Here is a 72,089-nt window from a genome sequence, read left to right on the forward strand (position 1 = left end):
TATAGTTTGCCCTTCAAAGGATTCCATGTTCTCACCTGGACCCTGGCCTTATTTATCTCCCCCAGGGAAAGCAAAATAAATGAATATATAATTCCTAGGACAGAATTAAGTTAATCAGCAGATTTAGTTCAATCTGAGGAGTCAGTGACAACAGGGGAGAGAAAGAGAAAGAGATTTGATAACAGGTAGCTCTTTCTACGCAGGTGGCGCTGTGGGTTAAAGCCTCAGCGCCTAGGACTTGCCGATCGAAAGGTCGGCGGTTCGAATCCCTGCGGCGGGGTGCGCTCCCGCTGCTCGGTCCCAGCGCCTGCCAACCTAGCAGTTCGAAAGCACCTCCGGGTGCAAGCAGATAAATAGGGACCGCTTACCAGCGGGAAGGTAAACGGCGTTTCCGTGTGCGGCTCTGGCTCGCCAGATGCAGCGATGTCACGCTGGCCACGTGACCCGGAAGTGTCTCCGGACAGCGCTGGCCCTTGGCCTCTTAAGTGAGATGGGCGCACAACCCCAGAGTCTGTCAAGACTGGCCCGTACGGGCAGGGGTACCTTTACCTTTTAGCTCTTTCTATAAAAATAAATCAATTTGGTTATGAGTGAAGTTGCTTTTCCTTTTTCTGATATTCAGGCTGTGAGTGCCATTGCTTATGCTGCCAAAACAGTACCACCCACACACTATCAGGAAATACCAGCTTCTGAAGGCTTCTTAAAGTACAAAAAAAGAAAAAAGAAATATGTTGGGGTGAGGGGAATGACCTACAACAACCTTTCTTTGTTCTCTAAATATTATGCAGAAATGAGAGCATCACAGGTCTCTGAAGCTAAACTAAACTTCTGTTTTTATGTGGCCTCTAATGACAGATCAATAAGTCTGTGGTATTTAGAAGCTAGGGACGCGGGTGGCACTGTGGGTTAAACCACAGAGCCTAGGACTTGCCGATCAGAAGATCGGCGGTTCGAATCCCCACGACGGGGTGAGCTCCCATTGCTCCGTCCCTGCTCCTTCCAACCTAGCAGTTCAAAAGCACATCAAAGTGCAAGTAGATAAATAGGTACCACTCTGGCAGGAAGGTAAACGGTGTTTCCGTGCGCTGCGCTGGTTCGCCAGAAGCGGCTTAGTCCTGCTGGCCACATGACCCGGAAGCTGTACACCGGCTCCCTCAGCCAATAAAGCGAGATGAGCACTGCAACCCCAGAGTTGTCTGCGACTCAACCTAATGGTCAGGGGTCCCTTTACCTATTTGGAAGCTACTATGTTCTCTGAAACACAGGGTATTTACAACTAATAATATTATGATGACGATTAATTTATTGTTATTGTTTTGTTGCTGTTATTCTATGTCTATATGTAGCTTAATGCCAGAATAGACTTCTAAGTACACGAAAAAACCGCTATATGAAGAGCCTCACGGAACGGATTAATTTCGTCTTGCGAGGCACCACTGTAGATTCAATTATTTGGATCCTCCAAAGAAATAAAACAACATGAAAACAATTTAATATAACTAACCGAACACATGGTTGCTTTCTTACAAAGTATATAAGTATGGCAAGAGGGTAGTCTCTCCAATTAATCTGAAATTAGGAGGGAAAACAAAGTTTATACTTGGGGTCAAACTACACAGTAGGTTAAGCATGCCTTTATTTTGAATCAGAAACTATTCCTGTGTAACTTGAATTGACATGTGATTACTGTATTATTTCATGGAGGCCACACAGGTATGTAAGCTGGAAAGAATGGTGAGTGATGCCCAGCAAAGATACACAGGACAATGGAGTAAGGCAGAGAGTATTGGAGAGAAACTTGTATCACCACTAAAGTGGATATTTTTAACCATGGATGTTGAAATATAAGTGAAGGATCTGCAACTGGTGAAAGACAAAGAGGGAGTTTGCATTAGTCTGGATGAGAAAGAAAGCTACGCCTGAGCTCAGTTAGGCCACAGGAACAGGGGGAGGGGGAGGAAATGATGGATATTTTGCAGTGTTTTGGAGGGAGATGTTTATCCCATTAGTTGAGAGCAAGAGGAGGGCAAGTGATGAGAGATCCAAAAACGAGGCAATGTAGTTGAGATGGCTGGAAAGAATGGTGCTGAGCAAGCAAGCAAGGTTTAGGGGTGGATTATGATGAATGGGGCTGAGGTGGGAGTGCTGGTGAGTCATGCAGAGAAAAATGTGGTGGTCATGGGAGTTGTAGCGCTTGATAAGTTTTCCCAGAGCAAGTGTGGAGGAAGAAAGAGAGAGAGAGAGAGCAGGAAAGGGCCTACTCTGCTAGAGCCTTGCCTTGTGGAGTTTGAAGGAAGAAAGAGCTGCCACCCACAGAGGCCTTAAAAGAATCCTCTGACAAGGAAGAGAAGAAACTCCAGAGAAAATTGAGGGGATTCCAAAGAGGAGAAGGGGACCAAGGAGGGGACGGTGTCAGATGGGCAATTTGGGACACCATTTGTGGATTTAGTGAAGAGGGTGTTTGTGCTATAGGAGGACCAAAACCTAAATTTTAAGCAGAGTAGCCTTCTGAAAACGATGATCCTAAAATAATCATGCCCATTGATTTCAGTGGGTCTACCCTAAATATGGCTAACACTAGATAATAACCCTATTATGACTAGTACTGGATAGAGCCCTTGTGCATATTGGGGGCAGGGAATTTAGTAGGAACTCTTCAAAACACAGTGTGTGGCTCTCTCAAGTCAAAACTTCCTTGTGTACTTCATTTACAGCCACATTCTTGACATCATTCTTCCAAATGCAAAATATTGCCTTGGCTCAGGACAAAGGATCGTTTGAGCACAGCTGTTATCCAGTCGGTTTTGGCTCCTTTCTTGTACATTCCAGTTGCATGGCTCAGGCGGTTCTTTCGAAGCATCATGTTTCATCTCTTTTTCCTCACCAGAGATGATTTTGAACTGGGTTACTGGAGAACTGACTCACACAAGTAGACAGACCCTTTTGTTTCAGCAGATCCCATCTCTACAGATGCAGTGCAGACAAATCCGTGATTCGCAAGCCCATTTAAGCAGGAGTGAATGTGGAGATTAGTGCAGGAAGAAGGGGGGTGAGTGCTTAGCCTCACAGGTTAGGAACCTGAGGCCTGGGGGCTAAATGTGGCCATCCAGGACTCGCCCTCGGGACTCTCCTCAAGCAAACACTCCCTTCCCCAGGCCACATTCCTCATTGGCTCAGCTTCTCACCCTTGAATGATTTTGCTTGGCTTGAACCCTCATAGTGCCTCTTGCTTACCTGTATGGATATGAGAGAGAGAGAGAGAGAGAGAGAGAGAGAGAGAGAGAGAGAGAGAGAAACCAAGCTAGTGTACAAAGCTAACATTTATATTCATTGCCTCACCCACTTTTGCTTCTGGCCCCGCCCAGCACTGGCATGTGGCCCCCAACATGTTGTCCAAAAGGGAATGTGGCCCTCAGTCTAATAAAGCCTCTCTATTCCTGCTTAACTATTTCCTGTCCCTCCATTTTCCTCTCCAACCCTTTCCCCTCAAGTTGCTTTTTCCTATTTAACTGGCAGCTGCATCTTCAAGCCTCAGCTTCAAGCAGTGTGGAAGGGAAGAGCCCATGGCAGTAAGTAGCTGTCAGTAATTTAGTACTTCCAAGTAGTCCTGTTTTTAAATAGCCAACTCAGAGGGAAAACAGAACACAGCAAGGAGGTATTGGACAAGGTTTCCTTATCTCAACAGGAAATGTGATTACCTCAGTGCTGCAACCGCATAGGATCATAGGAAGTTGCCTTCTGCCAATTCACACCATTGCTTCATCTGGTCTACTGCACTGTCTGGCAGCTTTCAGAAAGACATATTTCCTAGACATGCCAGGGATTGAACTTGTAACCCTCCTGTATGCTAAATTCGGACATGTCTCTCATACGAGAGCAAACGAAATCTATGGTTTCCCAACATTCATTTTGACTGGTTCTGCTTACCCTGAAGCACACACGACTTTAAGTCGGAAGGCCGATGCCTCTTTCTGTTTATGCAGCCACTTTTTGCCAGGCTGTGCAAAGAGATCTTTCATTTCAAGTTTCCTTATCGTGCTCGCAGATCAGAGCTCTCCCCAGCCTTTTTCACCCCCCAGACCTCTCACTCTGCTGACTGCTCCTTTCCTGTTTACCCGACATGCTGTCTTGTTACCCAGTGGGATGTTTTCCCTTTGCAGCTCACTGAGGCGCCCAGCTTGTTTTCCTTCTCAAACTCTACTAGGATCTGCTAGTGTCTTTTGAGGCAGACCATCCTGTTTTCAGACAAAGTCTTCTTGAGAACAATCGTTTCTACGTGTTTTCCCAACAGCATCTGCAGTTGACCTTTTGAAAACCGCATGACATCCCATCCCTCTTTCCCCTCCACTCACACTTTGCATGTTCTGAAACAGTCTGCTTTCAAAAGGTATGATGGACCATCATAAGCTATGTGGGTATGATCTCACAGAAGACAATTTCAGGGCATGATATTGTACTGCTGCTGTATGAACATGCTGGGCAAATTCCTGGTAGGGCTGCCTTTAAAAACAAAACGATGATGATGATGATGATAATAATAATATAATAATATAATAATATATAATAATAATATAATAATGGTTTGATGCATATGGACATTTTGCTCCTTCTCTATTCTTGACTGTGTTGTTTCAGGCTACCCTGCACAGCCCAGAATCTGGCCTGTTGTGATGTGTGAACCATGAGCAGTAAACCAGTAACATTTGTTTCCCTGTTTAGTTTATTACCTTTATTTAATAACAATAACTAATTGCTTTAAATCAGGCATAGGAGAACTCTGGCCCTCCAGATGTTTTGGAACTACAATTCCCATCATCCCTAGCTAACAGGACCAGTGGTCAGGGATTATGGGAATTGTAGTCTCAAAGCAGCTGGAGGGCCAGAGTTTGCCTATGCCTGCTTTAAATTATTTACAGGATAGTTCCAACATAGGTACCATATCAGCAAAACAAAAACAAAAAGTCACTCATCTTCTTTGAAGAGGATTTTGTTTTAATGGCTTTTCTTTCTACCTTAGTGAAAAGCAACAAACGTGCTCTGGTTTTCTGAGGTAATTTGTTTTAAAATCCCCACTACCTGCCTAGGTTAATTAAGTGTTTCAGTTTCTTTGTTTTGAGGAAAACTTATCAGAACTTCTGAGTGCTACCTGGAAACTTTGGGTTGTTATCCAACATTATATTCAGAGAAGACACAGTGAAATTAATGGACTTGGCAAACTGAGCTCCATTCCTTTGAATGACTGTACTCTGAGTAAAACTTCCTTGGCTACAACCCATAATGGCAAAGGCCACTGTATCAGAATGGACTCCGTGAGCTACCTTTGCCTGTCAAACAGTTCCAGAAACAAGCCTGTCAACAATGTGGTTTAGTGTAATGTTATTGGGGAGGTCACAATGTCAATTTCTCTAACAATTTCTCTAGGATCTTTTGCAGGTCCTGATGCCTTTATTTCCATTGAAAGCAAAAGGCATTCAGATTCATGTCTCTGAACCATTCATGGGCATAAGCTCATAAATCAAGGTTTTTGAAGCTCTGGTAATTAACAGGCTGAAGTTACACAACCCCCAACCTTCCACTTAGATCTTCTTAGACAAAGTCAATACATCCAGCTGAATAAATAACATCAGGCCAGGGATCCCTTCCTCTGTTAAGTGATAAAAAGCTGATAATGTCTCCATCCTCCCAAAGCACAGGTGCTGCAGATCAGAGGAGCCAGTAATACCAACTGAGTCCCCCTTGCAAAGGAAAAGGCATGGATTGCTTCATATTGACTTACTGTTTAAATGAGATCAGTGTGAGTTTTTATTCTTTTTCTTTTAGGGCGAAGGATGCAAGCCTAATCACTCAAATGGTGTGAACTGGCAGGCTTCCATTCAGCCTCACCGCTTTACACCAGCTATGGCTGAGTGACTTCGATTGTACCTTCCGCTTTCCTGAAACCTAATGGACTTCTGGCATTCACAGATGCACTTTCCTCTCTTCCCCAGCCTCCTCTCACAGGCTAGCTTCCTGCTTCTGATTTCCTCCTTGCCTTTCTCTTCCACCTTTGAAAGAGTGAGATAAATATCCTCATACAATGCAGAGGATGAAGCTCAATATTACTTTCATGAGCATGACTTGTGGAGAGGGCAAAACAACCTTAATGGCCAACTCTGTATAGCTGGGCCATGTTGCTGTAAGAACCCCCCCCCCTTCTCCCATATATAAAAATGAACGTCAGAGGCCCTGCTGTTTTTAATATTTGCTGTTTTATTCTGTTTTTAATCTGTTGGGAGCCGCCCAGAGTGGCTGTGGGGAAACCCAGCCGGATGTGCGGAGTACAAAGAACAAATTATTATTGTTGTTGTTGTCATCGTCATCAACACATTAGATAGACTCGGGCCTTTTTCCTGTGTGTCGCCGAAGGAGACCTGCTAGTTTCCATCTTTCTTCCATCAGAGGTTTAAACCTGGGCAGCAGATTAGGCAGCCACACAGGTCTCCCTCGCTGCGATGAGATGTATTGTGTTTCTAGTTAAACTATAGTATTTCTAGATTTGCATGTGCAAATGTTATGCTAACCAGTGTCCTCTCCTATCCTCTATTTTAGAGATGCATTTTCTCTCTTTCAGCAAAGCGTAAGTGGACACCTTTGCCTTGTACCATTTCACCAGGAATAAGGGAACTATAAACCAGGGGTGCAGGAAAAGGAAAAGACCTGCATTCCAGGACACCCACAATTCCTGAAGGATGCTGCACACATCCTCTGGCAGCCCTGCCATCTTGAGTTGGCCTTGTGCAGCGATAAAAGGCAATGTAAGCCACCCTACCTCAGTTGTCGCAACCAAGTCATTTAGGATGTTATGCAGAACCCTACAAGATCCTAGGAAACACTGACTTTCCCCCCAAACTGTATTGTTTCTCTTGATTTCCCCCCCCCCCCATCACAACATACAGAGAGCTGGATAGTCTGACGGGTCGCATAAGTTGGGTTTAATGAGCAGTACTGAAAACCATGTTATGTTATGTAAACCACCCTTAAAACATGATTAACATATGGTATACAAACACACTGGCATGAACAAATGATTTAGGCTGCAATCCTAACTATGTTTACGCAGAAGTAAGTTTCAGTGAATCAAATGAGCTTACTCCCAGGTAAGTGAAGATTTAAATTGAGCTACTACTTCTTATATATAGCATGGTCCCTATCCCCCTTGATTATAAGTCAACTATTTTGATAGAACTGCCTTTCTAATGCTTCCAGATATCTACTTGCTCTTCTTTCCTACCGTGCCGGTCCTATTAAGTGCTGTCTATTGATGGAAAGAACTGTGTGTGAGTTTTTTGCTTTTGCTTTTAAAGGGATGGTGACACAGCTGAAAAAAGAATTAATCTAATGTGCAAAAAAATATTAGAGGGCAGCTATATCCAGTGTAGATTCATTGCAATTAAGTGAGATGCCTAGCTTAGCTTCACTGGCTCTAGAAGGTCTACACTCTGAGTAGCACCAGCATTTGATACAACCCAGATTTTTTAATGAGAGAGAAAGGTTAAATCTTAGTTTACTAGCACCGGAAAGGAAAGGATTTATTATGCTGGCATAAAAACTGACTTCAGAAGGACTTGCCTGCTCTTGCATAGCCTGGCATTCATGTCCTCGACCTTTCAGCGATGCCCAGCACTGAAACACAGGCAAGCCCAAGGAGCCAAGTAGTTTATTTTGTCATCTGTTCACATCTGGTAACTAAGGTTTTGGAGCTTTTGGTACAGGCAACCCTGTTGGGAGATGACATTCTCCTTCAGGAATTCATCATGCTAGAACACATTTCCAAATGGCAAAGCCATTTTTTAAAAGCTGCCCACTTTAACTTTTTCACAAATTTAAAAGGCATAGCTACAACTCTAATGCCTTTTAGGCACACGTATATCAAAGAGATGGGATGCGGGTGGCGCTGTGGGTTAAACCACAGAGCCTAGGACTTGCCGATCAGAAGGTCGGCGGTTCGAATCCCCGCGACAGGGTGAGCTCCCGTTGCTCGTCCCTGCTCCTGTCAACTTAGCAGTTCAAAAGCACATCACAGTGCAAGTAGATAAATAGGTACTGCTCCAGCAGGAAGGTAAACGGCATTTCCGTGCGCTGCTCTGGTTCACCTGAAGCGGCTTAGTCATGCTGACCACATGACCCGGAAGCTGTACGCCGGCTCCCTCGGCCAATAAAGCGAGATGAGCGCCGCAACCCCAGAGTCGGCCATGACTGGACCTAATGCTCAGGGGTCCCTTTACCTTTACCTTTATATCAAATAGAAATCCCCATTTCCCTCTTCCTTCTACTTCAGGGATGGGGAACCTGTGACCCCCCAAATGGTGTTGGACTACAATTCCCATCATCTTTGACTCTTGGCTACACTGGCTGGGGCTGATAGGAGTTGAACAACATCTGGAGGTTTGCAGGTTCCCTATCCCTGCTTTATTTGGCTATTGCGTATCCTGCAAGAGAAGCTTCCTTTGTTCGCCACCTGTCAGTTTAGTGCAAATAGCAATTCCCAAAGAAAGAACAATACCATGCAGGCTTGTGCATGTCATAACACAGAACTTCCCCGAGTGAATTGCACTTAGTGAGCAATACCCAGAACTCACCAATCCTGGGACATGGACAGACAGGTTATTTATGTATTTTATTTATTTTTTAAAAAATGAATGCACCACTTGATTGCTAAAAACAAACAAACCTCAAAACAGTTTACAAAATATAAAACCACAGAATCAAGAAAAACCCTCAGCCCTACTTTAAAACATACTAAAGTTAAAATACTAAAACGGATTAACATTACCTCAACTTGTCTTGCCGAATGCAAGGTGGTTCTTTTAAAAATGAGATTCAGAAGTAATACAAAACACAAGTGAGTGAGAAGATTAAAGGTTTTGTTCTAAACAGCAAGCAATATACCGTATACTATAAATAATAATAATAATAATAATAATAATAATAATACTAATAAATTATTTGTACCCCGCCCATCTGGCTGGGTTTCCCCAGCCACTCTGGGCAGCTTCCATAGAAACCAAAAATACACTAAAATATCACAGATTAAAAACTTCCCTGAACAGGGCTGCCTTAAGATGTCTTCTGAATGTCAGGTAGTTATTTATCGCTTTGACATCTGATGGGAGGGCGTTCCACAGGGCAGGCGCCACTACCGAGAAGGCCCTCTGCCTGGTTCCCTGTAGCTTTGCTTCTCGCAATGAGGGAACCGCCAGAAGGCCCTCGGCGCTGGACCCCAGTGTCCGGGCAGAACAATGGGGGTGGAGATGCTCCTTCAGGTATACTGGACCGAGGCCGTTTAGGGCTTTAAAGGTCAACACCAGCACTTTGAATTGTGCTCGGAAACGTACTGGGAGCCAATGTAGGTCTTTCAAGACCGGTGTTATGTGGTCTCGGCGGCCGCCCCCAGTCACCAGTCTAGCTGCTGCATTCTGGATTAGTTGTCGTTTCCGAATCACCTTCAAAGGTAGCCCCACGTAGAGCGCATTGCAGTAGTCCAAGCGGGAGATAACTAGAGAATGCACCAGTCTGGCGAGACAGTCCGCGGGCAGGTAGGGTCTCAGCCTGCGTACCAGGTGGAGTTGGTAGACAGCTGCCCTGAATACAGAATTGACCTGCGCCTCCATGGACAGCTGTGAGTCCAAAATGACTCCCAGGCTGCGCACCTGGTCCTTCAGGGGCACAGTTACCCCATTCAGGACCAGGGAGTCCTCCACACCAGCCCGCCCCCTGTCCCCCAAAAACAGTACTTCTGTCTTGTCAGGATTCAACCTCAATCCATTAGCCGCCATGCATCCTCCAACCGCCTCCAGGCACTCACACAGGACCTTCACCACCTTCACTGGTTCTGATTTAAAAGAGAGGTAGAGCTGGGTATCATCCGCATATTGATGGACACCCAGTCCAAAGCAAGCACTTCAATCTGCCACTTGGAAGCCCTCAAGAAGTGGCGAAGTGACTCTCCCAGGTACCCCCAGGTTGCACGGCCCTGTGGCCATCAGTCTGTGCACGAGCTTCTCCCTAACACTCTCCCCACAACCATCTGATTTATAGATAGCTACCTGTTAGCCTGTGTTGCTTGCCGGACTGGCTACGTGCAGAGTATTCATTAGCCAGTGCCTCACTTTCTCCAAACAATGTCCAACATCAAATAAGGTACCTAGCCCTATCACTTCTTCCTAACTGATTAAGACATTAAAGGCTGTTCTCAGCCATCAAACAGCTTAACAAAAGATAGGGAAAAGGAAGGAACAGGGGGCAGGAAGGATAACCATGTCAGATCACTAACTCCTCGAAATACAAATATATTCCGGATAGATTGCCCATACACAACTTTCTAAGCATCTAAGTAGGCTTGTCTAAACAAGAATGTTTTCAGCAGGAGCCGAAAGGAGTAAAGCAAAGGAGCCTTCTTAATCTCAAAAGGTGGGGAGTTCTAAAGTGTGAGTGGTTGTCACACTAAATGACCGAGTTCTTACAAATGCAGAATGGGTATTATCTGGCAAGGGTGTCAGTGTGACTTGCTTGAATTTGATTTATAGAAAGGGTAGGAAGTTTGGAAGCAATCTTATTGGTTTCTATCAGACCTTGTCTCCTTTGACTGGTGGCAGAAGCTCAGGATCTCATGGAGAAGCCGCTTGCAGCACCTGTCCCTTGATCCTTTCTGTTGGAACATGCCTGGGGGGCACACACAGCCCTCAGAATGAGACAGACCTCTCCGGGCATCTTCCTGATGAAGCGCAGCCCGGGACATTCACAAATCAGTCCCGGTGCGCACTTGCGACACATATTAAAAGACATGTGCATTCTCACTCTAGCAGAGTATAGCAGAAACAATCATGGGGCGTGAGTGTAACATTCTAAGTGATTTATTAAGCAATATATACAGGACAAAGCAACCATGGTGTCCTCTCACTTCTCCTTCAGGACACACACACACACACACACACAGTACAAAAGTACAGTACAGTACAGCGGAAGAAATAAGACTGACTTCCATTCTCAGACTTACACAGACATGTGATGTAACAATCACACATCCAGCAACGGAGGAGTGAAATGCTAACACTTTCCACTAGGAGAGGGTCGCCAACATCATGCCCTCCATATATATTTACTTCAAATCCCATCAGCCCCAGCCACTTGGGTAATGGACAGGGATGATGGGAGTTGGAATCGAACAACATCTAGAAAGCATCGCATTGGCTCTCTTGAACTAGGGATGTCAGGAATTGAAGCATGCAAAGCATGTGCTCTACCGCTGAGCAGTAAATCTTGAACCCCTGTCTCAGGTGTGTTTCTGTGAAAGCTTCCAGGCAAGGGAGCTATTCAGGTGCTGAACAAAGAGATTTGGGGATGGTGTTGTTCCATGAAATGTGATACACAATAGCTAGCAGAGGGCTAGCCTTGGCCAGTGGATACACAGGTTGATAGAATCAGACCTGAGAGCTCTGGGGTCAAAGCTGCCTTCATCCATGAACTGATTTAGTAGCCACAGGTAGGCCAGTATTTCAGTTTCCATTTTTCATCTGTTAAATAATAATGATGATGATTCATAGCAATGATTCACTTCCCAGTAAGGCTGTTGTCTAGGAAGTCCCATGGTTGTGCCACATGCTGTGGGAACAAATGAAATGAAAAGAAAGTGTAAGTATATTTTATAGAGCTCAAGAGAAAGCCTCAGTAAAAATAGTTGACTAAAGTCATAAAAACCAGATTGATGCAACAGCAAATCTTTAAACCTTTTCCTTCCTTCCTTCACTGCTTTTCGTGGAGACTAGGTGCTGTGTCCAAGATTTCACAGGAAATATTTAATATTATTTTAAGTGTAACAAACAAACAAACAAACAAACAAACAAACAAACAAACAAACAAACAACAGGTGACAAGCCAAGGGAGCCTAATGTACTAACACATACATGCACAGACTCTCAGCACTATTAAATGTATTTTTTGGAGGTGTCAACATGTTGGCACAAACCATATAACCGTATTGTTTGGGGACATTACAGTAAGGAGAATTTTCCTGCAGGTTTCTGAATTGGGTTAGAAAAGCACCCCACAAAACCATTAATATTAAATGTCAGTTGTAATAAAGTTGTTTCTAAACAGTTTTCAATATTTTCATCACATTTTTACTTTAATAGTTTTTGTTGTTTGTAACTGAAAATTAAAGCCACAAGCTTATTAAATAAACAGAAATGGGCAAATCATCACTGCACAGAAAAAGTCTACCTCCTCTGATTATGTCTTTTCTGGCTCTGGGTCTTCTGACATAACACACATATCTGGGGCCAAAATATCACCCCTGTACACTGGAAATCTCACTGTGGTAGAAGATACGCCACCAAAACTCTTAAATGTGATTCCCCCACTGCACACAATTGGATGAAGGCTAACAAACTAAATTTACCAAAATACTTTGTGGAGAGCCACAAATCCTAAGTAAGTATGAGAGTGCTTTAAATGTATGCTGTGTCTGTAGTCGGGGTGGAAGGGAAAATAGAATGAGGCTGTCCTGGAAGGAGACATGGCTGGGATAGTGTACGTGAGCAACCCTGCTGCAGCATTTTGTTGCAGGTCCCACATGTAATATATCCAAACATTCTCTTTCAAATATGTGCTGAATTCAATTAGCATTGAAAATGTCAGGAATATAGAACAGCTTTATTCTATAATGCAGTTTCCAGACAATTTGTATAAGAATACTCTCTTCTCACTACTTTAAAATATTTTTTCTCTTTAAAACCAACGTACCCTAATGTGTTGAGACAATAATAAATCAGACATTAATAATAAAAAAATCCTGCTAATCATTTCATAGATGCATGGGAAGTTCAGTGCGTAAAATCCCTCACACAAGCATTTGAGAGCATGAGAGGAATTCTGTTAAGCTGCCACAAATGTCAAAAGTTCTTAGCTATCCTGACACTTACATAATTGCCCTACACAGACACCCACGCACTGGAATAGACCCTAAACCATTCAAAATTGCATGTGTGAGTCATGGAGTGTTCCTATTATGCAAAATTCCATCCAAATTTTTATTCCCAGAAAAGATTTATAATGCTGAAAGTTAAGGAGTGGGTGTCACTTCAAGGAAAGCTTCATCTAACAAATGTGAAAGGTTTGGCAAAGTACTTCGTCTTATACAGGCCCCATTTCCGAAAACTCCTCATGCCCTCTTGCAAAACTGTCCAAGTTCCATGAATGAACAGGAAAGGAGCTGGACCAACTACCGTAATCTTAACTTCTTCCATTGTCAACGAGGGGAAAAAGCAAGCGTAGGGCCAAGAGCAGAAATCCTCAAATGTTCCGCAACCTCTTCCATATTATGGACCACCATCTGAAAACTTGAACTGTGCCCTGCAGAAAAGAAAAAAGCTGGGGCAGAAGAACAGTTTTGCAGAAGTACAGGCTAGAGGAAGCCTTCAGAATGCCGTTCTCCTGCCTCAAGATGCACGGCATTCTTATATGACTTTTGAAGGAAGATTAGTCATGCCACTTTAAAGTCTCGTTACAGCGAAGGATTCTGGGAGAGAGACGGAAGCAGGTGAAAACCACTTCAGAGTCTACTTCAGTCAGACTCTTCCCAACCCAGAGGGCCATCGGCCACCAACTACCCTCTGGGAAGGATTCCAGGAAAGAGGTCGGAAGGTAAAGACCATCTCAGAGCCAATACTTGCTGTACTTTGCAATCCTACCTCTGGGTTATCTGCCTAAGGGGAAGTCCTGTTGGCTTGTTACATGTTGATATAGTTTATTGAGCTCTTTAAAAATGTGTCTGGGTGTTATTTATAAGTCTCCTTGGAAGTATCTCAAAAGCCAGGATATAAATAACTGTAATTGATTGATACATTGATTGGCCCGGAGTTCCAGCTTTGTCATTCAAGGAAGTTGCCCCCAGTGCCCATTTGTTAAAGCAGCGTGTTCACAGCAGCCTATCGGCTGTGTCATCCATTTTGCTTTTGTACAGAAGTCGCGAGAACTACTGGCCACCTCTTTCAATCCCTTTCTGCAAAAATGAGCAAAGAGATGCTGTGTGACCCTTCTCCTGTAGCAATGCATCCTCAACATCGGGGAGCTGTGGGGTCTGCAAGTTCCCCCATTACACACACCCTGATTAGAATCTATAGAGTACAGACCAACAAGGAATGGCAGCTGTGGGTGGGGGAGACATGGCCAGGAAAGAAAGAAGATTGCCACTTAACTTGAAGCTCTGCTCCAAGGCTCAGAAGAACTGTTTAGAGCAAAAGCCCTGCTGTCTAAAAAAACCCACCTCAAGCCTTGAAGAAAAAGAGAGGTGAATGCAAGAGGATTCAGAAAAGCTGCAAATAAAAGACCTCACTCAATTCTGCCTGCCCCAAGATAGAAGGCTCACTTCAACAAGGACACTAGCCAAGACACCCTTTCCTCAAAATCTTCATTGGGGAAAGAAAGTGTTAAAAATATTGTTGCACGCAAACCCAATCTCTGAGCACCATGAGATTCCAGGTACTTACCCAGAGTTTGTGTTTCCTTCGGCATGAGGGTCAGTGGAAACTGTGGTATCTTTATGATAGATGGTTTATTTGCATTGCTGCTTAGCTCACATCACTCAACTCTCTGTTCTCAGCTCTGACCTTTCTCTTTCTAACTACCAGCAATTCAGGGGGAGGGGCCCCCACCCATTTGTCTACCACAGATCCACTTCCTTTGTTACCTTAATGACCCATTACCTCACCAGGAAGCTAACCTGGCTATTCCAAGATTTGGAAGGGGAGCCCAGGTATTAGAAGAGTCTCTGCATATAGCCTACTCCCCCACCACCACAACCTCATAACATTGTCTTACGAGGAGAATTTGCAGTGCAACAAGAATCCATAAAGAAGCTTATTAAAAATACTTGGAAGGAATGAATGCTTCCAATGGAAGCATGAAACTGACAGAATTTAATGCAAGGACACTGTAACAGAAATAACAATAGCAACAAAAGAACTAAGCCAAAAATCCATGACTAAAAAGATCAAAGAATTATAGACAGACAGACAGACAGACAGACAGACAGATAGAGATAGAGATATGCAACAAGCTTGAAGATGGCAGAAAATTGAAACAGGAGAATGAATTTATATTTACTCATTTTTTGACAAGGGAATGGAAGAGAATAATCCTGCACAATTTATTGCCCTTTGGTTTAAATCACTGCTTCTAGACCTCATAATCTCTGATGATTTTGAATGGGCACACAGAGCACTTGAACCCAAACTGAAGGAGGGAGCTCCCCACCCCCACTGTGATATAATTGTCTGCTTTGCCCATTAGAGGAAGGAGGAGGAAGTGTGGAAGAACCTGAGGAACAAGGAATGGCAGATTATCCTAAATCAGATTGTTCCTTTACCTTTCTTCACTTGGTTATACCAGGTGTAACCACCCTATTTAAGAGCTAATTGTGACTTATCTATTGCAGTTTCCTTCAAGGAGCTCAGAGTGGCATACGTGCTTCTTCCCCTCCTCATTTGATTCTCACAAAGCTGTGAGGTAGGTTATACTGGCCCAAGGTTACCCAGTGAGCTTCATGCCCAAGCAGGGATTTGAATCCTGGTCTCCCAGCTTCTATTCAGACACTCTAATTGCTACTATACCATGCTGGCTCACCCTGGGATGTGAGACACCAGGGTTTAGTAAGGTAGGCCTGCGCCTTGGCCACATGCGTGAAGCAGAGCAGAGGAAGGAGCTCACAAGTTTGTCTTTTTAAAATTGACTCTAGGCTAAAATCCACAGGGAAAAGAAGACTCAGTTCAACCAGTCCTTGTGCAATACCTGTGGCACTTAGCCCACTATATTAATATAATAAACTGAGAAAAATGAATGGTTTTATGAGCAGTGTAACAGCACCACCTGTAATGGGGATGAAAAACCTTGTTACTTGTCATAAAGCACCATTTGCTACATAGCCCATAAAAATCTAAAGATAGTAAAAAGTCTTCCTAAACTTATGAGTGTTGGTCCTTTCCAATAAACAGGTGAGCAAAAACAACTTTGTTTCATACGTATCCTAACAGCCAGCTATCCAGCAGGTTTTTGTACAATCTGGTTCAGGGTTTTATACAACCCTGAACACCTGCTCTTGGTTGTTTTGGGCTTGTACTTCTGTATATACGTTATTTCAACTCCCTACAGAAAACTTCCACATGAAAACTAGGTTATTTTATCTACAATGGCATCCTAATTGCCCCCATTTTGGAACAGCAATGCCTGTTTGTTGGAACACAAACCCTAATGTGAACTCCAGAAAAGCAACATTTGAGACATTCTTCTTTTTTTCCTGTCATTTTAACTTTTGCACTGGTGTTGAAAACTGGAAGTTGTTTACTTTCTTCAGATTATAAAACAACCCTTCAGTTCTCTTGTGACTTAAGTCCCGAGGGGTCAGAGCAACTACCTAGAGAGAAGCTTGGAATAAGAGGAGCCTGGAAACCCAGAAGAAAACAACTCTTTTACAGAGAGAACAGGTAAGAGTTTTTAGTGCTGTGTCATGAGGAAGAAGTTTACACTTTGGGGATCTTTAGAGAGGACCAGGTGAAAGAAGAGCAAGCCACATGCCTCTAAGGTAGGTGTTAAAATGACAGAACTGTATTGCAACAGATCTATAGTAGAGCAATAATACCCATCAACCCAGCAAAGCCTGGTCAAGGATGATGGAAGTTGTAGTCCAGCAATGACCAGAGGGCAAAAGATTTTCTTCACTTGCTTTATAGGGATCAACCCAAATTCTACAAAATAGCGAGTTCAGTGGAACTGGCTTCCAAGTAAACATGCACGAATTTTTAAAACCAACTTGGATGGCTTTAAAAGAGGATGAGACAACTTCATGGAGGATGAGCCAGCGACAGCAACTGAACATGGTGATGATGCTGTACCTCCCCTGTTGGAGGCAATATAGCTGTGAACACGAGTTACTGAAATTTGCAGGTAGGGGACCGTGATGCAGTGGTTCAGGTTCTGTTCGGAGGCTTCTCATGGGCATGTGGTTGGCCACACTGAAAGCAGAGCATTGGCTGAGATGAGTTTTCAGCCAGCAGAGTTGTTCTTATGATCTTATGGACTGTTGTGGATATGCCTCCCCCTCAGTGCTAGGGCTTGTGCATGTTTCATAATTAGAACATGCTGTTTCCGATTGGCTTCCGGCATCATCCTGCGGTTCAGTCTAAGCCAGCTACTCACCCATCGCCTCCAGCACAACCTGTACCTCTGGGGTATTTTTTTGTTTAAAAAGCAAGTCAACTGCCCAAGCGTCATGTCCTCCAGCTGCCAATGGTGCAGCAGCTTGCCTGTCACATCACATCCCTGCCAGAGCTAAATGTAAATCAGTCAGACTCTGAGAACAAAAAGAAGCGCCATTTGGTTGAGTCTTCCTTCACCCCGTGCCACCTCCAAAATGTTCTTTGCTCTACAGAACCCATTGCAGCAATGAAAGAAATAAGAAAGCCTTGCTTAGAGCATGGTTTTTGAGCTGCGGAGACCCAGATTTGGATTCCTCTTCAGCTATGAAACTCACCGGCTGTTTTCGGACTTGCTGCTATTGCCCACAGGGTTGTTGTGAGGCAAAGGTCGCAATCTTATACACCTGTACCAGAGAATAAATCCACTTGAATTCAGTAGGGACTACCTCTGGGTAGATATGAACAGGACTATGTCGTAATTCTAAGCTCCTTGGAAGAAGGCCGATATACAAATTAATAACAAAGCAACATCACATCCGATATATGATGCAAAGGGTGTGATATTGGAGAATCTTTCCAAAATAAGAGAAGTGACTCCATTAGAGTTAGGTCATTTCCTTTCCATTGCGCAACTTGCCAATACCATTTTCCTCTTACAGCTCTGATTAATCTCATCCATAACCATTTAAAACATTTAAGTAGCCTCTATTCAGCAGGTAAAAACACCTAGTTTGAATAAAGAATCAGTTCTGATGAAACTATAGACACTTGCTGAAAAACCCACCATCCTGTAGTGTAAGCTTTTCAGCAAATGAGAAACATTTGGTTTGGGTCAGGTCACAGGTCTTTTATTACAAATCCAGATTCATGCTCCTATACTCCCCGCTATTGTTGTCTCTGTTGCTAACCTAATATTGCCCCAAAGGTATCACAGATGAGGCATATCCTAGGACCTGCAACATACCATACTGCATACTGGAATGATCCTATGTGTTCACAGTATATCACAGTGATCCCCATAGATATAATTCATGCTGATTATTCAAAGGAGCTGTGCAGCCTGATGGTTTGGTCTTCTCCCTATTGTTATGGTCTCAAAAGGGGTGGTCATTTATATGCCTTGTTTCAGAGTAAAGTCCTTGTGACTTGCTCCGCCTGTTAGCTGTCCAGTTGAAGCTTGCTGGGCGACATTCCTTTCAAGCAACTGCCCCCCCCCCGCAACTTTTTTATCACCCAGGCCACACACACAATGGTAGAAGTTCCTGGCAGCATACACCCCCTCCTTCCTATACTGTGCTGAAGGGGCAGGGGAAACTAACTTCTATCAGAGCAATAAAAGCCGATGTCGTGGACAACACAATCATCCTGGCAGCTCCCACACGTTCTCCCATTATGTGGGAACAGGATATTCCGCTATTAGTGTTTGATGTGACCTAATGTGCTCTGGGGAGGAAGGAAAGCGGACAGAGTGGGAAAGCACAAGGGTGTGCATGTGTAGCAAGAAATCTTAAGTTGCTTTATCTTGTAGTGCTGTTATGTTTCTGCCTGGGAATGACTTAAAAGCCAGCCCAAATAAAGAAATGATCCATCTTCTAGGCCAGGGGTCAGCAAACTTTTTCAGCAGGGGCCCTGTCCCTCAGACCTTGTGTGGGGCCGGACTATATTTTTTGAGGGGGAAATGAACCAATTCCTATGCCCCACAAATAACCCAGAGATGCATTTAAATAAAAGGACACATTCTACTCATGTAAAAGAATGCTGGTTCCCAGACCGTCCGTGCAGTGGCATAGTGTGGGGGGTGCAGGGGGGGCCGGCAGCACCGGGCGCAACATCTGGGGGTTAGGGTTAGGGTGTGCAAATCCACGGGTTGGGGGCGCAAATTACTTGCCTTGCCCCGGGTTAGGGGGCGCAAATTACTTGCCTTGCCCCGGGTGCTGACAACCCACGCTACGCCGCTGCGTCCGTGGGCTGGATTTAGAAGGCAATTGGGCCAGATCTGGCCCCCGGGCCTTAGTTTGCCTACCCATGTTCTAGGCCTTTCTTGTCAGGGGACTGCAGGAACCTCTCACTTCATTTTACAAATGAATCACCACCATCATAATCACAACAGCAGTTTAGAAGCCAAATCCATATAGCGATGTTTGTGTCCCACTGCAGGCCAACAACACCCAGGTGCACCTAACTTGGCTACCCAAGGGCATTTTTCCTAGCAGACCACACTGATGCAATGAAATAAATAATAATATAATATATGGTGCCCATCTTACTGGATTGCCCCAGCCACTCTGGTCAGCTCCCTCCATTTGTAATACCTAGCAAAATCTCAGCTCTCTAAGAAAGCCCCCCCCCCCTTATTACTGTGGGACAGTAGAGAAAAAGCAGAAAACCTCTTTCCAGGGTATCCCAGCAAATGCTTGCATTAAGCTTGATGGCGGAGAGTAGCCCTGTCACCCTTGTATCTTTGACATGCATTGCAGTAGCAGCAGCAGCAGGGATGTACTTGCGCCCTTGGAAAGGAGCTGGATCGTTGCGGAGAGGCGGATTTTTTGCGCCCAGCCTGGACCTGGTGCGTCCTTGGCGGGGGCTAACGTAGCCAACCCCGCAATAACGACTCTGTGTAGCAAAACCAAGAGCAGAGAGCCCCGTGTGCTTAAAGACTAACCGATGAGCTTATGGTGGCTGGAGCTACCGCAGAGCTAAAGCACCACTTCGTCAGGTGCCTACTCGAACTTAAGGGGTGGTTTGCTGGCCTTTCGCCTCCCTCGCAACGAATTCGCCCTTGCTCCTCTTTTTCGAGCAGGCGAACCCTCTGGGAAGCTGGCCCCGTCTGAATAGCCAGCGGGGCTTACTTCCGAGTAAACACGCGTGGGGGGGGATCGGACTCCGACGAGGACTCCCCCAAGGCCCCCTCGAGGAAGCGGTGGCAGACGCAGCACTTCCGCGGGGAAATAGGTTTAATGCGTGGGAAATATTCCTTTTGGAAGCCCAGGAAGGGTTAATAGCAAGAAAAGCGCCCGGGCCGAAGGGGGAGGAAGAGCCGCTCTCCCGGCCTGGATTTCAGGCTGTGGGAACAATGGGACACAATTACCGAGCGCCAGCAGCCACCCTTGCAAATGCCAAGCGGCTCTGTCCGCTCCGCTACCCATTAACTCCGGCCCACGCTCCGCTCTAATGAAAAGCCGGCTCCTTCTTCCACAATTAACTCGGCTTACCCGGAGGGGAGAATAAAACCTGAGGCTCTCGCAGCAAGCCGGCGGCGCGCTTTCTCGTAGCTGACTTTTTGAGGTCACTCACTGGCGCGATCGGGCTCCCCCCCCCCCCGCTTCCTTTTCTCAGTTCCAGTCTCCTGACTTGGAGGACTTGTGTGCCCGCATGTATTATGGTTACTATCAGCGCACGTGTTTGTAGAGGGCGGAAAATAAAGCGTGCACGCGTGGGTCAGTCATTCCCGTTTCGCCCACGGGGGGAAAAAATTCAAGGCAAGGGGAAGGGACGGGGGGCGGTCCCCTAATGCCTGCAAAAGGCACTTGCATCTTATCAGCTCTGCAAAAGCAACGCGGGGTGTCCCCAAAGTTCCCTCGCCTCGCTGCGAAGGGAGCCCGAAGGAGGAAAAGCGCGGCTGCGAAGTGCCCTTAACGAGCGCGCTTGTGCAGCGAAAACACCGAAGAGGAGAGGCTGCCTTTTGTTCCTCCTCTAATTGGACCATTTGTTGTGTAATCGCTGGGCTGCTCTGCGTGAGCTGCAACAGAAGGAAACTCGAGCCGCAGACGCGCAGCTCTAGCGGCTGTGTGTCTTCCCCTCTTAGCTCTCCTCCTCCTCCTCCCCCCTCTCTCTCCCCCCGCGCCTTCCTTTCCCTCCTTCCTCCCGCTGAGCTGCTGTTGCTGCTTGTTTGCACTCGGCTTATCCGGAGCGGAAATTCCTTTCCGTTTTTGTGAATGACAAACTCATTAACAATTCATCAACACAACCTGTTCCAGCCGGCCCGTCTCCACGGAAACAGCCCCTTCCGCGAGCGCTGATTGGCCGGCCGAGAGAATGTATCCATTGAGACGTTCCATGTTTGTATCCATTGAGGAACTGCCTGGCGCAGGGTGGAAGGGGCGAAGCGAGGAGGAGAGCGTGCAGGGCTGATTAAAAGGGACATTGATCGCATCTCGAGGACTTAGGAAGAAAGAGGAGGAGAAGGGGGGCCGTGAAGCAAGATGTGAGAAGCAGGAGAAGCAGGCAAAAGCAATAACACCGGTAGCGAGAGTAGGGTCTCTCTCTTCTCTCTAACGAGTTATTTAAATGCATTTCCTTTTGCTGCACGGAAGAAAGGCATCTGAGCACATTTAATTGGATTTTTATTCGGGGGAAGCAAAAAAGCAGAGGCGGTTAGGAAGGTTCATTCGAGGATTCATTGACAAAAAGAAGAGGAAGGGGGATTCCTGCTCCGTCCCTTCTCTCCACTGCTAACGGAGGCCGGGAGCTCGCCCGAGGAGTTCCCGAGTTGCGGCTGCCTTCGCCCCGGCTGCGCCCGTGCCCTCTGCCCCGGTGGTCCGCGTGGCCCTTTGGAGAGGGGCGTTTTCCACAGCCCCCCGCCGCCGCCCGCCTTCCCCGATGCTAGATACGCTCCGACCCGCCGCTCCTCCTTTCGTGGTGTCGGACATGGCGCTGTGCAAGACGGTGGCGTGGCTCAACGAGCAGCTGGAGCTGGGCACCGAGCGCCTGCTGCTGATGGACTGCCGCCCGCAGGAGCTGTACGAGTCGTCGCACATCGAGTCGGCCATCAGCGTGGCGCTGCCGGGCATCATGCTGCGGCGCCTGCAGAAGGGCAACCTGCCCCTGCGCGCCCTCTTCGCCAGCGGCGAGGAGGAGCGCGAGAAGTTCGCCCGCCGCTGCGGCACCGACACCGTCGTCCTCTACGACGAGAGCAGCAGCGACTGGAACGAGAACACGGCCGGGGACTCCGTCCTGGGGCTGCTCCTCAAGCGCCTCAAAGACGACGGCTGCAAGGCCTTCTTCCTGGAAGGTGAGGGGTTAAGCGGAGCGGGAGCGGGTTCCCCGGAATCCAGTCCTGCCTTCCTTCCTTCCTCCCCCCCCTTCCTCCATCCCCGGCCCCCGGCGCCTTCGGAACCGCCCCCTTCCCCTCCAGCCGCCAGGGGAGTGTCTAGACGCCAGCCCCCTGCGTCTGGGCGCAAGACACCCTCGCCCCCTATTGTACGCAGCGGAGCGTTGCCAGATGGCCCCTGATTGGGGGAGAAGGAAGGAAGGAAGGAAGGAAGGAGAAAGAAATCCCAGAGGAGGAAAACACCCCCACCCCCATGCTGGGCAAATCTCACTGCTTTTAAAACCTGCCAGGGAAAGCCATAGGGCAGGACACACACAAACCCCTTTGCCTAAGTTGTTTAACATGGGGCAATATATCCGAGGGACAAACTTTGAAAATCCCAACTCCTGAAGGCTGTTAGATCTTTTTCCTAGCAAAAAAAACTCGTGTGAAAGAGCGACTCGGGTTTGCGGGGGTGGGTTAGCAGAAGGAACTGGGTCCATCTCTCGGGAGATGTTTAGCACCTGAATTGAGTTCACAATCCTTTCAGACCGATATTCACTCATGGACAGTTCGCTCACACACCCTTTCCATTCCCGCCTGCCCCCCTCCCAGCTCAGCCGAGCCTTTTCGTTTTAAATCCTTGCTGATCTATCGCAAAGTCACTCCGAAATCTGCCGGCGGCTCTAAATCTTCTGCTTGCTCCTCCTCCCTCCAGTCAAACTAGGCAAAACCCCGGGGATGAGTCTGGCGTTACTAGGTCAAAGTGTTACGTATAGGGAGACTAGGGGTGATACGGTGGTGCAGTAAAAGGGCCTGGTTTATATTGCCTGGACTTAAAAGGCAGCCGCTTCAAAGGAGACATGCCCTGAAGGGGTGGTTTTGATAACCCGATTGCTTCCTCCCTCCCTTTCTTTGGAAGAGCAAAGGCTCTTGCGAAATCTTGGGATAGGAAGTGGAGTGGGGGAAGAGCTGTAACCCCTTCTGTGCTGTCCTCTTCAGTTTAGGGCTGTTCAGTGGTTCCTCCTTATAGCTCATTTCTTTTATGATGGGTGGAATATGCATTTTACACCGATTAGGCAAAAAAACCTTAAAAAGTGTCATTACAGAAATGCTGGCAACTGCCTGCCCTTTAACATTACTCTGAAATTTGTCGTCTGAATCTGGGCTGTTTCACTTTGCCTAATGTTCCTTCCTGTGCAAGTAAAAGGATCCAGTGTATTTATTGGTGGGCAACAGAATTCTGCTTTCCATGGCGGAATAAGCGATGGCTCCTTTGCATTTTGCAGCATCTCCATTCTGTCATTCTCAGGACTGTCCATTCATTTCCTAATCCCCCTTCCTCTACTGAACTCCACAGGAGCAGCATCTGCCACTACTATTTTTTTAATCCTTAATCTGACAGCCGTGATAAAGGGGAATCCCCTTCTTTTTTTCCAACCTCCCTAGCTCCCAGTTTTATTTCTAACGGTCTGAAACAGAGGAAGCTAGCTGCCTTCTGATGAGCAGGGCAATTGGTCAGCAGGGCTGCCTTCACTGTCTGGCTTCAGGCAAAAGTCAATTGAACCCGTTACACCACTACAGAGCTATGTCTCTTCACAAACTGTATGTTGTTGTGTGGCTTTCTGCTTCTGCATCTTACAGCTATAGAACTGACCCCGGAGGTGTGTGGGGTGGTAGTGGTTCGGAAAGCCTCAATGTGATCTCTCATCCAAATTATTTCCTTTCTTTTCTTCCCAGGTGGTTTCAGCAAGTTCCAGGCAGAGTATGCCCTGCATTGCGAAACTAACTTGGACAGTTCATGTAGCAGCAGTTCTCCCCCTCTGCCAGTCCTGGGTTTGGGTGGCCTCCGAATCAGCTCCGACTCCTCTTCGGACATTGAATCGGACATTGACCGAGACCCTAACAGTGCCACCGACTCTGATGGCAGCCCCTTGTCCAATAACCAGCCTTCCTTCCCGGTGGAGATCTTGCCCTACCTCTACCTGGGCTGTGCCAAGGATTCCACCAACTTGGACGTTCTAGAAGAGTTTGGCATTAAATACATCTTGAATGTCACCCCCAACCTGCCTAATCTCTTTGAGAACGCTGGCGAGTTTAAATACAAGCAGATCCCCATCTCTGACCACTGGAGCCAAAACTTGTCTCAGTTTTTCCCTGAGGCCATCTCTTTTATAGGTGAGATTTGGTTTATAATAATTGCAAAGTGAGTGTTGGGTGTGTCTTGTGGTAGCATAATTATGCCTGCAATCCTCAATGCACCTGCCTGGGAGTCATCCCTGTTAAATTCAGTGGGACTTGCCTTTGAGTAGAACTGTACAGGATTATGCTGCAAATTATTAACAGTATGACTTGTTTAATATTTATTTATTTTAATGTAATTTTCAGCCTTTGGGGATCTAAGAAATAGCAAGATACTTCTGCCAGCGTTTAGTTATTGTTAAAGCTTGTAAGAAGAAGAAATTGATCTTTTAGATACCTGTATTTTAAAGTCATAATTTCCATGCTAGCATATTTGAATTTTGTCCAGGAAAACTGTATTTTAAAAGAAAGCAAGTAATTTTTAAAAACACAATATAGAGAGAGATTCCAGTGTTTTGGTAGTTAATTGGATGCATTCATTCCCTTTTTTCTTTAACTCTGCCTGACCTGATTCCTCAATTCCTTTATGCTCCCTCAAACAGTGCAATCCTATGTACATCTACCTAGAAGTATACCCCCTAGAGCCTCCAAGCTTTCATTTCTGTACCTACTCATGTGGAAGCATGCCCTGTTGAATTTAATCTAGAGGGTTCCATAAAAAACACTGTTTTCTCAGAAGCAGGTATTGCCCTAAAATATGAGAAGTGCTGATGAGTACATTTAGACTCCTTCCCCTTCTCTTTGTGAATTAGTTCAGTTATGCTCCCCACCCCCTCTTTGGGGAGGGTCATTGTGTTATCTGCCAGTGAATACTGTGCTGTAATCTGATTGAGTGATACTGGTAATAGAGCAGAATGTAGGTAATCTGAGCCCAGCAAGAAGAAACTGTAGGCTGGAAGCCACAAAGAAACTAATCTCCAGGCATTATAATGCATTTCCTATTACAAAGGAACCCATTTTCTGGCAATGTTGACATTCTGTTTCTCCTAATGGGCTGTCCCCTGTGACTTCTCTCTTCCTTTTAAAACAGCTGAATACCTCCATTGTTCAGCTGCACTGCACAACAGTTGGAGAATAATTTAATAGACCTTTGCAATCTGCTTGTCTCCATTAAAAAAAAAAGGTGGCATTGTAAGGTTTCCCTATTTATATGCTAGGGCGAATGTACACCAAATTCTTTTGGTGACCTATTAGTATTAGAACTTATGAAGTATTATTTAGTATTACTCACTTACCTGAGAAGGTCTCCAAGCAATTTACATTTAACAACGTCAACACAAACACATTATGCCGTAAAAGAGAGCAGAAAAGTCACATAAAACACTTCACATTTCTATAGTTCAAAACAAGCCCTTCCAATGTTGATGGAATCTTCTAAAACCACAGATCATCAACCACATACCCACCATAAGCTGCTTCTGCGACTGACAGCATGTTGTTGTTTATTGCTGCTCATGTTACAACACATAGGCAGGAAGGGGGGGGGAACCACATCTGCTTTTTCTGCCTCTGACCCCCAACTGCAGAATAACATGGTTGGAATATGGTCAGAACCAGCCTATAACCAAACTGTGTGGTCAGCAGATTTGCACACTGCAGTTCCTCTTGTAGTCTACTTCAGATTACAGGTGTAGGTTTACCCTCTGGAATATTCCCTAGTAAGCCAAAAATATTCCCTTTTGCACATCAAATTAGGCTAGAACCATTTATGCTGCTCCTAGCTGAGTCTCCGGTATCCAGGGAGTATGTTTTAGTTCTTGAGCATCCGAACAGTCGGTCTCACCCTGTAGGCTGCCTGGTACACTTCAACAAAGGCTGTGCCACATAATTCTGTTGAAGGTGTAACTTGCTTTCATGTTGTTCCTGGTGCATTCAAAGCTGGTGTAGGTTCAAGGCCTGAGTTCAGAAGACCTATTCCTAGAACTCTTGCGTTTTGACTTTGGCCCAGTCAAAATAGAAATTTTATTGGGAGAGCAAATAAAGCAAGGCTTTGAAAACGCTATGCAAAGCGAGCCTGGAGGATGGGAGTAGGAAGGAAGGCGATGCAAATTCTATGAGGAGTTCACAAAGCTCTCTGTCACATTTGGTCTCATCTAGTGGCGTGACCTTTAGGCTGGGAGAAGAAGAGAGATCTCACGGTTCTTGTCTTTGTCTTGTTTCCTCCACAGATGAAGCTCGTGGGAAGAATTGTGGCGTGCTTGTGCATTGCCTGGCAGGGATCAGCCGCTCGGTCACCGTGACGGTCGCCTACCTGATGCAGAAGCTCAACTTGTCCATGAACGACGCCTACGACATTGTCAAGATGAAGAAATCCAACATCTCCCCCAACTTCAACTTCATGGGCCAGCTGTTGGACTTTGAGAGGACTCTGGGGCTGAACTGCCCCTGTGACAACCGCGTCCCCAGCCAGCAGCTCTATTTCACCACCCCTTCCAACCAAAACGTCTTCCAGGTGGACTCCCTGCAGTCCACGTGAGCACCAGCCACGTCCCAGTTCTTCCAGCCTTGGGTTGTGTGATCATTCCTCCACGATGCTTCTCTTTGACGGCAGCAAAGGAATCCAGCTCTCTTTTGTGGACGCTGCTCTTGAGCAGTAGCCAGCCTGTGTGCTTAAAAATAAAAAGGTTAACAAAGTTTGGAATCTGCTATTGCAAAGGGAGGGAACCAGCCGAGTTCTCCCAGGGCGCGGGGAAACAACCACCATAAACTCTTCAGACCTTGCCTCTAGGTAGGCCACGCATTTTTGCTCGATGCACAAACCGCCACCTATACAGTGACTTGGACTTCCAAACACAGATAGGGGGGAGGAAGAATGGACACTATATGAGCACATGTAAGACTGGGGAAAATGTATTCAATGCATTTGTAATATATTGTGTTGTCTTCAGTGAAGACTAATTGTGTGCCCCCTCCCCCCCCCCAATTTTGATTTAGAGGAGCCAAAGAGAGGTTTAAGCTCAAATGTGTTTGGAATTTTTGTTTGCCAAGAGCTTTGTAATGCTTGGCTTGGTTGATGTTAAAAAGTTTTAAATCCTGAATCGATAAGCAACATCAGTAAAATGATAGGTACCAGAGGTCAGCTCAAAGGGCGTTCTTTCTCTCTCCATTCTTCCTTTTGTATGCAAAGGATACATTTTTGCAGCATGCTTGATTTTACTGTTGAAATGAGGCAAACTTGCTTCCTTGTTTAGGGAATCTGTGTCTATGCTTTGGGGTTTGTTTACTCGCATTTTGTGAATGGATAAAGTATCTTTTGTGGTGATTATATATATATATATATATATATATATATATATATATACACATTTTCTTTTGTAGGGGTGTGCCATCAACATAGGGTCTCATGACTTAATTTGGCCTTACCTTTTGTAAATAGCCTAGTTTGCATTTTTCTTTTGGAAGAGAGCTACGTCTTCAGAACAGAAGATTCTTTTTTCTGTAAATTATCAAATTAAAAACAAAACAAAACGATTTTGTGCTAAACAGTGCATTACCTCTGTACAAACTCTTCAGGGAGCTTCACCTCAAATGCAATATCTTGCATTTATTTTTGTATAAAACTGGAAGTGTGTGTGGGTGTGAGCATGTGTACCTGTGTAATATGCAAGAAGGTCTTGCACACAATTGTCCATAAGGGAGTGTCTCTGATTTGCCAGTGTAAAAGTTGGGATTTTATTCTAAGAATGTTGAGATCATAAATTATTAATAAATAACTATTTTTGGCTATTTGAGAATTGAGACTGATTTGTTTCTTGGTAAGAGTTGCCATCGTTCAGCGCTTTGTCATTTGCAGAAGAGTGGTGCAGCTGGCTGACTTTTTTACCTTTAAAAGTGGAGATGATCAGTGCACCCAAGCAAACTTCTCTACACATGGAACTTGCCGGATCAGAAACTGGAAACGCATGTCTGAATGTGGGTCATTTATTTGCACTGCATTACTTTCAGTGGGATGTGCTTTCAGAAACACGGCAGAATAGAAAGGCATCCACATCCATTTTTACTGGGGGAGGGGTCAGCGGCAGAGCATAAGCCCGTGCTATCAGGGGTGGGCACGCTCCCATTCTCCTGCCATTTGCCACCCCCCCCCCAGTCATGACACCTGTGGCGGACCGCACCCACCACACCCCCTTTCCTACACCTCTGGGGGGGTGTACATGCAGGTAAACATGCTATTGAAGGCAAAGCAATGTAACTCATCTCTTTTTAATAACCCCCCCCCCCCACACACACCATTAGGATGTATGTCTGAATTTCACCCATAGTTTCTGTTGCCATGAACGTTTCACCCTTTCTGGGCTGTGATGTGTATTTGAAAGTACAATCACCTTGTTGGCAATTTTCAAGATGTTTAGAACAGGTGCAACAAGGCTGTGAGGAACAGGTAAGCGCCAGAAGATCTTTGGTGGCTTGCTCACAAATGCAAAACATCATTTGATGCTAGCCTTTGTTGTGACAAAGGTGCATTTATGAACTAGGCTCAAGCTAAGTGAAGAAAACGCTGAATTATTTTTTTTCTATCTCCTTTTTTTCTTAGTCTGCAATAAAGCTGTTCATCTTCCCCTAACCATATGCTTGTACCCGATATACAGATCGTTTTAGCTGGTCTGCATTTTGTTTCTAGAGCTTCTTCCTTCTCCCTTAGTGGGCTTAAAAAAAGGATTTCATGACTTTAAAACACATGCCCTCATCTTCAAATCTTATCTCACTCCTTTTGTTGCATTTCTTTCAAACATGGAGAAGGGGAGGTGAGCTCTACTGCAAAGGCACTCTCTTCACTTCCCATATAAAGAGTATGCTGCTGATTCCTCTGCCAGTGAAAATTGACGCAGGATTTCCTAATGTGTAGAGAGAATTTCTTGTCTTGGGCATCCTCCATTTTTTTGAAGACACAGGATTCAGTAAGAGATATCTGAACTAAGATTTTAGCCAGTGTGGTGTAGTGGTTAAGAGCAGTAGACTCATAATCTGGGGGAACCAGGTTCGCGTCTCCGCTCCTCCACATGCAGCTGCTGGGTGACCTTGGGCCAGTCACACTTCTGTGAAGTCTCTTAGCCCCACTCACCTCACAGAGTGTTTGTTGTGGGGGAGGAGGGGAAAGGAGATTGTTGGCCGCTTGGAGACTCCTTTGGGTAGTGATAAAGCGGGATATCAAATCCAAACTCTTCTTCTTCTTCTTCTTCATCCAGTTCTCTTTACCGCTAGGCTAATAGGACCTTTCATTTGTACCCTAGAGGGTCTTTCTCTGCAGACCAATTGCAAAAAGAGTATCAAACTGGTATCAAACTTCCCTAATCCCGTCTCCCTCCACACACAAAAATAATTATAGCTGTGGTAATGATTATAGCAAGATAATGTATGTGAAGCACTTGAACACATTAAAAGTGCTCTGCTTAGTTTATGCAGCAGAGTGGATTATTCTTTGGTGGATTCCAGTTTCAGCACCCAGTATGATTTGGCATGTGTCTTGTATTCCTAGGCTCACATTGCCTGTGTTGGCCAAGACTGACCATGCTCATTGCCCATAGCATGATTACTGACTGTTAGGGAGGAAAATGGAAAACCTGGGCTGAAGCACTACAATGGAATACAGTGGTACCTCGGATTAAGAACTTAATTCGTTCCAGAGGTCTGTTCTTAATCTGAAACTGTTCTTAACCTGAGACACCACTTTAGCTAATGGGGCCTCCCATTGCTGCCTTGCCGCTGCCGTGCCATCGTGCGATTTCTGTTCATCCTGAAGCAAAGTTCTTAACCTGAGGTACTATTTGTGGGTTAGCAGAGTCTGTAACCTGAAGCGTCTGTAACCTGAGGTATCACTGTATAGTAGAAAACTTCTTGAATAGGAAGTACTCTGAACTGCAAAATTTTGTTGCAGGTCTACCTGTGCCTATTTAATAATGCCCACTGTAGATTTAAGGAAGTTCATTGAAAAACACAATACAAAGAACAAGTCCTACCTCACCCCCTGAAAAATGAATGGAGGTTAGCTTAACTATGGAAGGCCTGGGTAGATAATAATGCCTTAGCCTGGTGCCTACAAACTGACCAAGAGGGCACCAGGTATGTTTCCCTGGGGAGAGCATTCCACAAATGAAATGCCCTGTTCTTGCGTTGCCAGCTGATTGTGCCATTGGGTAACCCATGGGCTGGAGCTGCACAGAGAAAGCAAGGCTGGGGAGGTGAGCGAAGCAATTTTTGTGCAACCAGTGTGTGAACAGCGCTGTCCCTTCCCTAAAAGCCTCCAGATGACTCTCTTTCAAAGGAAGGGGGAACAAATCACACAGCAGAAACCAAAATGCTGCACACTGCCGCTTCCTGTTTATTTCAGCCAAGGTTCATGTATAGCCCGGCAAAGGAGGAGCCGGCTGCTTCCTCATTCATAGGGTGCTGTGAGACAGCCACTGTTTTTCAGGGTTGCACAATGATTGTGGGTTGGAAAGCCTTGGGCAAGAAACCCAATTTCCCAAAAGATCACAGACTTTTTGCCAGACGAATAGGGATAGAGAAATGCACTGGAAAGTGTGGGGTGGCGTTTGGTACAATATTGGTCTAATCTCCCTATAAACCCATGAGGAGGGATGTTCAGTGGTTCACAAACTGGGTGGTACTGCTCCCTGCAGTGTGGGATTACCGGGGGGGGGGGAGGCGGGTTGCTAAGGGACAATTAGGGGGGCACTGGAGATTAGCCCCTCCAAGAGTGCTGATCTTTGATTTATGATTGACCAAGCCACTGCCTAGCAGTGGTGTCCAAACTTTTTTTCAAAGAGGGCCAGATTTGATGAAGTGAAGAGCCGTGAGGGCCGATCAAAGGGTCAACCAAAGTTGTTAACCTTTTTGTAGGACTGAAGTTGTTGAGATTTTTTTATGATTTTACCCCAAAGTTGTTGAGTTTAGGATTGAAGTTTAGAATTTTACCCCAGGAAATAAACTGCCACAGAGGCCAAAATAAACCAACCGGCAGGCTGGATTAGGCCCCCGAAATGGACTACACCTTTAAAGTTTTACTGCTCTTATCACTTTCAAAGCTATTTCCTTTGGTCCCATTTGTTTGTATTTACGATTCAGAGCTGTCACAGGACAGCCAATTTTGGGTAACAGCTATTGATTCTGTTGCGAATTCACTGCTGTACTAACAGATTGTGCATCTTTGGTAACTAGTTCTAGATAAATATTTTGCGCTATCAATTTCCTTTGCCCTTATGTTTTTGTTAGACAGAATGCGTCAAAAAATACTTTCCATGCTATATTTCCTGGTTTTTGTCCTTCTTTAGTGGGTTGTGAGAACCACAGTTCTGAATGATGCTTTTCAGAGGGTAGAGAAGGGTGGGGTGACTATGAATTTATGGAGCCAAGGGGGTGGCAGACTGAAAATGTTTGGGAACCACAGAAATAAGGCAGCACCCTTCAAGAGCCTCAATAAACAGGTTGCTTGGAAGCTTCCGCAATCAGGGGAAATTCTGACCCACGCAAAGATGGGCAATTGTAAGGTTGGGAATGCAAAACAAAACATTGCAGTGGAATGGTGGGGGGGGCAAGTCAACTTTGCTGAGCCTTGAACGAGTGCCTATAAACAGAGGCGAGTTACAGAGAGACCTGCTTTGTTGCCTATAAGCCAGCCTTGAACTGTTCTCGGCCTTCCCTGTTCTGTGTCGTTCAAAGCAGAAAAGTGCAAGCAGCCCTAGCAATTTCCTGTCCAGCTGCAGCTCAAGTGATCTTTCTTTTTTCCCTTTTAAAAAAAAAAGGTCTGTGGATAATTTTAGGCAGTTTCCTCTTTGTGGATTATTAATCTACTTTCCTCATTCAGCCTACGGAGCCGGGCTCCTACTGTTCTGCCGAAACCAACAGATGGCCTCCCTGCCACTTCCTCTCGCTTCGCTGTGGGTTTGCTGTCAGGCCACTTCTGAAATTAATAACGTTCCCTGGCCCAGTGCCACAGGCCATTACCACAAAGGGGAAGTCACACATCTGAATAGCAGGAAGCCAGGCAGGGTCACAGTGTGAACTAAACCAGCTGAGCATAATTTGAGCCGCTCCCATTCAGCAAAGTGTAGGGCTTCCTTTTCCCCTCCTCCTGCCCCCTCCCCCGTCCTGCCCGCCCCACTCCTTTTAAAATAAAGGAGGGGGGAATTCACTGCAAAACCTTTGCATTTCATCATAGATTCACAACACTGGAAGAGTTTTTGCTTGACTGACAGCGAAGGCCTGTTGTTGTCTCTCTCTGGCAAGGGAAGCAGTGGGACTCGAGTCTCTCCAGTTGCTAGCAAGGGTGGCAAAGCTCAGCTGGGGCACGGCTGCAGAAACCCGCCTCAGTCTGAGGGCCACATTCCTTTGTGGACAACTTGCCAGGGGCCATATTCCAGTGGTGGGGGGAGGCAGAGGAGAAAGTGGATGGAGACATTGACCTTGGTACAGGGGTAGGCTACATTTCAACCGGAAGAGTCAGGATATGCTATTTACACACAGAGTAAAGACCTCTTCATCTTCCATCCAGGCAAGAAAGAAGCACCACCACAACTTAAGCCACATTCCAGGCAGCAAAACACTTGGGGTGTGTGTGTGTATGTGTGTGGTGTGGAGCCAGATCAGGGAAGGTTATGTCTTGGGCAGATGGAGGTATGGGATGGGGAGAGTCTTGAGGGCCAGACAGAGCAGCCTGGAGGGCCATACTCAGCTACTGAGATGGAGACTCTTCATCTCTGGCATAGGGAAATGTGACTGGATTGTGGTTTTTTACTGTATGCAAAAAAGAGAGATAGTAAAGGATAGTGGTTAAAGTGATAGAGTAGGACTGGGCAGATCAAGGTTCAAATCTCTCTCTCTCTCTCTCTCTCTCTCTCTCTCCCCTCTCTCTCTGTGTGCGTGTGTGTGTGTGTATGGTTAATCATTTCTAGGTCTAACCTTCCTAACAGGGTTGTTGTTGTGAGGATTAAATGGGAAGAACAAACCATGTGCACCTACTCTCTTGAACTCCTTGGATGAAAGGTGGGACATAAGTGTGATAAAAGTACTATTTTTATGATTGTGGTGCCTGCAAAATGGTTTGCATTCACAGCCACAGCCAAATGTGCTACCCACGGAGTCTTGAGTAGGTGCCTTATTCATGTTACACAACTGAAGCCTCCAGCTGCCCACCTTAGAGCAGTTATTTTATTTGAGGCGGGTGCTAGCAAGAACAGAAGCAGACAAAACCTTAAGCCATCTTTTAAAAAGACCATGTTAAAACCATCTTTTAAAAAGGTGGTGGTTTTTGACCACATGCGGCCACATGTTTTTGGTCACCTGCGGAAATAAAATGAATCCTGTTTGCAAGTTGTACTTCAAAAGTCCCCTGGTCACAAGACTTTCCTTTTCCCTTCCTCTTAGATAAAACAGAAATGGGGAGGGGGAAAAATGAAACTGAGTATTTTGCAACTCATTCATTTGTAGATATAAATATAGACCCGGGTGGCACTGTGGTCTAAACCACTGAGCCTCTTGGGCTTGCCGATCAGAAGATCGGTGGTCAGCAGTTTGAATTCCTGTGACAGGGTGAGCTCCCATTGCTCTGTCCCAGCTTCTGCCAACCTAGCAGCTCGAAAGCACACCAGCGTGAGTAGATAAACAGGTACCATTGCAGCTAGAAGGTAAATGGCATTTCCGTGCGCTCTGGTTTCCGTCATGGTGTTCAGTTGCGCCAGAAGCGGTTTAGTCATGCTGGCCGCATGACCTGGAAAGCTGTCTGTGGGCAAACACTGGTTCCCTCGGCCTGAAGTGAGATGAGCACCACAACCTCTTAGTTAACTTTGACTGGACTTAACCATCCTTTGACTAGACTTAACTGTCCTTTACCTTACCTTTAACTTTTCTTTTACTTGTAATCCACCTAGAAGCCATTTTGGCAATTAAGTGGTAGGTAGGTAGGTAAGTAAGTAAGTAAGTAAGTAAGTAAATAAATAAATAAATGATAGATAGATAGATAGATAGATAGATAGATAGTGTGTGCGGTGGGGTGGGGGATGCAGACAAGTAGATGAAGAACCTACCATCTTTACAGGATGTTATATGTGTGTGTTGGTGGGAGTGCATTCTTGTAGGACACAACCTGTTTGATTTTACGACACAGCTAACCAGGAAAGCCATTCCTCCTTGCCATTTATCACACCCAGTTGGAGGTTAACTATCCTGTCCTCTCCCATCCCCCTCTCCTTGCCAAATGTCATTTCCTTCGGTTTTTTGATGGAGTTAAGAGTGAGGTCTGTGATGTACGTTGGTGTTTTTTTATGGCAGCTGCTGAAGCAGCTGATAAAATCATTTGAAAGATGGAGTCATAAATTATCTGGACTTGAAGCCAAAGCCCCACAAGTTGCAAGGAGGTGGAGTCTTCAGCTGGAAATTGGAAGGGGCGGGGAGGATCCTTTCATTAAGTCAACTCTCCGTGTTAATTGGTGTGCATCCCAGCTGCAACAAGAAGATAGGAGAAGCGGGGGGGGGGGGGGGGAGAACTGAATATCTGTTTAAACATTTCAAAGATTTTTTTAAAGAGGAAAATCTCCTCTGTTTCTCTGATCAGAGCAAAGGATCTGCCTTCCTAGACAGACTCCGAATACTCATTTGCATTTTGAAGCCACTCTTTTGCATACGCTGTGACAATTTGGCTGACTTTGTAGCCACATTTGTATATGGGTATTTGGATCTTTAAGAAAGTTAGAAGTTTTATTACCTCCAAGCACTGCATTCCAGATGTCAAGGAGATAAAGAAGGACACAACTTTTAGAAGACATCTGAAGGCAGCCCTGTATTGGGAAGTTTTTATTGTTTGATGTTATATTATGTTTTTATATGTGTTGGAAGCCACTCAGAGTGGCTGGGACAACTCAGCCCAATGGATGAGATATAATAATAATAATAATAATAATAATAATAATAATAATAATAATAAAACTTCTCACTCTGAGCACCCCATTCCCTTTCAATACCTACAATGTCGTCTCTCTGCTTCCCACCCCCTCCCAAATGTCTCTGCACATTCCATAAGGCTCACAATAGGGCCCTTTATTCCCACATGGTACATACAAAAATTCAACCTGCCATACAGTTGCTTCTACAAACGGGGTTTTTATTTCTGCAATATGTCATTGACGCATCAATAGTGCATCCATGGTGGGTTTAGACTGGACCGTTGACACAGCGTTCTGAGTTCTTAGCCATTCTGTAATGCTTTTCCAGTGTTGTTGCACTATTTTCAATTACAACAATCCAATAATAGCCTCATTATAACAATGCCAAATTATAATACAATTAGTAATGCCAATCATTGAGATGCCAAATTATACAATTTAGGTCCCCCCCCCCCCCCTGCTAAAATTTGATGGTTTGATAACCATCCCATCAGATGTCAAGGAAATAAAAAACTGTCTGACTTTTAGAAGACATCTGAGGGCAGCCCTGTTTAGAGAAGTTTTTAATGTTTGATGTTTTATTGTGTTTTTTAATATTCTGTTGGGAGCTGCCCAGAGTGGCTGGGGCATAAATATTATTACTATTATTATTATTATTAGTCCCAATACCATCATGAGCACAAATCATCATAAAAAGGAGAGGGCACTGAAGTAGGCAATATTAACAGAGCCGCTCTGCAGGTAGGCATCAGTACCAAAGGATAAAGGAGGTGACTACAGGTATAAGCGGCAAAGGGGCACAAGAATGCTCCCTGCTTCATCTGAACCGGATCTTCATTTGTGCAGCACATTTCTTGTACAGCGGTACCTCGGGTTACATACGCTTCAGGTTACAGACTTCTCTAATCCAGAAATAGTACCTTGGGTTAAGAACTTTGCTTCAGGATGAGAACAGAAATTGTGCTCTGGCAGTGCGGCGGCAGCAGGAGGCCCCATTAGCTAAAGTGGTGCTTCAGGTTAAGAACCTTGTGCTGATGAGCTTGGCTACGTAGACAGCCAATGGAGAATTGTCTTTCTCAGCATATCTAGCGCCGTGGTGCAAAGATCCTTCTGGCGCTCCCTCCCCCGCAACTCCAAAACAAGGGAGGGGGCGGTGGAAAATGTCCGCTGCCTCTCCCACAGCCCCAATCCCCAGCGTGGTGGTGGTGAGCAAGCAGGAAAATGTGCTGGCGGACATGCTTTCCAGTGTCAGGGCGCCCAAGAAGGCAACCCAGGAAGGCTGCAACGCCGCCTTTCTCCAGGAAGCAGGAGGAGGACAATGACCGGGAGCATGGCCGTCTTTAGCAGATGCAGAGGCTTGGGAGGGAAGCAGCTTCCATCCTAAGCCTCTGTGGGGATTGCTCTCCTCCTGCGGTGGCTTGGGAAGGAAGCTGCATGCCCGCCAGCCATATAGTTGGTGGGGGCGCAGCTGGCGGGCATGCAGGGAAAGGGGAGGCTGACAGCAAAGATGCACAGCTCCCCCAATCACTAGGGCGCCCTTGAGAAGCCAGCACCCTTGTGCTACGAACCACTAAGACCAGTGGGAAAGACGGCTCTGATCTTTCTTCAACCCTCAGGAGCAGGGGGTGTGGGGTGGGGAGGGAAGCCACCAAGGTAGCAGGTTTGTGCATTAAGCCTGCCGTCGTCTACAGCAGTCGCCTGTGTGTCTAGAGACATGTGCCCGACACATGTTCCCATAATTCATAATAATGTGTAACAAGAGAATGAAGGGTATGTTTAGAAGAGGGAGAAAACCCACTGGAGCACAGGAAGCAAGAATTTCAGGTCTATATTTGGGAGGGGAAATAAGGCTAATTTATTTCACAACTGTGTCAGTTCCGTAGGAGTCAAGACAAAGTATTCTCCAGCTGGCTGAGTTATCCAGCATGCAGATATTGGAGATATAATGACAAAAAAATGATACTAGATGGGAGGTCTGTTTATTTGCAGCAGGAGACTGGGGTGAAGACCTTGTTCATGGGGCCAAAAGCATGACTGTTAAAGAAATCCATGCTGGTTTCGGTCTGTTAAAAACATCTCCCGTTTCTCTCTTTTGTGTGTGCATAGACCTATATACAGTACAGTATGTCCATGTGTGTGTCAGCGTTGATGGGTTTACAATTATTATGTAAGAACAGACTTGCTTCTACTCCTCACTTCCACTCCCTGTTGCAGTCTCCGTTAATCACGCCATTTGAATTACTGTTAAAAAAATTTTGAAGACAAAGTTGTGCGTTTTGGGTACTCCCATCCAGATTCATGCTGACGACGAAAACAGAACAGATAGTTTTAGTGGTTTTTGCTTCCTTTCCCAGAACCCCACACTCTTAAAAAACAAAAGGCAGCAATTGGGGGGAAATAAAAAGTGATGGAAAACAGGGAGGCAAAGTAGATTCCACAGGGGCAAGCTCTGTTTCATCTGCAAGATTTGCATCTGCACTGGAATTTTTTCAATGTTGTTTTAAGGAAGTCTTAATAGTTTTATCTCTTGTGTGCTTGCCACCCTGGCTCCTTTGGGAGGAAGTGTGGGAAGTGAGGTAGCAGACAGAAGGAACAAATGAAGGAGAATAACTGAGAGGATTGGACACTACAGTGGTACCTCAGGTTACAGACGCTTCAGGTTACAGACTCCGCTAACCCAGAAATAGTACCTCGCGTTAAGAACTTTGCTTCAGGATGAGAACAGAAATTGTGCAGTGGCAGCGGGAGGCCCCATTAGCTAAAGTGGTGCTTCAGTTTAAGAACAGTTTCAGGTTAAGAACGGACCTCTGGAACAGATTAAGTACTTAACCCGAGGTACCACTGTATTAGGCTGGGGCTCAATTATCTTGGAGTGGCTACTCACTGTCTTTCTTTACTTGTTCAACTGGGTCCTATTCATCCTCCTCTGTCAGTTAATTCCCAGTTTCCCAGAGTGGGTCACACCATCTTTGATGGGATCTTTTACTGTTCTTCCAGGATCGTGTTTTGCATTTGTGTTCTCTATGGTAAAGTAACATAGAATATCTCATGATCTGTCACTGGAAGTGCTGGGCCCACCTGCCCTCTCTGTGACAGCATCTCTTTTTCTGCCAGGATCCATGAAGGCGTGTGTGTGCGTGCATGTGTGCACACACACGCAATAGCTGAGGGTTTAGGCTAAAAAGGAAATGAAAGATGGATATAAGGAGTGCAGAAGGAAAGGAAACATCTAGAGGAAGTGGAAATGGAATGGCTTTTTGTCTTAAGCATCAGAGAAATATCTGTGCTGAAGAAAATGGTTGCTTATTCCATTTACTTATGTGTTTGGGTCTATTGTCTTGTGTGTTACAATGTATCCACTTCATTGCATTTTTTTAAAAAAGCGACTGTGCCATTAATTTAATAAGTAATAAAGGCGTAGCAGTGTCCTTTGGAGTCCAGAAAAGTAGATTCTATGTTTATTTCTGCTACTGTCTGCCAGGTTTGTACAGCTCAATAACAAATTAGCATTATATATATATATATATATATATATATATATATATGAATGATATTTTTAGACTTGCTTCTATGATTAATTAATGCTGCCATATAGCTGCTGATGCAGGAAGATCTGCACAAATGGGGAACGAATATAGATGATATACAATGGGGGGGGGGGAATAAAGCTTCAGTCCTTTTTGAATTCTAGTTTGCATCCCTTCGTATGCAACTAAAACTTGGATGAAAGAAACAAACCATGGAATCCAAATATAGGAAGCAAGAAATGGGTTTCAGTTAAAAATAAAAACCAAGCAAACTTGAAACTGGCTGAGGAAGGACATCATATGACAATTTCCAAAATGATGTGCAGGTTTCTTTAGTGCCTGCCACTGTTATGATTCACTATTTAAAAGACTTCTTTTAGAAATCTGGGGTTCCCTCCCCCACCTACCTACAGTTACCATGTGATTTGTCACCTGCAAACCAGGTGGTGGCCATGTACTGTATTGCATAGAGGGCTTCCCAGCTTTAGATGTTAATATTCCTTTAATGGCCCACATCTCTGCATTTTGGATCAATGTGGGAGTAGTTACATGATGGACATTTTTTTCACTGAGTGTTCTGGCACCTGCCTGTGCCAATTTTGTGTCTCGTTTAGGGAAAATAGTCTCTCTTAATTTATACACCTAAAGTGTCATCACAACCCACGTCACTGAGTTGCTGAAAGAAAATAATGAGGCGATTATAAGAGAGGCTGTCCACACAGACATGCCAGGGATGTCCGGAACATCTATTGCCATGGTACCAACAGATGGGACTGGAGAGTTAATTTTGGAAACTACAGACTTTCTTGCATCTTTCAGGGGTTTGATTTATGCTTGCTAAGTTGCAGGGATGTACAGTAATACCTTGGTTCTCGAATGGCTTAGTTGCCAAACAAATCGGCTCCCGAATGCCGCAAACCTGGATGTAAGTGTTCTGGTTTGCGAACATTTTTCGGAAACTGAAAATCTGATGCGGCTTCCGCTCGGGTGCAGAAAGCTCCTGCAGCCAATCAGAAGCCACGCCTTGGTTTTCAAATGGTTTCAGGAGTTGAAAGGACTTCCCGAGTGGATTAAGTTCAAGAACCAAGGTATTTACTATAATGGAAAAGATGGCAGATAGTACCACACAGCTGGGCTAAAAGCAATATTGCCTTCTTCCCAGATGACCCACACTTGTGTTTCTTAGTTCCTACTCCACCTGCAACCCTATAGGCAGATGATTTTGAGGATCATGAAAGGGCAGCAAACTATTAGCTATTTAATTTCTTATTGTTGCATTTTTAAGGATGGGAAGGGAGAGAAGCATTTTGGGGTTTTTCTGACTCTGGTGTAAAAATAAGTTAACTAGTCTTGGATCCTTTGCACCTTGGCTTTGTGGGTGGGAAGGGGCAGGAGACACTCAGCTGCCAGCAGCTTCAGGCAGCGTGGCCAACGGTCAGGGATGTTGGGGTTTGTTGTAGTCTAGCAGCATTTGAAGGGCACCAAGCTGGCTGTCCCTGCTCTGAATTAAGGTAGCTGTCAGATTGTGCATTAGATCAACCTTGGCTGACTTAGCCACCCATCCCTGTGTTAAAAACTCCATGTGTGAGTGTGGCAGCCCCCTTCAGACTAACTCCTAGCACTTACTGGCTGGAGCATGTCCCCATTGGGGAGGAAGGCCTCATCATACATCTCAGATCCTCCAAGTGTCCCTATTTTCCAGGGATGTCCCTGATTTAGAGTAGCTGTCCCTTTATTGAGCAACAATAAACTTCTCCACTAGCTTCCTGACTGGAATATCATTAAAGCCTTCCACAACAACCACCACAGTATAATTCTTTACACTTCCCTTTATTTACATCAAAATTGTGGCAGAGTGGCTTCTCTGTCTGGAAGTTTCCTCTATGGAAATTCTGTGCCTGGGTATTGACTCTAGATAAAACCACTGAGATTAATTGTAATTGCTATCAAAAGCTCCTCTGCACAAGTGATAAACAGTGCAGTATAATTGGTATACCGACTTAAGATCTTAACTTGACCCTAAGATAGGGATATAGATATGAGTGGAAAACTGTCTCAGCTAGTGTTAGAAAGCTCTTTTGTTTTTAAAGAATGGGTCAACTTTCCTCTAGTCCAGAGACATCAAACACATTTGACTTGTTTTGAAAGGGAACCACAGCCAGTGTCTCAATGGAGTGATTTTAATCTGAACATTACCTGACTGGGCTTTCCTTTATTCGGTTAACATTTCCTTGACCCCATAGTTCAGCCTTTCACATAGTGACCTCAGGCTTTGATAACAGCAATTCAACCTTCACCCCAGCTGATTCTGCTAAATACATCGCCTCAAGGCCTAAAAGAGAGGATTAGCAGACTTCATCCTAATTACCTGTTATTGTGTAGTTGTTAAAAAGATTTTGGCTCCAGAAGATGAGGGTGTAGCCAGACAGAAGGCAGCCCAAGGTTCAAATGTCTAGCAGTGCTTGGCTCCGCAGACCTATAAAATGGGAGTGTTGACTGAATGCAAACAGTCTACATTCTGAGAGGCCCAAGCCAAGGAAATGATGGCAGGGCCATTACTCTTTACTGCAAGCATGGGGGCCAATTGACTTCTCACTGGCTTGTTAATAGATGAGCTCCTTGGAGTTCCTCTTTTGTGTGATTGCCAGAATTCTCATCATTTAGCTATAGATGGGCTCCTGTGACATATGAGCAATGTCCAAGAGACCACCCAATCGCCCTGTCCATTTATCACCTTCTTAAAGGACAGCATTTCTCATAAGACGGCCAAGCAACAGTTTTCATGTTAAGAACCAGTTAATTACTGTAACAACTTCTAGAAGGATAGCTGTGCTGGTCTGTTGCAGTAAAATCAATGAAGACTAGCACATTTTGTGTCTCATACATTCTCATGTAAAGGTAAAGGTAAAGGTAAAGGGACCCCTGACCGTTAGGTCCAGTCGCAGACAACTCTGGGGTTGTGGCACTCATCTTGCTTTACTGTCCAAGGGAGCCGGCATACAGCTTCTGGGCCATGTGGCCAGCATGACTAAGCCGCTTCTGGCGAACCAGAGCAGTGCATGGAAATGCCGTTTACCTTCCCACCACAGCAGTACCTATTTATCTACTTGCGCTTTGATGTGCTTTCAAATTGCTAGGTTGGCAGGAGCAGGGACTGAGCAATGGGATCTCACCTCGTCGTGGGGATTTGAACCGCCAACCTTCTGATCAGCAAGCCCTAGGCTCAGTGGTTTAACCCACAGTGCCACCCACATCTCATGTACTAGAGTTCAGGCTTGTGCTGTGATAAACTGTGTTAGTCTTTAAGGTTCCAGAAGATCTTGGGTTGTATTCAACTAAGTTTTACTCAGATAACATTGATTGAGATTTATCGCCCTAATCTAGTCATGATTGTTAATTTAAGTGGGTCTAGTCTGTGTAGCACTTATTTGAATACCACTCCTTATTTATTTAGATTTTATTGTATCTTCATCCCACCTTCTTCTCCAAGGAGTTAACGATGGCACACATGGTTCTCCCTCTCTTCATTTAATCCCCTCAACAACCCTGTGAGGTAGGTTAGGCTGAGAGGCAGTGACTGGCCCAAGGTTAGGCTGAGTGGGGTTTAAATTCCCAAGTCTCCGTCCAGAGCCGGATTTAGGTTTGATGAGGCCCTAAGCTACTGAAGGTAATGGGGCCCTTTATATGTCCAGCTGTCAACAACAAATTGTCACTGTTTTTTGTGTTGAATATAAGCTATATGGTAATTTATGGACCTAATAGGTATCTAAAGCCATTTGCACATGTTGCTATGCAACCAGTCCATGCAGAATGTAGGCACCCTATATATAGAAATGAGCAAACCAGTGATATTTTAGGAAGCAGGCTAGCAGGCGGGGCCTATTACCATACTTACATCATAGGAGCCTACACAATACAAAACACTGCTGCTGTATGTAGGTTTTATTTTAGTTGTTTTCGATCTTATATTTTGGAAATGTACATTTTTTCCCCTTTAATTTTTTTGCCCCCCCCCCCAAGAGTGGGGCCCTAAGCTATAGCTTGTTTAGCTTATACGTAAATCCGGCACTGTCCCCATCTGATACTCTACATTACACCACACTGGTTCTACTTAGGTTGGTCTTATTTTGGAGGATTGTGTTTATTCCCAGATCCTCATGGTCTCTTGTTATTGTTGTTGTTTAGTTGTTTAGTCGTGTCCGACTCTTCATGACCCCATGGACCAGAGCACGCTAGGCACTCCTGTCTTCCACTGCCTCCCGCAGTTTGGTCAAACATGCTGGTAGCTTCGAGAACACTGTCCAATCATCTCATCCTCTGTCATCCCCTTCTTCTTGTGCCCTCCATCTTTCCCAACATCAGGGTCTTTTCCAGGAAGTCTTCTCTTCTCATGAGGTGGCCAAAGTATTGGAGCCTCAGCTTCAGGATCTGTGCTTCCAGTGAGCACTCAGGGCTGATTTCCTTATGAATGGATACGTTTGATCCATGGGACTCTCAAGAGTCTCCTCCTTCCCTTCATGGATCACTGCCTTGCTATGGCGAAGAGGCTTGAATAACTCAGAGAAGCTATGAGCTATGCTGTGCAGGGCCACCCAAGATGGACAGGACATAGTGAAGAGTTTTGACCAAACGTGATCCACCTGGAGCAGGAACCGGCAAGCCACTCCAGTATCCCTGCCAAGAAAACTCCATGGACAAAGGCAACGGGCATGGTTTCTTAGACCATAATTATTGGCTCCCACTTCAAAGCACAATTCCAACAGATTTCATAAACTTTGTATATAGCACTAATATTTTGAGGTGGCTCACTCTACTTTCTTGTTCTTTGATAGATCATGGTAGTGGCTTCTGGTAACAAGTAGCTGAAAATGTTTTGACAGCAAGACAGTTTTAGATCTTTTTGCAAAGTGTTAAGCAGTCAGTCATCCCTTCACTTTTGGTCATTAAATGTCACCCAAAGGTCAAAAGGTTTTGTAAAGAATGCAAGGCTTTCAGTTGTTAATTAAGCTTCACGCTGAAATTCTTTGAAGTCACTTCATGCTTTAAAACTGTGATACTGCACACTGGGTTGTGCCCCAACAAAGTATTTCTTAAATGAACTAAATGTAACATTAAACAAATATGATTGCAAAGCTACTTGTTTACTCTGTAATAAAATTAGCTTCCAATTAGACGGCAGAATCAAATTATTTATTTTACCAGTTAAACATGTGGCATTTTTGATAGCCTAAATTCTCAATTTTGGTTGCTCTCTTAATCTAAATCAAGTAGGCCTTGTTTGTTTCTATAACATCAGATATAACATAACAATTCTTCTGAATTGTTTATCTCCATAAATGAATATTTAAATAAAACATTTTTGCAGACAGCTTCATACCAATGTATTTTTAGAGACACATTTTCATTGAGTTTTTAAAATACATAGGGAAAAACAAAGAAATAAAATTTGAATGGCGAGATAGAAGAACAATACTGATAGATATTGAAAGCCATAAAGGTAAAGGTAAAGGTACCCCTGCCCGTACGGGCCAGTCTTGACAGACTCTGGGGTTGTGCGCCCATCTCACTTAAGAGGCCAGGGGCCAGCGCTGTCCAGAGACACTTTCGGGTCACGTGGCCAGCGTGACAAAGCTGCATCTGGCGAGCCAGAGCCGCACACGGAAACGCCGTTTACCTTCCCGCTGGTAAGCGGTCCCTATTTATCTACTTGCACCCGGAGGTGCTTTCGAACTGCTAGGTTGGCAGGCGCTGGGACCGAGCAGCGGGAGCGCACCCCGCCGCAGGGATTCGAACCGCCGACCTTTCGATCGGCAAGTCCTAGGCGCTGAGGCTTTAACCCACAGCGCCACCTGCGTCCATTGAAAGCCATAGTACATGATAAACCAAGGGAACTCCCCTTCCATGAGTTTAATAGCTTGAATTGGAAATAAAATCATACCATAGTGCACAGAACTTGTTGTGCTTACTTTGACCTATTGAAACGTTCATTCATACCAGTTTACTAATGTGAAACTAGCTATGTCTTCCACTAGGTCGCTTCTTAATACCAGAAGAATGGCCAGAAATGAAATACACCACTGCAACTTTTTGAAGGACAACCATTTTCTTTATGTGTTTCCTGACCACTTATTTCATTTATTCGAGGCTTTTATATACTGCTTTTTAACAAATTGATCTCCAAACTGTTTCCATAATAATGCATCAATAAAACAGCATACAATACAATTAAAACATGCATAATAATCAATAAACAGTTTCAACCTACTTAATAACAGTCCAACAGAGATCCAAGTGTACGTAAAGTGAGGTGACTGACAGGTCTGAAATTCTAAATAGTGTATTATTAAGTTATTACATTTTCAGTGCATTCTTCCTTCAAAGAAATTAATTGATTGATGGATGGATTTAAAGTATTTATGAATGGCCTTTCTCTAAATAATAATTAAAAAGAACAATACAAAGTGAATCATCTGAAACAGAACAAATCCAGAGAGTGGGCTGCATACATGATACAACCTGATTTTTATTCTCCGAAACAACCCTGTGATGTAGGCTATTTGTGCTGAGAAGAAGTAGCTGGCTTAAATTCACAGACTCCTTCTGTCTATTCCATCACGCTGGAGCACTTTCCAGATGATATACTGTGTGGGATGGAGAGGCAGATGGAATCACACCCACAGATCCTCCTCTTAACCTCAAAGACAGTGCAAGGAACATTAAGTGGGCAAGGATGGCTCTTTGTAGCAGTGTTCACTACTTCTCAGAAATAGCACTCAGAGATGGAACCAGGGTGTGTTGTGGAGGGCCGTAGGCATTGTGTGGAAATGGCAAGGCAGATGTACCACTCAGGTATGAAATGGGTACAAAGACTCTCTTAAGGCAAATCTAAAAAAATGTAGTATAAACACTGACAACTGGGAAACACTGGCCTGTGAGCACTCCAATTGGAGAAGAGCCTTTACCAAAGGTGTCATGGGTTTTGAAGACACTTGAACTCAGGATGAAAGGGAGAAACATGCTAAGAGGAAGGCACGTTTGGCAAACCCTCACCATGATCAGCTCCCACCCAGAAACCTCAAACCCTTATCATGATCAACACCAGCCTAGAAACCTATGTCCCCACTGTGGAAGGACATGTGGATCCAGAATTGGCCTCCACCGTCACTTATGGACTCACTGTTAAGACCGTGTTCATGGAAGGCAATCTTACTTGACTACGAGTGATTGCCAAAGAAGAAGAAGGGCACAAAGTGCAGTGAGAAAGCTGGTCCCATTGCATATCTTTTATTAGAAATCCCTTGGATTGGTTGAACCTGTTTTAAACATTGCTTGCAACATTTCTCTCCTTATGCATTCTGAAAAAAAGTACCGTGTTTCCTCAGGCTCTGTGTCATCCCATATCCAGATTAACACCTCTCTGCCCTGTAGAATGTCACTGTCTGAAATGATGTTTCTTTTTAGCCCCACAGCCTGCTTTCTTTGGAGTCAAAGTTGTGACCCTCTTACTGACTAACAGCACAATACTAACCATTTCATTGAGGCTTACTCCCATGTAAGTGGGGTTCGGACTGCAGTATAAAACAATTGCTTATCCTGATTTAGCAAAAGAACAACATGTTTTCTTGCAAAAAGGTCGTGGGATGCAGTACAGATATTCTGCATGCAGCACCTGCCCCACAGAACTGTGGTAGTGCTATCAGTTCTGACAACACTTACTAAGCATTAGGAAGTGATGGGCTTTTGGTGCTCCCTGCCCCCCCCCTGTGACTTTCACTTCCCCAAAATCTGAGCCTTCAACTTTTGAACACAACGCTTGTCAGGCACGACTGTGTATATCCTTCGTTAACGAGACAGTAACTCAGTTCCCAGATTCTTGTGCATTTGTTCAGTCTATTTTTATCTGCAATCCTGGGATCTAATTTTATTCCAAGGTGTCAGAAAAGTGATTGTCTCTCTTCTCTCCATCTAAGGGAGAGCGGTCCTGAACAGTGTTATTTGTAGCTGGAGGCTGCTAAAGGCTGATCACCCACATTGTGCCAAACTGTCACGACTCTGCTTGCCGTTTCATCATTTTTTAATGAACAAATTTGGTAATGGAGGCGAATTAGTGTGCTTTTACCTAGCTGATACTGATCGACGTATATTCTAGACTCCCCTGGCTTATTTACATGGGACACAGCTGAGGAGGCGGGTACCTATTAAGCAAGTGGCTTTAAGAGACTTCGGTGTTACAAAGTTGACAAAATCATCTCCATCATCCCATGGGCGACTGCTGCCACGTTGTGAATTTACGTGACCCACTTCCATACTGAGTGGAACTTTTAGGAGCATCTGGCAGGAGCGTGGAAGGTTCTCAAGATGATGACAATGAGCCACATGGTAAGCAGTTCCAGATGTGACATTCTGGACTGGAAGGCTTTATTTTAATTTTTATACAACATCCCCATGTCATGTGTGCAGTGCAGGAACCCCCAAACGTTTTTGAGGCCAGGGGTATACCTGGAGGTCTAAGAAACTGTTGTGGGCACCATAAAAAACCCATTTTTCAAAATACACTCTAAACTACTGGTGATGTCACCAGAGGGAAATGAACTAAGGTTGCTCTTGGAACTTCCTCCCGCTTGTGGAACACCCATGGTGATGAGGTTTGCCTTCAGAGGATGCTTTTATGCTTGAAATCCCAAGGATTTGGGCATATTATCATAGAGCTTGTTAGGAAATATAGCTGTTTAATGATATGGGGGGGCTCTTCTCTCTCTCCCTCACCCTCTCTCTCAAGAGAGAGAAAGTACTATAGATGCTAAAGCAAATATTTTGGGACTGAAGCAAGCAAAAGGCTTGGGATGTGGGTCGCACTGTGGTCTAAAGCACTGAGCCTCTTGGGCTTGCCGATCAGAAGGTCAGCAGTTCGAATCTGCTCGATGGTGGTGAGCTCCTGTTGCTCTGTCCCAGCTTCTGCTAACCTAGCAATTCGAAAGCACACCAGGGTGAGTAGATAAATAGGTACCGCTGTAGCAGGAAGGTAAACAGCATTTCCATGTTCTCTGGCTTCTATCACAGTGCACTGTTGCGCCAGAAGCGGCATAGTCATCCTGGCCACATGACCTGGAAAGCTGTCTGTGGACAAACATCAGCTCCCTGGACCTGAAGCGCCACAACCCCATAGTCGCCTTTGACTGGACTTAACCATTTAGGAGTCCTTCACCTTTTCACCCATTTTTACTTGGGAGCAAAGCTCTGTTCATGCTGACTTCCAGCTGACTATTCCAGGCCTACAGGGTGGTGATGTGCTTCCATGGCTGCCCACGGAATACTAAGTTTCTGGCTAACTTTCATTACCCTGCACAATGAGTTCCTCTCACTCAGTTGTCTGCACTGATTAGTAGCATTTCTGCAGGGTTTCAAACTGGAGACATTCCCAGCCCTTCCTGAAGAAGTAGGGATAGAACCTGGGACCTTTTGCATGCAGAGCAGATGCTCTACTGCTGGGCTACATCCCTTTTACTTTCCTTAAACTTTTTTTCCTTTTTTTTCTAGGGACAGGAGCAGTAAAAGAAAGGTTGTCTAAGAAAACAAAAGGGCTTTGCCACCTTCTGCCAGAGATAGAGGAATTTAACAGAGAACACTTCTCTTTGCAAATGGTGTTTATGGTCTTTTGAAATTGCAGGAGGTCTCTGATGCTTCGAATGTGCCGTCTGCATATAAACAATGCGATGCAGAAAACAAACACTGTATCTGCTGTGGACAGTTTTCTGCCGATCAGATACGAATGCGTACAAAACAAACCATTGCAGGACAGTAGATCTAACCAAGTGTGTCAGGCCCTCTTGTTCCTGTGGGCATGAAATTCTGGCAAGGTGAGTGGAAAGTTTAATTCTGACAAAGGCCATTCATTCTAACATGCCCCAAATGCTCCTGGCTGGCTTTCAGATGGAGAGTGAGGGCCAAACGTGGATCAGTGATGGTGGATCTCCGAGTGTTGCCCCTGTCTCTGTTTATCTTGTTTGAAGGGGTGTGTAGGGGTGTGTGTGAAGGGGCCTGTATTCCCACCCTACCCTTAATCAGGGCAAATAAACAAGAAAATAAACTAGTTTAAACTAGTAAATGGAAGAGTGGAAGAAATGGAATTGGAGGAGGGGCCAGCACACCTTTCCCCAGCCACTATTCCAATCCAGGCCCTTGCTTTCCAACTGCAGAGCCTGCTTAATTCCTTTCTAACACAGCTCCCCTGATATAAAAGCAAACTGGGCAAATGCAAGGACTGTTCAAAGCATGAGCTGCAAGGCAACAGTCCAAGGCTATTTGTGGAAGCAGATGTCTTTGAGAAAGGGCTGTGGCTCTGCAGCAGAACAGTGGGCTTGCATACAGAAAGTCTCAGGTTCAATCCCCGGCGTCTCCTGGCAGAGCTGAGGAAGGCTTCAATCCGAAATCCTGGAGCCGCTGCCAGTCCGTGTCGAGGGCGCAGAGTTAGACGGAGCAATGCATCTGACAGTATATAAGGAGCTTCCTCTGTCCTGATGACTCATGCCACAGCTCTAGCAGATGTGGCTTTGAAAGGAACCTAGGGGAAGCTATGAGGCAAGGAAGACAGGAGGGGAAGGAAAGCAAACACAGGCAGCCAGTTGGCAGAGAGCGAGAACCAGCCGAGGAGCCTCCAGCCCTGGGATATGGAAGGCAGATTGTGATGCCAGACAGGAAGCCTCTGGGCAAAAGGAAATGCTCTGGAACTAATCCTTGGCTGAGGTTCTGGGGAAAGCGGGGAAGAGGAGCTCTGCCATGAAGAACTTAATGGCCAAACTATGTTTGTGGATTAATGCCTCTAAAGTGCAGAGTTCCTCTCGGGCTACCATCCCCAAACACAGGCAGCATCAAGAGTTAGTACTTATTAGGAGTGCAGCAGGTATGGAAGGGAAATTTGGCCCTTTCCTCCCTTGCTGAAGCCCTGAGGGAAAATCCCCTGTAGCTCTGCATTCGGAGGAAATCCCTCATTGACATCCAAGCACTCCCTCCCCCAGCAAAGACTAGCTTCAGAAGAGAGCTTTTCACCATGGCAACTAGCTATGACGGTTTCTGTTCTCTCTCCACTGTTGGAGACAGGGTGCCTTTGAACGCCCATTGCCTGGAATCGCAAGAGGCGAGAGGGCAGAGACTCTCAAGGGCTACTTGCAGGCATAGGAGCCAACTCCCAGGGCCCAAGGTCCTTTCGCCACCCTGCTCCCCCCAATAAAATATTTGAGGGGGCTGCCCTCCCCGGTTGATGGGCATTGCCATTCAAAGGGTTTGCATGTGCCAGGTCTTCTGATCGATTATGCAGCATGGGGCTTACCTGCACCCAATATTTACCATATTTTTTGCTCTATAAGATGCATTTCCCCCCTCCAAAAATTAAGGGGAAATGTGTGTGCATCTTATGGAGCGAATGCAGGCTCCATGGCTTCAGCAAAAGCAACGTGAAGCCTGGAGAGTGAGAGGGGACCGACCCCTCTCGCTCTCCAGGCTTCAGGGATAGCCGCCCGAAACCTCCAGAGCACAGTGCCTCTTCAGCGAAGCAGGAGGAGAAATGGAAGGGACTCTGTTTCTCCTGCCACTTTGCTGAAGGAGCGCTGCACAGAAAGGGAGATAATTTTTCCCCCTTGTTCTCCCCCTCTAAAACTAGGTGCGTCTTATGGTTGGGTGCGTCCTATGGAGTGAAAAACACGGTAATTCAAGTTGGCCCCCCTGCTTGCAGGCTTCTCACAGGCATCTGGTTAGCCACTCTGAGAAGAGGATTCTGGATTAGATGGGTCTCTGGCATAGTGAAGCAGGGCTTTTTGTGTTTGAAGGATCACAGAAGTGGTTAAATTTACCCCGACCAATAATTTCCAGGCCTCCCAGCTTGTGCTATTTGCCTTTTTGTGAGAGCAGTGGAAAACCTTCATGGCAAAATTTGTTTGATCAAACTAAAGTGACAACCAATGCTAGTTACCTGGTAGAGTTACCTTGTGTCCAGAAGGGAGAAGACAGGAAATGGGAAGAATAGAGCTCAAAGCCAGGGATGGACCTGCGCCACTGCAAGGTGAAGGGACGTGATTTGGATGACAACCAACTTTTGTAAAGCAGTCAAAAGACTCATGGCATTTGTATTGTTTGAAGAGATTCTGGTGCCCTAGATCATAGTGCCTAGAGGCAGTTGGAGGATGGATGGCGGCTAATGGACTGAAGTTGAATCCTGACAAGACAGAAGTACTGTTTTTGGGGGACAGGGGGCGGGCTAGTGTGGAGGACTAACTGGTCCTGAATGGGGTAACGGTGCCCCTGAAGGGCCAGGTGTGCAGCCTGGGAGTCATTTTGGACTCACAGCTGTCCATGGAGGTGCAGGTCAATTCTGTATCCAGGGCAGCTGTCTACTAGCTCCACCTGGTACGCAGGCTGAGACCCTACCTGCCCGCAGACTGTCTCGCCAGAGTGGTGCATGCTCTAGTTATCTCCCGCTTGGACTACTGCAATGCGCTCTACATGGGGCTACCTTTGAAGGTGACCCAGAAACTACAACTAGTCCAGAATGCGGCAGCTAGACTGGTGACTGGGGGCGGCCGCCAAGACCACATAACACCGGTCTTGAAAGACCTACATTGGTTCCCAGTATGTTTCTGAGCACAATTCAAAGTGTTGGTGTTGACCTTTAAAGCCCTAAACGGCCTCAGCCCAGTATACCTGAAGGAGCGTCTCCACCCCCATCGTTCTGCCCAGACGCTGAGGTCCAGTGCCGTGGGCCTTCTGGCTGTTCCCTCATTGCGAGAAGCAAAGCTACAGGGAACCAGGCAGAGGGCCTTTTTGGTAGTGGCGCCCGTCCTGTGGACCGCTCTCCCACCAGATGTCAAAGAGATAAACAACTACCTGACATTCAGAAGACATCTTAAGGCAGCCCTGTTCAGGGAAGTTTTTAATGTGTGATGTCTTAGTGTATTTTTGGTCTTTGTGGAAGCCACCCAGAGTGGCTGGGGAAACCCAGCCAGATGGGTGGGGTACAAATAATAAATTATTATTATTATTATTATTATTATTATTATTATTATTATTGAGTTGTAAAGTTGGAAGGGACCCTGAGCATCATCTGGTCAAACCCCTGCAATGTAGGAATATGCAGCTGTCCCATACAAGGATTGAACCTGCAACCTTGGCATTATCAGCACCACGCTCTAATCAACTGAGCTATCCAGACTGTTCTAGCCTGGACCGCTTCTGTGAGAGTCACGAGGATGATTAAGGATTTCTGTGTCTCCCATTCATCTTGCCCACTTGAACATATTTGGAAGAAGTGCTTTATCTTCTATTTTTGTTTACTTTCTTTGCTGATGCCAAACTATTTCAGGGCATTTGCGCAAAATATTAAGCAAAGAAGCTCCTAGAGCAGAATTAACAAGGTTGGGAGATTTAAACGTATCCACCACAGAATTAGAAAACGGTGTCCATGGAAACAGAAGGAGACGTGAAACCTGAGATTCTCCTTCTCTAGTGCCTTTCATGGCTTCCCAAATGCTAAGCAGTGTAGTAACAGGGTGTTCGGAAGGGGAATACAGTACTTTGGTGCGATGTAGGGAGTTTTCTTATACAGAATCAAACCACAGTCTGTGTAGCTCAGAGACAGGGAACCTCAGACGTGGGAGAGAAAAATGGCCCTCCATCTCCCTTGGATCTCTCCCCAGGCCACAGCCCTCACTGGCTTTGCGTCCCACCCCAAGTGTTTTTGCCTGGCTAGAATTTGTCTGATAAAGTCTGTTCCTTGTTTGGATAGTGGAGCTGAAATGTACAATAGGTGTTCTGCCCACCCTTGCCTCTGACCCGCCCACCGTGGGCATGCAGCTCCTGGAAGGTTGCCTTGAGGCAAATGCTTCTTTATCATTCATTCTTTATTTACAAGTATTTATAAGCTGCTTAATATTTAGGAAAACCCCAAAGTGGTGCATCAGATTTGTAGAACATTAAATGTTGTTGGCATTCGTCTGTCTTGAGAGACAATGGAGTGTGCCTCTGGGGGTGAAGTCAAACCACTGCATTAGCAGTACCAAAGTGACCTTCCCAGGGTGCTGGCCTGGGCAATGTGTCTGGAGGTCCTGGGCTGCCCAGATGGCAAGAACCCCCTCTCGGCCTCTCTGATGTGGTCCAAAGGAAAGCAGAGCAATACATCTGGCACCAGCTTGACTGCAGGAGTTGCTGGAAGTTGGTGTACAAGGCACCATCCAACCGTCTTAGGGACTCTGGATTTGTGTTGGGTTTACCCCTTAGCTTTTTCTTCTCCCGAAGATATCCTGCAAGGCAGCAGAGATCAGAGTTTTCCTTCTCCTAGATGGGCTGTCTTCCCAGGTTGACAATCCCCACCTGCCCCTCATTTCTCTGTACAAACCACCTTCTTGACCGTTGGACCCACTATTAGCCTCTTCTGCTCAATCTGCCAGAGCCGGTCTTCAAATGCAGGGCAAGTTCCAAACTCACTGAGGGTTTGAGACCCATTGGCTACCCTCACCTGCTGAGGTGGGCAGTTGAAGCTGTTTTCACAGGCTGTGGCTACTGTCACATGCTGACAGTTTCTAGGCCCCACAGGTGAGAGCTGAGTGCAGGGTGGGTGTCAGGAAACTGACATCAGAGCGAGAGGTGGAGGCAAGGCTCCCGAGCGATGCAGGAGAGGGGACCAGCAGAGGGGAAGGAATTCAGTGCAACACCAGCAGAGAAGGGAGGGAGATGGAGGATTCGGAGAGGGGTCCCCAAGACTCTTCGCCCGAAACTAGTGGAGAGAGCGCAGGCACACCTCTGCCCAGTCCTTCCTTGCGCAGAAGAGTTCCGCGCAGGGAGAGTAGGCGGAGACTGGGCATCAAACAACTTCTATGCTGGAAGAGGTTCAAGAAACGCCCACTGACGGATTCTGCAAGCGACTGACCGGCCACGGAGTGGAGGGCTGTCAGCCAAGGCATGGTTAGCCAGGCAATCTAGCCGAAAGTAACGGCAACTTACGCACAAGTAACCCCTTATAACCATTACAGTGGGGATCAAAGGGGAACAAACTACCCCAGAAGATGCATGACGTGTCCCCCATCAGAGGTACTACCCCTCCCCTAGCACCCCATATACCCCAAAACATGCAAGTTTATAAGCTCAAGAAAATAACAGAAAATACTAGAAACTGAAGATCTAATAAGTGAAAGGAGAACATTCCACACAGTGGGCAACGCCATTCTTAATACTCAGCTCTGAGCAATGATGGAGGCAAAGGGTACACACTGTTTGAGATTCCTCCAATATTTCTGAGGACACAAATGACCCCAGAAAGTGTTCCATGGCTCAGCTTCATGGAAATACATCATTTCCCCAAGGCAATATAGCGGTATGATTGGTTGGGGTACCTTATGCCTAGATTACGTAATAATGGGTTTCAAGGGACTTATGTTCTCAGAACTGAAAACAAGGCTGCAGCCTCAGATTTGATATGAGTGCTTAAATGAGACACTTAAAAAAACTTTCTCACATGTCCTCTTTTTTTATATATATATAATTTTTATTATTTTCCAATTTTAAGACAAAACAACATACACACATCAACAAACAAAAACAAACACACAGATATAATTTCATAACCTCATTTTCATAAGCCTTCTTTCTCGGACTTCCCCATACCTCACCCTTTTTGCATCCATATTTTACAATTTTTCAGCAACCCTTTACTCCAATTAATTAAAACTTATTATCTTTCTCAATTTCATCTTATTTCAACAAACAATTTCCGCTGCAATTCTGTATCTTCCTTTCCCTTGACATTTTAGCACTCATCAATATTGTAACAGTTCTTAAGATAAGCTTTGAACTTCTTCCAGTCTTCCTCCACCGTCTCTTTCTCTTGGTCACGGATTCTGCCAGTCATTTCTGCCAATCCCATAAAGTCAATCACTTTCATCTGCCATTCTTCCAGTGTGGGGAGTTCTTGTGTCTTCCAATACTTTGCTAGAAGGATCCTTGCTGCTGTAGTGGCGTACATAAAAAAAGTCCTGTCCTTCCTTGACACCAATTGGCCGACCATGCCCAAGAGAAATGCCTCTGGTTTCTTGTGAAAGGTACATTTAAGTACCTTCTTAATTTCATTATAGATCATTTCCCAAAAGGCTTTAATCTTTGGGCAGATCCACCAAAGGTGAAAGAAGGTACCTTCAGTCTCATTACATTTCCAGCATTTATTATTGGGCAAATGATAAATCTTCGCAAGCTTGACTGGGGTCATGTACCACCTATAAATCATTTTCATAATATTTTCTCTTAAGGCATTGCTTGCCGTGAATTTGATACCGGTGGTCCATAACTGTTCCCAGTCAGCAAACATAATGTCATGACCAATGTCCTGTGCCCATTTAATCATAGCTGATTTAACTGTCTCATCTATTGTATTCCACTTCAGCAACAGATTATACATTCTTGATACATTCTTAGTATTGGGTTCTAACAATTCTGTTTCCAATTTCGATTTCTCCACCTGGAAGCCAATTTTCCTGTCTTGTTTAAATGTTTCCATTATTTGGTAGTAATGAAGCCAATCTCGTACCTTGGGCTTTAATTTCTCAAAACTCTGTAGTTTAAACTCACCGCTTTCTTGTTCTAAAATTTCAGAATATTTTGGCCATTTGGATTCCATGTTAAGTTTCTTCACCTCCTTAGCCTCCATAGGTGATAACCACCTAGGAGTTTTATTTTCCAACAAATCCTTGTATCGAATCCAAACATTATGTAATGCTTTCCTAACAATATGGTTTTTAAAACCCTTGTGAACTTTAACCTTGTCATACCATAAATATGCATGCCAGCCAAACCTATTATCAAATCCTTCCAAGTCCAGAATATCTGCATTCTCAAGAAGTAGCCACTCTTTCAACCAGCAGAAAGCTGCCGATTCATAGTACAGTCTCAAATCCGGCAGGGCAAACCCCCCTCATTCTTTTGCATCAGTAAGTATCTTAAATTTTATTCTGGGCTTTTTGCCCTGCCAGATAAATTTAGATATATCTTTCTGCCACTTCTTGAAACAATCTAGTTTATCCACAATTTGTAATGTCTGAAACAAAAATAACATTCTAGGCAATACATTCATTTTGATCACTGCAATTCGGCCTAACAAGGAAAGCTTCATATTTCTAGATCTTTCTTTACCTCTGTCCAACATTTATCATAATTGTCTTTAAATAAATTCACATTTTTAGATGTCATGTTAATCCCCAAATATTTTACTTTCTTTACCACCATTAACCCAGTTTCGTTTTGGAATCTCTCTCTTTCAACATTTGTTAAGTTTTTTTCCAGAACTTTAGTTTTTTGTTTGTTCAACTTGAATCCTGCCACCTGACCAAAGAATTGAATTAACTCTAAAACTCTTTTTGTACTAGTATCTGGCTCTTGTAAAGTCAATACTACGTCATCTGCAAATGCCTTCAATTTATAGTGTTTAGTTCCGACCTGAACTCCTTTTACCAGCTGGTCCCCCCTAATCATGTTCAACAAAACCTCCAGGACTGATATAAAAAGTAATGGGGATATCGGGCACCCCTGCCGTGTCCCTTTTTCTATGGAAAGTTCATCAGTAACCACGTTATTTACAATTAGCTTAGCCTTTTGTTCAGAATATATTGCACTTATACCATTTTCAAACCTTTGACCTACCCCCATCCCATGGAGATTCTTCTTCATGAACTTCCAAGAGATATTATCAAAGGCTTTCTCCGCGTCCACAAAGATTAGGACTGCCTTCGTATTAATATTTACAGTTAGCAGTTCCATAATGTCAATTATGTTCCTTACATTATCTGATAAGTGTCTTCCTGGGAGAAAGCCTGCCTGGTCCTTATGAATCTCCTCCATTAACACCCTCTTCAGTCTTTTTGCTAAAATGTCAGCAAATATTTTGTAATCCACATTAAGTAATGATATAGGGCGGTAGTTCTTGATCTGGTTTTTTTCAGTTTCAGTCTTTGGTATAAGTGTGATGAAAGCTTCTTTCCATGATTCAGGTGCCTTTCCCCCCTCTCACATGTCCTCTTATTGCTACAAGAAAAAGTAAGGGGGCGGAACAAGTTACAATTAAGTTAATGGGTTTTTTCCAGGCTCTGAAACCATTACAAAAATGAATGGTACCTTCAGATGAAGCTGAAGTGCAGTTCATTTGTTTTCCTTTTTAGATGCATAGCGAGAAGACAGTAAGATATGCAGATGCTTTGGAAAGAAAGCATTTTCTCTCTTATGTCTGCTGTGCGTACACACCCCTATTTCCTCTGCATCCCACCTCTGGTTTGGAAAGTGGTGGATGCGCAACATGAGCCATGTGACCATTTTTATTGCGAAATACTGCATTTTGATGCAGTTCACCCCAAGCCAACTTTAATCCATATGGATCCAAAGAATGACCTAGCTGCATTTTAAGCTGGTAATGTATACACAGCCTGAGGATTAAGTTTGTTGAAGACCATTCTATTTTACTTCTGTAAATATGCTGTATCTCACAAAGCTTAGCATTTGGCATTGTACTGCTCTACAGAGAAGAGGAACCTGTGGTCCTCTGGATGTTGTTGGACTACCCAGTCCCATTGCCTCTGACTATTGACCATTCTAGCTGGGGGTGTTGAGGGTTGGAGTCCAACAACATATGGAAGGTCAGAGGTTCCCCATTCCTGGCCTATGTTCATAGAACCATAGAGCTGGATGGGCTCCTCTAGACCAACCATCTAATCCAACCAGCTGCTCAACACAGCAGAATCGGACCTAGTGCTTCCCACAAGACATGTATGTTCAACCTCTGCCTGAAGACCTCCAGAAAAGGAGAGCTCACCACATCTCTAGGTATGTATCCCATTATCCAGCTGCTTTTGCCATTGAGAAGTTTCTCCTAATACTCAACAGCAATTTACCATTCTGCAACTTAAGCCCATTAGATCTCATTTTGCCCTCTGGGTTGTGTACACACTATGTCTTGAAAGCATTTGAAGCACATTCTTTCCCTCAAAGTCATATCTGATGCTTCTTTAACTTTAAACTAAACTTGGACCAGGACAGCCCTTCAAATAGAACACTGTCCTCTATAACACAGGACATGTCACTCTGTGCGTGGGAGGATTGCCTGGCTATGTTAGCTCAATAGCAAGGAAGGCTGGCAGGTGCTTGTCCAAGATGGGACTACTTCCTGTTGCACTAGCAGAATGTGGTTCCTTCACATGTGTGCACAGTACTTGCAAAGGGAAAGGGCATGAAGGTTCAATCTCCAACATTTCCTGGTAAGGCTGGGAATGTCGGCTGTCTACAATCCTGACAGTGTAGACAATTCTTTTTTAAAAAATGTATTGTTATTAAATATTTTCTTGATTTACAAAAGTATGTGCAATGTCTCTCTCTCGTATTTTTTCCATGTAACATTTTTACAAATCAGTTTCATTTGTTGAAGAAATGGGGTGGAGGGGGGGAAGATGGGTGGGGGTGGGGTCGGGTGATGATGTTTCTATTTTACTTAATATATGTAGGGTTTGGTGTCAGCGTTGCTTGTGCAGGTTCTCTGCTGTTCACTTGTGTTCCTTTGCTGGTGCGAGAGGTTGGGGTTGGCCTAGGGTGCGGTTGTTCAATTGTGGTTGGCTGTGGTGGTCTTTGTTTTCATGTGTGAGTGGGGTGGGTGGGCGTTTTGGTTCAGGTTAGCCATACTGATTTGTTTGCTGTTGGTGGATTTTTGAGCATGGTCTACGTGTACCTGTTAAGTGTTGTGGGAATTTTCCTTAGTTTGTTTGGGAGGAGAGGGTATGCTGTGGTGCAGGTACTTTCAATTGTGTCCCTCTCTAGGTGTATCTATTGTTTTGTCTCATCTTCTAGTATATATGGGATTATATGGCATATTTGGTTTCTATGTTGGGGATTCCCCATCCTCCTTCTGAGGTGGGGAGGTGCAGGTATTTGGGGTTTATTCATGGCTTTTTTGTATGAGAAGATAAAGGAGTGTAGTTTTCTCTGCCATCTGTGGAGTTGGGTTTGGGAAATCCAGATTGGGAGGGTTTGGAATAAGTAGGTTAGTTTTGGGAGGGTGGTCATTTTGATCATGGCTATTTTGTCTGAGAGATTGAAATTCGTGTTGTTCCATCTCTTTAGGTCTTTGTTAATTTGGCGCCACAGGGGCTTGTAGTTGTGGAGGTATAATTTATTGAGGTTTCTGGTTATTTGTACCCCTAGGTATCTGAACATGGTGTGGCAAAGTTTTATCTTGGTGACATTAGTGAGTTCTTTTTGGGTGTGAGGAGGGGTGTTGAAGCACATAGCTTCTGACTTTGCAAAGTTTACTTGTAGGCCTGATACCACTGCAAATGTGTTGAGTTCTCTGATTAGGGAGGTTGCTGTGTTTAAGGGGTCTGGTGTTGTGACCATTAGGTCATCTGCAAAGAGCCCTAATTTATAGGTTCTGCTTTTTATTTCCACTCCCTTGATGCCTGTGGCTGCTAGGATTCAGATTGCTAAGGGTTCCAGAGCCAGGATAAAGAAGAAGGGAGACAGTGGGCATCCTTGTTTTGTGCCTCTTTAGATTGCTATGGTGTTAGAGTCCATATTGTTAGTTCTGCATTTTGATGAGGCTTGGGAGTATATTTATTTGAGGATTTGTAGGAAGTTGGGGCCAGATTTCATGCTACCGTGTAGACAATTCTGAGCTACAGTAGATGGACCAATGGTCTGACTCAGTCTGAGACAACTTCCAGGTTCCTACTTGCCCCCATTATAGCAGCCTTGTCAGGGCAAGTGCAACTGGCTTCACCATGAATATGGGAGACAAAGCCAGCTGAGGCAAAACTGGAGAGCATTCCCTCTGTTGAACACACCTGAAAAAGGACAACTCCGAGCATATCTCCACATGCTGAAGGTTCATGAGCACTCCTAGAGCTGCTCTTGTTTGAACTCTGGCTGTCATTTGGAATGTCCTGCAAAGCTTAGATCAAAGAGATGTCCCTTCTTCCCCAAAACAAATTCATGGGAAGAAAGGAACTAATTGGTGCCTGATTTTTCATCTCACTTTTTGTTGTTGTTAGCCTGCATCTCTTGGAAATGGCTGAACTGGTTTTTTTTAATGCATGTAGGAAGTTATGAATCAGCAAGGATGAATCCAGGGTGCTGTTTTAAGACTGGATTTCCCCTCCCACATATGTGTCTGCGGTACTTTTCCCAGCGAGCATGACTGTCCCACCTCCTACCCCTGTGAAGAACAAAACCAGGAGAAAGTATTGTCAGCCCATGCTGAGACCAACTTTACTAGTTTATATGAATTGTTCCTTTTCAACAGGGGTAAGGAAGAACCTTTTCTTCTTTTCATCACCTTCTGGATAACATTCTGGGGACCATAAGCCAGTGGCAGGTGGGGCCAAAGGCAAAAGTGTGTAGAGCAATGAATCTATATTCTACCTTTGTACAGTAAAGGTACAAGCTGCCTTTCAAGCAACACTTGGGAGTTCAGGCAGCCTCTATATATTTTCCAGTTTGGCCAGAAATGGTACTTCATACCATAATCTACAAGCGACGCAGCAACTGTCTAAAAATATAAAGATTTCACTGCCCCCAGCCCCTTAAAAATGGAGACAATTTTTTGTTATCATCTTAAGAACGTAAGACCAGTCCTGCTGGATCAGGCCGATGGCCCATCTAGTCCAACATCCTGTTCCCATGGAGTTTTCTCTATACTAAAAATCCCAAAATATTGCAATATTTCCTCATAGGGAAGTTGTTCCATTCCCTTGATTTTTTTGGTAGCCCTTTTTTGATTTCAGTATCCTGTTAGATTTTCCTCTGGTATCTTTAAAAAGGGGACGCAGGTGGTACTGTGGGTTAAACCACAGAGCCTAGGGCTTGCCGATCAGAAGGTCGGCAGTTCGAATCCCTGCAACGGGGTGAGCTCCCGTTGCTCGGTCCCTGCTCCTGCCAACCTAGCAGTTCGAAAGCACGTCAAAGTGCAAGTAGATAAATACCGTATTTTTCCCTCTATAACACACAGATTTTTTCTCCTAAAAAGGAAGGGGAAATGTCTGTGCGTGTTATAGAGCGAATGTGTGGTCCCTGGAGCCGAAAAATCAGGCAAAAATCAAATCGCGGTGCTTCACGGAGAAGGGAAAACTGAAAAGAGGAAGCGGCTGCTTTCCTGCATTCTGCCTCAGGGTCTTACTGCCCACCCTCCTCTGTTTCGTTGCTGTGTTTGCTGAAACGGAACAAAGAGCAGGGAAAGCCCCTCCCCTCCAGGCAAGCAGAGGGGAATTCCTCTCTGTGCTCCGGTGCTGCTGGGGGAGAGGGAGAGAGAGAGGGGAAGGGAGAGAGAGAGGGGGGGGGGGAAGGGGAGGGAGAGGGGGGGAGAGAGAGAGGGGGAGGGAGGGAGGGAGAGAGAGAGAGAGAGAGAGATAGCTGGCTTGGGTGGGGGGAAACTTTTGCCTTTCTTTCCTCCCTCCCGTTAAATCCCTCTCCTGCATTCTTAGCCAGCTGCTTCTCTGCACACCCCTCTCATGTCCCTTCTTTGTTTTTCCTTCGCTCCCCACTTAAAATGTGGTTACAAAGCATAGATCCACATGGATCCTCAGGATCTTTGCATTGGGTCACCCCAAATTCACCATCAGATCACATAGCATGTCCATGGCTACAGCCTGCACCAAAAAAATCACGCACCCACTGTTGCCTGGGGCTGCAATGGTGCAAAAATGTGGTTACAAAGCATGGATCCACAGGGATTCTCAGGATCTTTGCATTGGGTCACCCCAAATTCACCATCAGATCACATAGCATGTCCATGGCTACAGCCTGCACCAAAAAAATCACGCACCCACTGTTGCCTGGGGCTGCAATGGTGCAAAAACGTGGTTACAAAGCATGGATCCACAGGGATTCTCAGGATTTTTGCATTGGGTCACCCCAAATTCACCATCAAATCACATGTCTGTGGCCACAGCATGAAGCCCAAAAATGATACATCCACTGTTTCATTCAGAATGTTTTTCCCCTTGTTTTCCTCCTCTAAAAACGATGTGCGTGTTATGGTCAGGTGCAAGTTATAGAGCGAAAAATACGGTAGGTACCGTTCCGGTGGGAAGGTAAACGGCGTTTCCGTGCGCTGCTCTGGTTCGCCAGAAATGGCTTAGTCCTGCTGGCCACATGACCCAGAAGCTGTACGCTGGCTCCCTCGGTCAATAAAGCGAGATGAGCACCGCAACCCCAGAGTCGGTCACGACTGGACCTAATGGTTAGGGGTCCCTTTACCTTTACCTATATTTAAAAAACAAAACAATAGCATTCCTCCCTCCCAGCTTGGATAGCTCAGTCAGTACAGAATGAGACTCTTAATCTCAGGGTTGTGGGTTTGAGCTCCACATTGAGCAAAAGATTATTGCATTGCAGGGGGTTGAACTAGATGACCCTCGTGGTCCCTTCCAACTCTGCTGTTCTATGCTTCTTTCTTCTGCCTTCCCATTGGCTTGTTTCTTTCATTCCCCTCACCTGCAAACTATTCTCTGGGGCCGCAGTTTTCACTTGTACAGGAACTTCTTGCTTTTATTCCCGGCTGACACGGTCCCTGGGAAAGGTCACTGCAAGATGAGAATATGAATGTCATGTCACGAAATACCTTTCTAGGCCTCTTGCTTTTCATCTGGGTCTTTGTTCAGTGCTTAGATACCAGGACAATGAACAGGTGCTATATAAAGCCCAACACAGGCTGTTGGTACTTCATTCTTAAAAGCTTAGCTTCCTTCCCAGCCTGTCATACTTCATAAGAAATTGCCTTTGCTTGCTCAGATTAGTATCAGCACAACTTGCCAAAGGAGCCAGGTATTGTCACACCCAGGCGCTTCTCCTAGGCTGGGCACACAAGCAAGTCCCCTGGGGTGCTGCTGGGGTTGCTGAGGGTCCAGCATTTTATCACCACCCAAAGAGCTTGAAAGGGGAGGTTTCTTTAAGCAACTGCATATTATGAAGCTAAGTATTTTGGAACACTGAAAACACAAGGTGCTTCAACTTCAAGAGAATGGGGTGCAAGTTCTGGTGCTAGCTTAAAACCTTTGGATTTGCTCAGGTGTTTTAGATTATGGGGTTTTTTTAGCTGGTTAAATGGTTTTGTCCCTTTTAATTTTAGTGTGGTGTTGGTTATGTTTTATATTCCTGTGTTTGCATTCAAAAAATGTCTTTGTATACCACCCTGAAAGCCATTTTTGCATGGTGGGTGGTATACACACACACACACACACACACACACACACACACACACACACAACGCTGTAGTTGTAGTCCTCCCCTGCATCTGAGCTGCATCTGGGGCTCCAATGAGGGGATGCAGCTCTACAGAAATCTGCCCACATGAAAACTTATAATGTGTATATCCTTTCCTCATTGAGGATTATTTCATTTTGTGAATCTCCCCCTGTAATAGGCCAGTCTAGACACAGATTTACTGCCTACTGAGGAGCATGCAAAGTTGGCTTAGATCAGAGGTCAGCAAGGTTTATCTTGCCTGGGCCAGACTGTTCCCGCAGAGATCCCTCCGTGGGCCGTATCATGTGTGTGCCCACAATTTTTGGCTTCTGCACAGATGCAATTTTTGGCACCACGGAAGCTAGTCCCCATGCCAGTTTAGTGCAGCGTGAGAGCGGGCAGCTCGGTTCAGGGGCAGCTCATGGGCTGTTCAAACAGCCTCCATGGGCCACTTCCGGCCCATGGGCCTTAGGTTGCTGACCCCTGGCTTAGACTATTGGTCCGTCTTGATCACAACTAGTGCCTTTCTAGGAGTTCAGGCAGGGGCCTCTCCCAGTTCTACCTGGAAATGCTAGGGATAGACCCTTCTTCATGAAATGCAGGTGCACTACCACTGAGCTTATTCCCCTTCCTTCCTCAAGAATTAGGTCTACATTCTGGATTAACCTACAGGTATCTGCACCACCATGCAGTACCATTCCGTTCAGACACTGTTACAGAAAATGTCTGCTAATATTCACAAAGGAATTGTAGTTTCCGTGTCCTCAGACTCAAGATGAGGCCACCTTGAAAGAGAGTCATATTTAAACATTCATACACTAATGGGTACCTAATTGTGCACATTGGGTCACAGTGGATGAAGGGATGGCTTGAGATGTAGAGGAAACAAGTTCAAATCCCTGTTCAGCCACAACCTCTCAACCTAAACTTTAAAAAAATCAGCTTAATATGGAATTATGGTTTATGACAACTTGATTTCTCAGTCTTTGGCTGTGATTTGGCTATGGTAAAAAGATTACCCTCTGCCTTGGCATTGTGCAGAAACCTCTTAATTCCTGTGGGCTCCTGACATAGTATATGCAACACATAATGGTCTGCTAGACCCATAGTCCTAAATGGCCATAAATATGCCTTGCAGCTTGAAACCAGCACAAATTAACTTGATTGCACAGGCTAAAGAGAGCAGACAGGAACTGTCAATTACCGGTGTCTTAAAAGCTCCACAGGAACATTCATGTGAAGCTTTGAGACACTCAGCTACCGAAATGTAAAAACAACGCCTTAGGCCTTCTCATTTATAAGGGGGTAGTTTGTGCGGGGTGGGGGTGTCCTCTGCTTTAATTTACAAAATTGTCTGGAGCTAATGAGAGAATAAAATCAAAGCTTAAAGGCATGCTTTCATTCCAGCCCCATTGGACATACTAATTGGTAACATGTGTACCCATTTGGGTTGCTTACCAGTTCCTTTTGGTCTTAAAACATCTGGTTAATTGGGAATGGCAGCATCCATTAATCAGCCCCTACTACTTGGTTGTGTGGGTAATTACATGGAGTTTATTAATTCCATATTTCTCCCTTGAAAACAAAGACCCCAAAGAGAAGAACTCATCTTCTCTCCAAGGAATGGCTTTTCCAGCAGGAGGTTCAGCCTTTAAATCAGATTGTTCCATAAGAGAATGTGTCATCATGGAGCAGAAGTTCATGTGCTTGTTCTTCTCTTTGGAGGAAAACCTGTAGATGCTGAACGGGTGGTAGAAAACAAAGACCCCTTTCCTTGTTTACTAGAGAAATTACAATGGCCTGATTTGGGCATTATGTTCATGTGTAGAAACGACACATGAGCAGGGAGAGTAGGGACATGGGTGTTAAGCTACATCATCACCATATCCATCACCCTCCAAATCATGGATGTAGAAGGTCTGAAGTACTTCCTTACTCATGGATCCTGTTCTAAGTCGTACAGGGAACTCCTTGACACCATCTCTTTTTCTGCCTGTCACCTCAGAACCAGTGTGGTGTAGTGGTTAAGAGCGGTGGACTCGTAATCTGGGGAACCGGGTTCGCGTCTCCGCTCCTCCACATGCAGCTGCTGGGTGATCTTGGGCCAGTCACACTTATTTGAAGTCTCTCAGCCCCACTCACCTCACAGAGTGTTTGTTGTGAGGGAGGAAGGGAAAGGAGAATGTTAGCCGCTTTGAGACTCCTTCAGGTAGTGATAAAGCGGGATATCAAATCCAAACTCTTCTTCTTCTAGCACAGCATTTGCTTCACAGGCCGAAGGTCCCAGGCTCAATATTCAGTGTCTTCAGGTAGGGCTGGGCGAGACCCCTGTCTACAATCTTGGAGAGCTGCTGTCAGTCAGTGTGAACATAACTGAGGTAAGTGGACCAATGGTCTGACTCAGTACAAGGCAACTTCCTATGCTCCTATGGTCACTGGAATTGTGGCTCAAAGTAACCAGTGTCTTTTTGTCTCAATCCAGCCAATGAACATTCGTTGACCCTGCTTCTATGCCTTCTAGAGGAATTGAGCCACAGATATGTTACATGTTCTCTAAAAAGTAGCTCTTCTCAAAACAGAAAAGCTCTTAAGAATTTCTGCAGAGTTCTTACACATCTTTTTCAGCATAGTCCATGGGGTCAGCAAGGTGATCCAGGATGAAGCAAATCATATAGAAATTTGGCTACAGGTATATTGGAAGGTGATGTTAGGAGGCAGCATGACCTAGAACTGAAAGCACCTTACAAAGCCATTCTGTGCTACCTGCCTGATTGTGACCATGGAAACACAACAATACAGAAATGCTGGTGCTATGTGGTGCCAATTTTGCACTCTTCCAATTTGTTCCTGTACTGCAGACTACAGAAAACCATCTTCGGATTACAAAAAACATAAGACTGACAGAGAACACTTTACTTACTCCCAGTTAATGGTGTTCAAGAAATTGATCTGGCCCTCTGAAATAGTTCTGAGAATCTTGTGTTCAAATAACTCATTTAATGGTGGGACAATACTGTTGCACCACAGATCTCTCACTTTTATTTCTTTCTCTAATGAAATTTCCTGGAAGGGACATTCCATTAGCAACTCTGTTTTGTTGAGTTTTGTTGTTGTTTAGTCGTTTAGTTGTGTCTGACTCTTCATGACCCCATGAACCAGAGCACGCCTGGCACTCCTGTCTTCCACTGCCTCCCGCAGTTTGGTCAAACTCATGTTGGTAGCTTTGAGAACACCGTCCAACCATCTCGTTCTCTGTCGCCCCCTTCTCCTTGTGCCCTCTATCTTTCCCAACATCAGGGTCTTTTCCAGGGAGTCTTCTCTTCTCATGAGGTGGCCAAAGTATTGGAGCCTCAGCTTCAGGATCTGTCCTTCCAGTGAGCACTCAGGGCTGGTTTCCTTAAGAATGGATAGGTTTGATCTTCTTGCAGTCCATGGGACTCTCAAGAGTCTCCTCCAGCCCCATAATTCAAAAGCATCAATTCTTTGGCGATCAGCCTTCTTTATGGTCCAGCTTTCACTTCGTTACATCAATTAACATTGTTTATTTATTATTTATCTTTTCTGCAGAAATATGCACCTGTCTCAAACCCTGTTGAAGTGTTAAAGGACTTGCCCATTTGTGTTGGATCTTGCTTGGAATCCATGTTTTCTCCATTCAGACCTGACATTTGCAGTTGAAGCTGAAGACAAATCCACTTGTTACCATGCACACAACTTAGGTGTTCTCTTTTGCCTTGTTTGCTTTCCAGTTAGTTGATTCGAATGTGTTACTTTTGTAGAAATGGGGCATGTGCACAGGAATCAGCTAAGCAGTGGGCAAACCTTTTTTTTTTTTTTTAAGAAAGGTGTCCTCCCAGGAATTGCACAATAGTCACATCTGGAGCATTCTTGGAAATTAAAAGGGTGGCAGGATCCAGCTGCCTGGCCAGACTAAAGGGATAAAATAATAGGCAGAACAGGCTAGGTATCAGCAGTGGTTCCTGCCAGGGCGCTGGGACCCTGGCAGCCGTCCAAAGATGCCAAGTGCTGACGCCAGCCCTGACCTGAATCAATCAGCAAAGAATAATAACCACATTAGACTGTTAACAAGGCTTTGTTCTCAGTATGTAGCTGTTGGTAACTGTCAACGTTTCTTTTTGGAAAACTCTATTTCTTAAGATGTGCCTTATCTTCTTGAAATTTGGGGCTTCCTTCTATACTGCAAGGGCTGAACATTCTGCTCTTCTGGGACACCAATCTTGTCTAGACTGCAGATAAAAATGATCACCAACTGGAACTATTTTTTTCTCCTGAAGGGCATTTACAAACAAATCACATATGGGGCCCTGTCTTATCTGTCGGGCTTCTTGATTCCTGATTAAGCTGTGAATTGTTCCCTCCTACCAAGTGTTCAATGGGACGCAGGTGGCGCTGTGGGTTAAACCACAGAACCTAGGACTTGCCGATCAGAAGGTTGGCGGTTCAAATACCCGTGACGGGGTGAGCTCCCGTTGCTTGGTCCCTGCTCCTTCCAACCTAGCAGTTCGAAAGCACGTCAAAGTGCAAGTAGAAAAATAGGTACCGCTCTGGTGGGAAGGTAAACGGCGTTTCCGTGTGCTGCTTGGGTTGTGCTAGAAGCGGCTTAGTCATGCTGGCCACATGACCTGGAAGCTGTACGCGGGCTCCCTCGTCCAATAAAGCAAGATGAGCGCCGCAACCCCAGAGTCGGCCACGACTGGACCTAATGGTCTGGGGTCCCTTTACCTTTACCTTTACCAAGTGTTCAAGGACTCAAAATCTACAAGGTCTTAGCTGACTTCTACAAGCCACCAATGTAAAGCTGTTGTACGGTAGGCAATGCAGTATTAGGCCAGGCAACTCTTGTTGAATTTTATGTCACACTCAGGGTCTGCCTGGCTTCCATGCTTCCCTTCTGACCCCATTTCTACTCAAATCCAGATATGCTAAGAACCCTTGGGCCTTTTTTCCTTATGCCTTCTCAGTCTGCTACCCACTGATGGACAACCTCAAAGTCCTCTCCCTTCTTATGGTTCTTTATGTTTAAACTGGATTTGGAGCAGATGGTCCTTGAAATGGAGGAGTGTCCTCTGTAAAGTAGGACACACCACTACCCTACTTAGAAAAGTTCATTTACTCTCTGGAACAAATGGAAGGAGCCAACCATACTGCTAGGTAGGATAAAATGACAACCTCAGGCAGCAGATTTTGGGGGTCGTGAAAGGGCAGGAAGGTGCTAGTTATTTCATTTGTGGCCATTGCCTTTTTACAGTTGGAGGAAAGAGGATGCTTGTGGGGGTTTTCTATCTCAAATATCAGAATAATGTGGGTGACTTTTGGTATGTTATGTATCTTGACTTGGTGTGGGGAACATGACTCTGCTCAGGCTCTCAGACAGAAGAATGTCTTGGGCTGGCACTACTTTAGCTTCATAGATTTGTAAATCTTCAAAGTTCTCTGTAATTTTTTGGTGTGAGCCTGGTTAGGCTGAGAGATCATACAAGAATGCTCAAAGCAACTCATGGCACATTTAGACATGGGGGATATTGCTTTCGTTTTCCTAATTATGAAGCTAGTTTCTGTTCCATTTTCTAACACTCTTTTCACACTGTGGTACCTGTTATATTATGGAACTGGTTTTTGTTTTGTTTTTTGTTTACCAATATACCAACATCTTGCGCTAGATTTCATTCACACCAGTGTCCACGGTGTGACACAACAACAAACATTGTTGGACAATGTCACTACTCCTGCACCCTTTCTGCACATACATTATTCTGTAGCACCAGGATTCCCACACAAAAACAGCAGGAAAAAACTCTTTATGCTGGAATACCACCCCAAATATTACCATTTACTCCCACATTTTTCCAAGTTAAGGAAATGCACACAGTGGCCAGGCACCGAGTAAGCACTAAAATGGCGGGAAAACATGAGGTGGATGAAGAAGTGAAATAGAGCTGAATGTCTCCTGGATAAGCAATGGCAATTTTCCTGTTTTGAAGAGAAAACCGAAGGCCTGAAAACCATCTGTTTTTAAAAGTGCATTTTAAAACAGTGAACAGCTTAACATTTAACAAACTTGGCATTCTTTCATTGTGGCATAATTATAGGATTGAAACTGTATTGGATGTAATTATGGAAAGCCATGTGTTCTCCTACGAAGAAGCGAAAAGACCCTTGCTTGTCCCCCCCCCCAATTCGTACAAACAAGGCACACAAAGATTCAGATAAAAAAGATTTGGCTAGACAAATTTATTCATTATTAATCGCTGCAAATAGCACACAGGATTCTTTTTGGGTGCCAAGGGTGTAGGGGAACGGGGAAGAGTTATAGCTTGCCCAATGGCATTGGTTGTGGAATAAGACGTTGGATGTGCAATATCATTAGCATCTTATGAACATGAAACAAGGAGATCAGACAAAAGCTTCATATTAGTCTAGCATCCTGTTTTCACAGTGGCCAACCAGTTGCCTAAGGGAAGTCCACAACCAAGATATGACTGTAGCAGAGCTCTCACCATTTGCCATTCCCAGTCCCCCGGTATAAAATGGCTTTAAGGCTCTGGAAAGAAGAAAAAGTGCCGACCAGAGAAGAGCGGCACACCAAGCTGGTGGAACATGCCGAAATGGCAAGATTGATGGGAAAGATCAGAAACCAGGAGGACCAAGTATTTCAGAAAGACTGGAATAACTTTTTAACATATTTGAGAGACCACTGTAAACAGCTGAAATCATTGGCAGGAATACAATGACACTTGTAAAGTAACATGAACTTTGGTTGTTATGGATATATATAACAGATAGATTACAGTTAAAGATGCAGGAATAAAATTTAGAAATGGAACTCATGGAGAGAGGGAAGGAGGTCTGAAGGTTCAATAGAACCTTCCCCCACTCTTTTTTTCTTCCTTTGGAACTGCTATACTTGTGATGTATAATCTTTATGGAAAAAAACAAACAAATAAAAATTATTATTTTAAAAAATGGCATAAGGCCTCCATTAGTCGTCAATCGACTCTCATGGAAATGGAATGCTGTTCAGGCAGGATTTTTTAAAAAGAGAACTGTCCTGGGTTTTTAAAATACTAGAAAACAACCGTAAGCTAAATATGGATTCTGGCATTAATGGCAAAGTTAATATATTATGTCAAAGTCCATGCAGACAGTTATGGTGTCATATTTATTGTTTTCTCTTCTGTAATAATTCCTCTCTGATCAAGTTAATTTTTAAAAAATGCAAAGTGCTTTCACATGAAAGAGTGGTCTGTAAGGCATGATTCACTATAAATAAATCTTTACATTTGGAAATGGAGACAATTTGTCACAGCTGTGTTTAGTTTTTGCAAAGTCTTAGTTTCATGTTCTCTCAGGAAATGACAGGTGTACTTTTTATATTATATAGAAAGCTTGGGGTTGTAAGATTCCATGCCAAGCAGTTGGAGGGGTGGGGGGTGGGGAGAAAGATAAATCGCCATTAAATATTTAACATTTCCTGTCTGAGAAGTGTTCTCTCTTCAATGCTTCAAATGTTTTGGGTTTAACCAGAGGTGCAACATATTTGTGAGCCACCAATAAATGTTCTACAGCTGCTTGTTGCAAGCGATATCATGGAGACAGCTTCAAAAGCAGGCAGATTCCTTTGGGCATTCTCCTCTTCCTGGACATTTCACTTGGAAATAGCCAGGCCAGAAGGCATAAGGTAAACAGGATTAGCATTTCCTATTTGAATGCATTCGCTGCAAAATCATGAAAGAGAAATAATGTGGATTAGCTTGTGTAATAGAGAAACATATGTAGTGTTTTCTTCATGCAATTTAGTTTTACAACTGGGTTCCCTTTGTCTTTTGTTGTTGTTGCAGACTTGTTAAAGGAGATGAAAAAGAGGATCTGCTATAACTTGAAGTTCAGGCCTATGTATGGGATGTGAGTGGAGCTGTGGGTTAAACAACAGAGCCTAGGGCTTGCTGATCAGAAGGTCGGCGGTTCGAATTCCCGCGACAGGGTGAGCTCCTGTTGCTCGGTCCCTGATCCTGCCAACCTAGCAGTTCGAAAGCACATCAAAGTGCAAGTAGATAAATAGGTACCACTCCGGCGGGAAGGTAAACGGCATTTATGTGCGCTGCTCTGGTTTGCCAGAAGCGGCTTAGTCATGCTGACCACATGACCCGGAAGCTGTACGCTGGTGCTCTTGGCCAGTAAAGCGAGATGAGCACTGCAACCCCAGAGTCGGCCACGACTGGACCTAATGGCCAGGGGTCCCTTTACCTTTACCTTTAACCTACGAAATGGAACTCAAGAACCCAGGGCACCTCCAGACTACCTGTTGATAAAGCTTTTATTCTGGTTTTATTCTGAGAACAGAATGCTGGATTACATGGGCCAGAGACCTGATTCAGCAAGCTGTTCTCATGTATAATAGAATATAGAATTTTAGAGTTGGAAGGGACCCCAAGGGTCATCAAGTCCACGCCTGCAATGCAGCATGTGGTCTCCCACCCAATCTGAAACCATACCGGACCCTGCTTAGCTTTGCAAATGTGCTAGTTCTTGAGGTTGTATAGGATGGTGTTGCTCAACTGATGGTAAAGCAATCTGCTGTGTCTCCCTCACTGTTGCAACTCTCCATGCCCCCTAGATCTTCCCCTTGAGGGTTTTGGAATGTAAAAAATGATTCCCCCCTCATTCCATGAACTCTGAGAAACAACATGGACAATTGGACATATTCTTAATGGCAAAACATTTCCTGAAGGTCAGGCGGAAGCAGGAAGAGGTGATGGCATTGTATGCATGAACGATCCCTGCCCTTAGAAATGTCGAATGTCAGGGAAAGGGGAAGGTCAAACAGTTTGTGTGTATTGGGAGTTGTTTTTAGAAGGAAAAGCATTCAAGTATGCACCTGCCCCCCACTTCCACAGAAAACGATTTAACATTTGAGTGCTTGATTGTATAAATTGGCCCTTACTGAGCTAATAGGTTTGGGGGAGCATGCGTAAGACATGCCCAGATGGGAGTAATGTATGTCCCTGGTTTGATACCT

General features: G+C 44.9%; 1 protein-coding gene across 1 annotated transcript; it reads left to right on the plus strand.

The window, feature by feature from the left end:
- The first annotated feature begins 21,323 nt into the window (after window positions 1–21,323).
- Window positions 21,324–28,125, plus strand: DUSP6 (dual specificity phosphatase 6). Its single transcript, XM_079993420.1, has 3 exons — window positions 21,324–22,239; window positions 23,998–24,435; window positions 26,568–28,125. Exons 1-3 carry the CDS (start codon window positions 21,828–21,830, stop codon window positions 26,873–26,875), a joined length of 1,158 nt encoding a protein of 385 aa, XP_079849546.1. The 5' UTR covers window positions 21,324–21,827; the 3' UTR covers window positions 26,876–28,125.
- Window positions 28,126–72,089: the final 43,964 nt, after the last annotated feature.

The sequence above is a fragment of the Podarcis cretensis genome (genome assembly GCF_951804945.1).
Source record: "Podarcis cretensis genome assembly, chromosome: 10".
Lineage (NCBI taxonomy): Eukaryota > Metazoa > Chordata > Lepidosauria > Squamata > Lacertidae > Podarcis > Podarcis cretensis.

Excerpts from the sequence above, each read along its gene's own strand:
- DUSP6 (XM_079993420.1), top strand. The coding sequence starts at position 21,828 with ATGCTAGATACGCTCCGACCCGCCGCTCCTCCTTTCGTGGTGTCGGAC. Across the intron at positions 22,240-23,997 it reads CAAGGCCTTCTTCCTGGAAG|GTGGTTTCAGCAAGTTCCAG; the intron begins GTGAGGGGTTAA and ends TTTTCTTCCCAG. Across the intron at positions 24,436-26,567 it reads TGAGGCCATCTCTTTTATAG|ATGAAGCTCGTGGGAAGAAT; the intron begins GTGAGATTTGGT and ends TTTCCTCCACAG.